The 59,853-nt window shown below is 39.4% G+C and overlaps 7 protein-coding genes across 9 annotated transcripts in view; 3 read left to right on the top strand and 4 right to left on the bottom strand.

Moving 5' to 3' along the window:
* Positions 1–307: 307 nt before the first annotated feature.
* On the top strand, positions 308–1,907 carry ppil1 (peptidylprolyl isomerase (cyclophilin)-like 1). The gene is made up of 4 exons (XM_027007909.2): positions 308–485; positions 879–1,033; positions 1,249–1,317; positions 1,587–1,907. Exons 1-4 carry the CDS (start codon positions 430–432, stop codon positions 1,805–1,807), a joined length of 501 nt encoding a protein of 166 aa, XP_026863710.1. The 5' UTR covers positions 308–429; the 3' UTR covers positions 1,808–1,907.
* A 13,615-nt stretch (positions 1,908–15,522) lies between these two features.
* Positions 15,523–26,629, bottom strand: frs3 (fibroblast growth factor receptor substrate 3). The gene is made up of 8 exons (XM_035524348.1): positions 26,452–26,629; positions 23,297–23,421; positions 23,023–23,111; positions 22,634–22,820; positions 21,762–21,923; positions 21,327–21,448; positions 20,138–21,043; positions 15,523–19,982 (listed from the first exon to the last, which is right to left on the bottom strand). The coding sequence occupies exons 3-8, from the start codon at positions 23,086–23,088 to the stop codon at positions 19,539–19,541; spliced, it is 1,887 nt and encodes a 628-aa protein (XP_035380241.1). The 5' UTR covers positions 23,089–23,111; positions 23,297–23,421; positions 26,452–26,629; the 3' UTR covers positions 15,523–19,538.
* Positions 26,630–29,906: 3,277 nt separating this feature from the next.
* On the top strand, positions 29,907–33,841 carry tspo (translocator protein). The gene is made up of 4 exons (XM_027007910.2): positions 29,907–30,268; positions 31,917–32,091; positions 33,030–33,168; positions 33,406–33,841. Exons 2-4 carry the CDS (start codon positions 31,919–31,921, stop codon positions 33,577–33,579), a joined length of 486 nt encoding a protein of 161 aa, XP_026863711.1. The 5' UTR covers positions 29,907–30,268; positions 31,917–31,918; the 3' UTR covers positions 33,580–33,841.
* Positions 33,842–34,116: 275 nt separating this feature from the next.
* LOC113576022 (ubiquinol-cytochrome-c reductase complex assembly factor 2) lies at positions 34,117–36,849 on the bottom strand. Of its 2 annotated transcripts, none has more exons than XM_027007911.2 (4): positions 36,674–36,844; positions 35,719–35,793; positions 35,507–35,576; positions 34,117–34,415 (listed from the first exon to the last, which is right to left on the bottom strand). In XM_027007911.2, exons 1-4 carry the CDS (start codon positions 36,809–36,811, stop codon positions 34,309–34,311), a joined length of 390 nt encoding a protein of 129 aa, XP_026863712.2. In that variant the 5' UTR covers positions 36,812–36,844; the 3' UTR covers positions 34,117–34,308. The 2 variants fall into 2 exon arrangements, with proteins under 2 accessions (XP_026863712.2, XP_026863713.2); XM_027007912.2 differs by lacking the exon at positions 34,117–34,415 and adding an exon at positions 34,422–35,145 and having other exon boundaries at positions 36,674–36,849.
* A 69-nt stretch (positions 36,850–36,918) lies between these two features.
* Positions 36,919–38,610, top strand: tomm6 (translocase of outer mitochondrial membrane 6 homolog (yeast)). The gene is made up of 3 exons (XM_027007914.2): positions 36,919–37,130; positions 37,821–37,944; positions 38,299–38,610. The coding sequence occupies exons 1-2, from the start codon at positions 37,033–37,035 to the stop codon at positions 37,915–37,917; spliced, it is 195 nt and encodes a 64-aa protein (XP_026863715.1). The 5' UTR covers positions 36,919–37,032; the 3' UTR covers positions 37,918–37,944; positions 38,299–38,610.
* A 4,152-nt stretch (positions 38,611–42,762) lies between these two features.
* ddi2 (DNA-damage inducible protein 2) lies at positions 42,763–53,296 on the bottom strand. 2 transcript variants are annotated; one of them, XM_027007894.1, is made up of 10 exons: positions 52,923–53,296; positions 52,101–52,230; positions 51,636–51,881; positions 51,398–51,524; positions 50,314–50,441; positions 49,869–49,997; positions 49,147–49,250; positions 48,721–48,913; positions 47,635–47,685; positions 46,068–46,148 (listed from the first exon to the last, which is right to left on the bottom strand). In XM_027007894.1, the coding sequence occupies exons 1-9, from the start codon at positions 53,058–53,060 to the stop codon at positions 47,675–47,677; spliced, it is 1,206 nt and encodes a 401-aa protein (XP_026863695.1). In that variant the 5' UTR covers positions 53,061–53,296; the 3' UTR covers positions 46,068–46,148; positions 47,635–47,674. The 2 variants fall into 2 exon arrangements, with proteins under 2 accessions (XP_026863694.2, XP_026863695.1); XM_027007893.2 differs by lacking the exon at positions 47,635–47,685 and having other exon boundaries at positions 42,763–46,148.
* Positions 53,297–54,879: 1,583 nt separating this feature from the next.
* Positions 54,880–59,853, bottom strand: part of prkcda (protein kinase C, delta a) — a 9,535-nt gene continuing 4,561 nt past the window's right edge. Inside the window, exons 5-18 of the mRNA XM_027007897.2 lie at positions 59,196–59,355; positions 58,944–58,975; positions 58,778–58,863; positions 58,559–58,688; positions 58,382–58,482; positions 58,157–58,253; positions 57,948–58,078; positions 57,509–57,682; positions 57,152–57,243; positions 56,926–56,988; positions 56,708–56,846; positions 56,415–56,603; positions 56,104–56,232; positions 54,880–55,947 (exon numbers count right to left, since the gene is read on the bottom strand). Of these exons, the coding sequence (XP_026863698.1) occupies positions 55,789–55,947; positions 56,104–56,232; positions 56,415–56,603; positions 56,708–56,846; positions 56,926–56,988; positions 57,152–57,243; positions 57,509–57,682; positions 57,948–58,078; positions 58,157–58,253; positions 58,382–58,482; positions 58,559–58,688; positions 58,778–58,863; positions 58,944–58,975; positions 59,196–59,355 (1,682 nt within the window). The 3' untranslated portion in view covers positions 54,880–55,788. The remainder of the gene's footprint in view (positions 55,948–56,103; positions 56,233–56,414; positions 56,604–56,707; positions 56,847–56,925; positions 56,989–57,151; positions 57,244–57,508; positions 57,683–57,947; positions 58,079–58,156; positions 58,254–58,381; positions 58,483–58,558; positions 58,689–58,777; positions 58,864–58,943; positions 58,976–59,195; positions 59,356–59,853) is intronic.

Raw genomic sequence — 59,853 nt, 5'->3', positions numbered from 1 at the left:
AGTAGAAAGAATGTTGAAAAGGGAAACTTTCTAGATTTCTTTGCTTTTCTTCTGGTGGTATTCCTGACGTTGGTAGTTTAAACAAATTAAAACTGAGTGAGTTAGCTATCTGACAAGCTATGGATCCTCTAAAATACGATGAACATATATTCGGTTCGTGATGAGGAAGTGATTCATATACTGCTGCAAAGAGAATAATACATTTAAGTATTACCATACCTTTATGTGAACCCTCAGTTAAGAACGCTCATGCTCCTCCACTCCACTAGATGGTAGTACATAAAGATATTAGTCTTCTCGTTACAACAACACACGAATAACTTCCTTATCACGACCTTTTTAATACAAGCTCAGCGTGTTTTAGAACATATATAGCCAGATAGCTAATTTAATCAATAATTAAATCAGTCTTGTTGTTTAAAACCAGCAATGGCAGGAATACCACCAGATTCATGGCAGCCTCCGACGGTTTCGGTTGAGACTACGTAAGTCCAAACATGTTGGCTATACATAAATTATTTCTGAATGAATGAGTCGTAGGTTCAAATTCAAATTCATTGATTACTTAGATAAATTAGTAAACTATCTGACTGGCTACGTTATGCAACTAATTTCATGAAAGTGTTAGCCATGTCTGACAAACCTTTTACATTTTAAGTAACATCTTTGCAGCAACATGCATTTGCTCTAATATTGATGTGATGTGCATGGTCTACAAACTACTCATAATGTTAATGAACGCGGCTGTCTTGCAAAATTGGTACAGCGCAAGATTTAGTGAGAACTCTTGTTGGTAAGGTGTAACATTCCATCCGTACGAATTAACGAAAACGTTTAGCTAGCTAATAGGTGTGAAAAATTATATTCGATTATTTTAGTATGGGAACAATCGTATTGGAATTATACTGGAAACACGCGCCTAAAACCTGCAAGAACTTCGCTGAACTTGGCAGAAGAGGCTATTATAACACCACTAAGTTCCATCGCATCATCAAAGACTTCATGGTTCAGGGGGGTGACCCAACAGGAACTGGTAAGCCCAATGAAATTGTACGGAGTTGTATCTTATTAAAGACAGAACACAACGAAAGTCTTTGGGACCAAAACAGCACCAAACTACTTTACACTGCGCACATATAATACTCCAAGTTAAATAGCATTGTTTCTGAAACTACATTATTCTATGGGATTTTTCCCTCACTGTGGAAGGATTAACATAATTTTTTTTTTAAATTTCTGCCCCATAAGGCCGTGGTGGTGCATCTATATATGGAAAACAGTTTGAAGATGAACTTCACCCAGAGCTGAAATTCACAGGTGGCATACACTATAGCTCATGTCTCTCAAGACTTAAGTGATTAGCAGCTATATATATAATTTCACAGGATATGTGGAGTGTAACATAAAATGTTGCAACATCACATGTGGGTATTTGAGAGAAACTCTTAAGGCTACTGTTCCTCTAAAGATGTGATGTATTAAAGACACTGATCAGTTCTGTACTCCACTGAAGGGGGAAAACCTGACAGCTCGCCTATAACCAGTAAAAAGCTGATCACTGTTTTCTTTTTGATATTTCTGTCTAGGTGCTGGAATTCTTGCAATGGCTAACGCAGGTCCAGACACAAACGGGAGTCAGTTCTTTTTGACCCTAGCTCCAACTCAGTGGCTGGATGGCAAACACAGTATATTTGGCCGAGTTTGCCAGGGCATGAGTGTTCTTAATCGAATTGGAATGGTGGAGACCAACAGTCAAGATCGCCCTGTTGATGACATAAAAATCCTCAGAGTGGCTCTGCCTAACTGAAACATCCGAATTGGATTCAGTGCCATTTTGTACAGTTGTTTTTTTTTTGTTTTTTTTTTTGTTTTGTTTTTTTTAATAATAAAAACCTCATGGTTTGTAATGTGTGGCTGGTCAGCTTTTATTTTGCCAAGTTCAGTTTGAGGTAAATGACATCACTGCTTTCACAATAGCTTGCCTTTAAATATATTTTTTAAATTATTTATTTTTATTTTATTTATTTATTTTTTTTATAACAGCCGTTATCACAAAGCAGCTTTACACATGTCCAAAGTTGAACTCTGGCAGATCTAGCCATGTCACTAACTTGGGTGACCAAAAAAAGAGGAAGAGACAGCATCACAACATCCCAGTTTACCATAATTCCCAATGCCTGTCAACTCCCAAAAATGCACCTTTAGACAAGACTTTAATAAAATGGCTGACTATACAAATAGGTTTTCAGCCTAGTCTTAAATATTGAGACTGTGTCTTGAGTCTCAAACATTTACAGGAAGATGATTCCCGTGCTCCCTGCGGTATGTATTCTTATTCTTGGTACTGGTAAAGAGGTTGCACCTTTTGATCTAAGCAGATGTGGCACATCATAATGCACCAGGAGTAGTAGTGGGGAGCAAGACCGGTCTATTCAATGATTTGAAGGTAATTAGATGTGTGGAGTCTTAGTCTTAATTTCTATGTGATATTACCAAATTTTAAAAAGTAAAAATATTGAAAGAAATGAACATTAAGACATTTTACCACCTTTCATGATTGATTTTTAGCGAGCTTGCAAAAGTTAAACTAACCCCATCAAAAGAGCTTATCAAAATTAACTTACAGAGGAACTTGTATATTAAGAGCACTTATTCTGGATTCAAGCCAAATATTTATCTGGTTATTTATATAAACCATCTCAATTAAACATTGGGATGTAATCAGGGCCAATGACCATCAGCTTTTGTATCTGAATATATTTTGCATAGCTGGCTAGTGTCCTGCTTCTCAATCAGGTGCTGCGTCTGTTGTTCAGATGAAAAAGTTTAAATAGCAAGAGTATAAAATGAAGCATTGCTTCACTGCCAGTGCCAGTGATTATGTTGAAAGTATCTGACCAATGGTCCACAGATTGGAAAAAGGCTTTGCATCCTGTGTATTTGTACTAACGTACATGTATCATAATGACAAGTCTTACATTATTGCACCCACTAACAGTTATCCTGTGTAGATATGCCTCTTTTGTGGAGGAGGTTGGATGGAAAGATAAGGGCAACACAGAGAAGTTAGCTATCTATCAGAAATGCATGAAGGCGTGATAAAGGTACCTGAGAAGTACAAGAAGCTGTCCATACCTAAGGCCTTGGAGACTGCCAAGCAAGATTAACAGCTCTGGATGCCCACCTGAAGAGTCACTGACACGGTCCATGTCTACTGGCTGAAGATACTAACTGTACTCCATGAGCACCACACAGAATAAATGAACCAGCTGCTAATGGATATAACCGACTCTAAAAGGTTAACTGATGGCTGGATAGTCCTGAGCCTGAAGGACCCTGAGAAAGGGGCAGTTCTATTCACCTACCAGCCGATAATCTGCCTCTGCACAACATGGAAGCTCCTATCAGGAAATCATTGTGGCTAAGATGAGAAGGCAGAAAGGCATTGGCAAGGATACCAGAGGAGCCAAGCACCAGCTACTGGTGGATGAAACAGTCACTCGAGAGTGTAAGACCAGACAGACAAACCTGTGCACCACCCGGATTGACTACAAGAAACCTATGATTCAAAGCCCCACACATGGATCCTGGAATGCTTGAGGCTGTATAACATCAACAAGACTCCAAGAGCCTTCATGAACTCAGTGGGGCTGGGAAAGACATCCCCAGAGGCCAACTTCAAGCCAACAGCACAAGTCACCATCAAGTGCAATAGATGTCGTGTCCCTGCTGCTGTTCTGCATAGGCCTGAACCCCCTCAGTGAGATCATCGCCAAGACTAGCTACCCCCTCTGCATGGATGACATCAAGCTGTATGCCAGAAATGAGTGAGACATTGACTCACTATATCATCTCACAAGGATATACACCAACGACTTTGGAATGTCATTTGGACTGGATAAGTGTGGTTGGATGGTTTCAAGGAGAGGGAAGGTAGCTAGAACTGAGGGGATCATACTACCAGAAGGTAATATAGCAGATGTTGAAGGCAGCTATAAATAACTTGGAATCCCACAGAAAAATGGGAGTTATGAAGAAGCCAAAAGGAAAGCAGCTACAGTCAAATACCTACAAAGAGTGAGGCAAGTCCTGAGAAGTCAGCTGAATGGAAGAAACAAGATCCAACCTATCAACAACTATGCTCTGCCAGTCAACAGATACCCTGCTGGCATTTTAAGCTATCCTAAGGCGGAGATAGAAGCTACTGACATCAAGACAAGGAAACTCCTTACAATGCATTTGGATTTCATCCCAAATCCAGCACACTGAAACTGTACACTAATCAGAAGGAGGGGGGTGCTGATGAAAAGTAAGCATCACAGCCACTCTCCAGGATGAAACAACCAAGACTGAGCAGTACACCACGAAAAAGTCCCAAAGTGACAAAGTGTTTATTGAATACTTCAGACAGCAGAAACTCAAGGAGAATGGAAATGAGGAGGAGCAGGAACCATAATGGGAGGAAAAACCCCTGCATGGAATGAAACACTGGAAGATAGTGGAAGTGGCTGATATGGAAAAATCCTACCAATGGCTGGAGAAGGCCGAAATGAAAGACAGTACAGATGCACTAATCATGGCAGCACAGGAACAAGCTCTGAATACAATATCAATAGAGGCTGGGATCTACCACACCAGGTAGGACACCAGATGCAGGCTGTGCAAAGATGCCCCTGATACAATCCAGCACATAGCAGGATGCTAGTAGGCAGGGCATAAATGGAATGCCATAACCAAGTAGCTGGCACAGTATATAGAAATGTCTGTGCCGAGTACAGGCTGGAAGTCCCAAGGTCAAAGTGGGATATACCCCGAAGGTTGTGGAGAGTGATTGAGAGTGATTGAGAAGATCCTGTGGGACTTCCAGATCCAGACTGACAAAATAGTAATGGATAATCAACTACACATAGCAGTGACAGTTTACTGTGATATCAGTTGCATGCAATTATACTCAGGGTGAGATGTCCAATATCCTGCAACAAACCATTAGGGTTTCAAATATGGGCCAGTCGGCTCACTTAATATCCTCTAAGAATCCACTACCTCACCAGCTATTCACAGAGATCATCAGATTAACACCTCCCTTAAGCCCAGGGTGGCATGTTAAGGGGAGCAAAAGAGTGTGACACCAGACTAACAGCACATCATGCTTGTCCAGGCCTTTTCTGCTCCCCTACCCAACCTCCTTACTGTAATTATACCCAGGATAAGGCATCAACTATCTTGCACTAAAACATTACCATATAAGGCCATGCTCACCACTCCATCAATATACAAGTTTTCACAGGGGTTATCAGGTAGGCACCTCTCTACCTCAGTGTTTTGCTGAATTAAGCCCATGACATGTCTGGAAGGCTCAACAGAAAGTTTTTCATTCTAGATTTATGCCCCATCCAAGGCATGCTTTTAAACCATCAACCTATTCCTGTGCAGCCAGTGATTCCCTCATTCATACTGAACTCACCTTAGGCTGTACCCAGCCCCACATGCAAACTCATTTTAGACAGGAAATGACATGATATGACAATCCACTGTCCTGCCCAGTGGTCTGCATAACGGAAATATGGAAATTGCCATCTTTATACGGAATTTCTCCAACTAGCCTATGTTCTCCTCATCCACTGCCACTGATTTGCCTTTTCAGCTACTTCTGACAACTCCTTCACTACTGACCATGGCATAAGATGTCTAAAACCAAATTCCACAAGCAAAGATATGGCAGACATATATCTCTTAGCACTTATCTCTACTTACCTGCCAGCCATATATGTCTGCCACCAATTCTCTCACCTCAGCCAGCAAATCCACATATTTCTGCTTCTTCCTTTCAAAATCTTCATCGGCTACATCCTCACATGGAATTGTTACCTCTATAAATTAAACTATCAGTTTACTTTCTGAATACACAACCATATCTGGCCTCAGAATAGTTAATTCAATACTGTGGGAGTTGTAGTTTTCCTCCTACACCCGCTAGCAATTTCCAATCTCACACTTCAGCCCATTTACTGATATTTGTAACTTGTGCTTGCACTCCACTACACTGCCCCTCATGCACAAATTGCACTACTTTTGACACTAATGGGAGAACAGTTAACCTCTATGTACTTATTATCAAATAAGAATGTTAAGGAACTAAGCACCTGATTATGCCTCCATGTGTAGAGTCCCTGTGACAGACTAGTCTTACATGGCAACAAAACATGCTTCAGTGTCCTAGACTTCATATGTAATTTACAACTAGAATCATCACTTACCTTTGTCCAGGGTATTACAATTGGAAGGTGTAACGCAGTTCTCTGTCAGGTGGAGGACTATAGACAATAACTCAACCTCCCAGAATTCACAAGAGACCCAGCAACACATCAGAAGATCATCCTCTCCAGAATACAAATTATATTCACCTTATATTCACCTGTCACTTTTTTTTTTTTTTGCTTGGTATTATTGGAATCTGTTCCTGGTTTTGCCCTTTGGTTTTGTTTGCCTGAACTATTGGACTGCCTAATTGGTTCTGAACATCTTTTGACGTCTACTGGTTACAACTCAGCTAATTAAAATCTATATTGTTAATCCGTAAGCATCTCTTACAGAAGGCTATTGTAAGTCACTCCAAGAAAATATTTAATGGAACTAAGTCCATTGCCCACAGCTCACCAGGTGATTTACTGCTTTTCTAAATTTTACCAACTAATCTATTGTCTCTGTTGTCCTTGCAAGGCTGTTGTTCTTGCTGTGTTTCTTCTTCCTGCTCTGAAATAAAACTAGTAACTGTTTGCCTTCTCTCTGGAGATGTGGCTTTACTTAACACTTTCCATAAATCAACTGTCCCAAGTAAATGTAAATGTAAAACTGTCCCAAGCTTTTCCCCTTTGCACCTGCCCTGTCACATCCCTATGCTCCACAGCTCTTACCTAATTGCACTGCCTCTCGCAGATTCCACTTTCCCCCTTCATTTGTGACTAGTGCAGCTATTTTCATCACCATGTCCTTAGACCCTAACAGAATTATTTTGTGACTTGCCTTAGTGCATATAAATTCCTTGACTCAACCTTCCAGCTACAGTACACTGCATATTAATCATCTGAAATCTTCTTACATATATATATATATATATATATATATATATATATATATATATATATATATATATATATATATTTACAGCTCCAGAAAAAAAATAAGAGATGACTACAAAACTATCAGTTTCTCTAGTTTAACAATCGATGGGTATGTGTTTGACCAGGCTGAGCAGTTTTATTTTATTATATAAACTACTGGCAACATTTCTTCCAAATTCCAGATAAAAATATTGTATTTTAGAGCATGTTTTTTAAATGAAAATGACTAATGGTCAAAATAACAAAACAGTTACAGAAATTTCAGACCACAAATAATGCAAAGAAAACAAGCTAATTTTCATTTATAAACAACACAGTACTAATATTTCAACTTAGGATGAGTCAAGAAATCAATATTTGGTGGAATAACCCTGATTTTTAATTACAGCTTTCATGTGTTTTGGCATGTCTTTCACATTGCTGTAGGGTATCTTTAGCACAGAGATTCCATGAACTTGGCTTTGTTTGATGGCTTGTGACCATCCATCTTCCTCTTGATCATATTCCAGAGGTTTTCAATGGGGTTCAGGTCTGGAGATTGGGCTGGCCATGATAAGGTCTTGATCGGGTGGTCCCTCATCCACACTTTGATTGACCTGGCTGTGTGACATGGAGCATTGTCCTGTTGAAAAAAACAGTCATCAGAGTTGGCGAACATTGTCAGAGCAGAAAGAAGCAAGTTTTATTCCAGCACAGTTTTGTAAGTGGCTTGATTCATGTGTCCTTCACAAAAACAAATCTGCCCGATTCCAGCCTTGCTGAAACACCCCCAGATCATCACCGATCCTCCAACAAATTTCACAGTGGGTGCGAGACACTGGCTTGTAAGCCTCTCCAGGTCTCTGTCTAACAATTACATGACCAGGTGTTGGACAAAGCTGAAAATTTCACTCATCAGGGAATATGACCTTTCTACAGTCCTCTATGGTCCAATCCTTATGGTCTTTTACAAACTTCATTCTGGCTTTTTGTTGCTTCTCATTGATGAAAGGCTTTTTTTCTAGCTTTGCACAACTTCAGCCCTCCCTTCAGAAGCCTGTTTGGAACTGTCCTTGCTATGCGTTTCACCCCAGCTGCTGTATGCCATTCTTTTTTTAGGTCACTTGACGTCATCTTACGGTTGTTAAGTGACATTCGAATGAGGTGGCGATCATCACGGTTGGTAGAGAGGCGTTTTTGACCTCTGCTAGTCTATAGCTGTTGTTGTCCCATGTCTTTGCAGCTTGACATGGTTCTTATGAACTGTAGTTGTTGAAATTTTCAAGATAGAAGCAACCTGACGCTCATTGTATTCCTCAGCTTGTAAAGCTACAATTGAACCTTTCTTTACAACTCTTTTGGCATGACCTCTAGCTGTATTTTGACTAGACTTACTTTTTGGGTAGTCCCAGCATTGCTTTTCCCATCCTGCTGGTTCTATAACAAGAGAATAGTGATGACCGCAGCAGTGGCTTTTATACTGTTGCTTGTTAGAATAGAATTTTCTTCACCTATTCAGCATCTCATTAAGGAGAATGAGGTGTGTCTGTGAAGGAATTCAGCAAACACTTGAAAGGAATGGCTGCTTGTACATGTGGAGATGCTGATTTAAGAAAAAATTGGAATGGTCTCTTGTTTTTTTCCAGAGCTCTGTATATATATATATATATATATATATATATATATATATATATATATATATATGTGTGTGTGTGTGTGTGTGTGTGTGTGTGTGTATTTTATATATATATATATATATGTGTGTGTGTGTGTGTGTGTATTTTATATATATATATATATATATATATATATATATATATATATATATATATATATATAAACACACACACAAACAGTCACCAGCCACTTTGCTAGTTCTGGGTTAAACCCCCTTTTACCTTCAGAACTTCAGATTCAACAAGGTGCTGGAAACATTCCTCAGAGATTTTGATCCATATTGGCATGATGGCATCACACTGTTGCTATCTTCCAATCTTCTATTGTGTAATTTTCATGGGTCTGTGCAAACTCTGGCCTCAGTTGCCTGTCCTTAGCTGACAGGGGTGGCACCCGGTGTGGTCTTCTGCTGTCATAGCCCATCTGCTCTGTTTGATGTGTTGTGCATTCAGAGATACTCTTCTGCATAGCTCAGTTGTAGCAAAATAGTTATTTGAGTTACTGTTGCCTTTCTATCAGCTTGAATCAGTCTGGCGATTCTCTGACCTCTGGCATTAACAAGGCATTTTGCCATTGTCTGTAAACCCCAGAAATGGTTGTGCATGAAAATCAGTAGTAATCCCAGTAGTTTCAGAAATACTCAGACCATCCTGTCTAACACCAACAACCATACCATGTTCAAAATCACTTGTATCAAAATCACCTTTTATCACCTTTCTTCCTTTTCTCTTTCTGCTGATGCATCAGCAGACCGTCTACATCCCTAAAAGCATTTAGTTGCTACCATGTGATTCGCTGATTAGATTTTACAAATATATAACATGGAAACTGGGTGGAGTTTCTATGTTCTCCCCGTGTGTCCCCTTGTTACTTAACAAAGGGATTCAGTCTCCTCAAGTATCCCTGGGAATTCCTGATAAATCTAGCACTGCCAGAAAGCCAATGGCTTTTCTTACTGCCTGTGCTGTCTCAGGAACTTATGACAGGGCAGATTAGAAATGGTCAACCCCATGGCCACAGGGATGCCAGTCTAGGCAAAGTTGATTCAGGGGAGCTGAAGAGGCAGAGGAGAAAAATCTGGGTGGATTTAGTATTGATCTTTACTATTTTAATGACTCAGGAGTAAATGGAGGCACGTGTAAGAGTCAAACATCTATGTCACACCTAGGGCCTGAATCTAGACTGACAGTTGTAAATACCTGTTGCAGTTTCTTCCTCGGATGTCCTGGTACCTTGAGTCCTCTGGCCATACTACTATAGTGTTCACATCTTAGCGGTAGCTTCAGAGGCAGTACCGTGCTCCATTGTCTTTGATGATGATTCTGCTGGCCAGACAAGCCCCATGTATATTGCTATACCTTCTGCACTACCCAGAAGGGATCAACTTTCTCTGATGCAAAAGTACCCAGTAGAGTCATCCATGAAATGCTTCAGTGTGGGGCATGGTTCATGGGCCAATTATGAGTGGTCAAACACAATCCTCTGACTTACACTTTTGTGGTCAAGCCTTTGGCCTTGGAGATCAGATGTAGCTCTATTGCTTGTCCCACAAGAGAGTGCTGTCCCTCAAGTTTAGCTGCCATTGGACATGCCCATGTGAAGTTCTGGAGCAAATATCCAATGTGTTTTACCACACGTAGTTTACTGGGGTGTGACATTCCATGTTGCACTATTGTGGTGTAATCAACTGCTACAAGCTTTTGTTTACACACCCTTTTCCAGTGAAACCTCCAGCCAGTCCACAGTGCTGCTGCTACCACAACCACAGTCCTAATTCTACAGCCACAAAGCAACTGGAGACAACAAAGCAGCCCCACACACTTAGAGATTTTGTGCTGACTAGCTACCCCCTGGTGAGGTAAATGTAGCATTCAAATCATAACAAATCATACTAAAACAGGCTTAGTATTACATTATTACATTTCCAGAGATCATACATACTGCCCTACTGATAAATATGTCATTCTAGTTAAGAGCATCTACCTAGTGTTGAAAATGCAAATGTACATTATATCTTGTTTGCTGTTTATCTATGGTCAGTCATTTGTTTCTGTTTACATATGGAATTAAGCTTTGTCTGGTTTGGAGAAAATTATTACAAATGACCTGCAGTTTAGGATGATAGAATTAACAACCTTATATGTGTCATGGAGAATAAAGATTACCTTTCCGCTGACCGCCTCTTGGTGGCCTCTCTACCCGCCACCGTCACAGAATGTGCAGCCCAAGGGAAGCGAGGTGAGTAACCCCAAGTGAGTCCACCTGCTTGCTGCGCAGAAGGTGGTTATGGAGCAGCAACAGCAGGAGATAGGGGAGGTACGCTCCCTTGTTCTGAGTCTCGGGCAGCATGTTGGTAAAAGACGAAGTACCCCTGAGCCGTATGGAGGAGACCCAGTGTGAAGGCTTTCTCGTGCAATGCAACCTTTTCTTTTTGTATCAGCCCCCCCTGCCCGACCACGCCAAAGTGGCATTTGTAGTCTCCAGGCTCAATGGGGAGCCGCTCTCGTGGCTAATGCCTCCCCGCTTATGAGTGATTATGCCGGCTTCGTTCAGGAGCTTAAGGCGCTTTTTTACCACCCATGGTGGGCACATGGCCACGTGGTTCACATGGGGCACCCCCATAGTATAGAGATTTGGAGGTGTTGTTTAGCCCCACGAAAGCCACGCAACTTCCCCCACATCAGGAATGGGACTGTACTATCACCTTCAAAAGTGACGCCGTTCCACCCCGATGTAGGGTTTACCCCCTCTCCCAAGAGGACGATCAGATAATGGCACAGTACAAAGAGGCACTGCAACAAGGGTACATTCGTCCCTCCACCTAGCCAGCCTCCGCGAGTGTCTTCTTCGTGAAGAAGGATGGCGGGTTGTGACCCTGTGTGGACTATAGAGGGTTTAACAGGCTACTGGTACAGTACCCTTACCCCCTTCCCCTAGTCCCCTCGAACAGCTGAGGGGAGCCCAATGGTTCACTAAGCTGGATCTTTGTAGTGCATACAACCTCATTCGGATTAGAGAAGGCAATGAGTGGAAAACCGCCTTCAGCACGTCCTCAGGACACTACGAGTATTTGGTCCTACCCTATGGTCTAGCCACAGCCCCTTCTGTCTTCCGTAGGACTTCATTGATGTAGGCCTGGGAGTTCTTGGGTAGATCTGTTGTCGCTTATATCAATGACATCCTGATCTACTCCCCCTCCTGGGACCAACATGTGCATGACGTAAGGGCTGTCCTTGGCAGCCTTCTACAAAACCACATCTACTGCAAACTGGAAAAGTGTGAGTTCCACCACAGAGAGGTGAGCTTCCTAGGCTATGTCATCTGCGAGGGCAGCATACGCATGCAACCAGGCAAGGTGGAGGCAGTGACGGGCTGGTTCTCCCCAGAATCGTAGGGAGTTACATTTCCTAGGGTTCGCTAACTTCTACCGCCAGTTCACTGACTCCTTTAGCACGATAGCTAAACCACTCACGGACCTGTGGTGTGGCCTCTCCAAGAGGATCAAATGGAACCCAGAGGCAGAAAGATCCTTCATGGGAGCTGAAAGCTGCTTTCTCCATCCCTCCAGTTTTGCAACAACCTGACCCGAGGGAGCCTTTTGTGGTGGAGATAGATGCGTCAAATGTGGGTGCAGTGCTTTCCCAACACAAGGGAATGACAAGGCAATTGAAGCCCATTGCATACTTCTCCAAGAAGCTAAGCGCTGCGTGAAGGAACTATGGCGTGGGAGAACGTGAACTCCTCACTATGAAACTGCCATTTGAGGAGTGGAGGCACTGGCTGAAGGGATCGAGGCACCCCTTTTTGGTCGTTACAGACCATAAAAACCTGGAATACCTTCAGACCGCCAAAAGGCTCAATTCACGGCAAGCCCGGTGGTCGCTCTTCTTTACAAGGTTTGCATTCTGCGTGACCTACCGACCAGGTGCGAAAAACGAGAGCGCGGATGCCCTCTCGCATCAGCACCACGCAGAAGCCCAATCCACCAGTCTAGAGCCGGTTCTGTTCCACACCTGCTTTTTGGCCACAGTCAGATGGGACCTAGACTGGAAGATAGCTGTGGCAAATCCACACCTGCACTACCCACCTGACCGTCTCTTTGTGCCTCTCCGTCAATGATGAGCCCTGGTTGCTTGGGCACACACCTCCGTGGTGACAGGTCACCCAGGCGCTACTTGTACCACACAGCTCCTAAGCGCTCGCTACTGGTGGCCTGCCATGAACCAGGAGATCGTCAGGTATGTGGCATCCTGCGCGGTATGTGCCCGCAGAAAGACACCTTGCACACCACCTGCAGGTAAGCTACTGCCACTACCCACTCCTCCTCAGCCCTTGTCCTACCTTGCTATAGACTTTGTAACTGGCCTACCTGTTTCAGAAGGCAACACCGTAGTCTTGGTGATTGTGGACAGGTTCTCAAAAATGGTGAGATTCTTGCCACTGAAAGACCTACCCACTGCCTGGGAACTGGCAGAGCTGCTTTTTCACCAGGTCTTCAGAGTGTTTGGACTGCCGGAAGACATTGTATCAAACAGGGGACCACAGTTCACGTCAAAGGTGTGGAAGGAACTGCTGGGGAAACTGAACATCAGTCAGCCTGACATCCGGCTACCACCCTCAGGCCAGTGGGCAGGTAGAAAGGGAGAACCAGGAACTGGGTAAATTACTGAGGTCTTTTTGTCAAGACCAACCCGAGACTTGGAGTAATTACCTCCCCTGGGCTGAGTATGCCCAGAATTCTCTACGTCATGAAGCGATGGGTCTAACGCTTTTTGTGTGTCCTAGGTTTCCAGCCCCCACTCTATCCGTGGAATCCGCCCACGTCAGATCAACCGGCGGTGGAAGCGCGGTGTCGGTGCAGTGAGTGGGTGTGGGAAGGGGTGCATCACAACCTGCGTAAGGCCATTGCCGCCTATAAGAGGAAGGCGGATAGGAGGCATGGGGACACGCCCCTCTATGAACCTGGACAGAAAGTGTGGGCAGATGGCCGACGGCAGATGGCCGTGCGGGATCCCGCAGGAAGCTGGCTGCGACTTACGAGGCCCTGTACCCTGTCATGCGACACATTAATGAGGTCACCTACCATGTGGGCCGCCCCGGGAACAGCCGAGCTTCTCGGGCTTTCCATGTGTCGGCACTAAAGCTGGTGGTAGCAGGTCCTCTTTCGGAGAAGTCCAATCCTTCGGGTGCCCTGCCTCCCTCTGTGCGGGTGGAGGGGGGGTTTAGCGTACAAGGTGAGGGCACTACTAGACTGTAGGTGGCGAGGTGCAAGGATGCACTACCTTGTGGACTGGGAGGGGCATGGGCCAGAGGAACAGTGCTGGATACCGGCTTCCCAGATCTTGGACCCCGACCTCATTGCCTCCTTCCACAGACTGCATCCTCTGAAGCCGGCGCCACGGTGGTGAGGCCAGCCATGCACCAAGAGGTTGGCGGGGTCTTCGGGGGGGGGGGCTCTGTCACGGTTGGTCAGCCAGTTAGCAAGAGAGACACACCCACCCCTGCTAGGGACTACTCATTGCACCTGCCCCGTTCACAATCCCCTGATTACTAATTGCTTTCACCTATTTCCCATTCACTCCCTGCTTTATTTCTACCCTCAGATCTGAGGAGACAGAGCTGCACATTAGCGGTCCTATTACGTCAAGACAAACCATGCATAAATGTTCATCTAGAGGAGCACTAGCTCCTCTACTCTTTGTATTTGAGATCCCGGTGTTCCCATCATGCATTTCCGATGGAGAATAAAGATTACCTTTCCGCTGACCCGCCTCTTGCTTCCATCAACCCGCCGCCGTCACAATATGAAATATATCCAAGCATTCATAGTTTTTAAAAACTATGTTAAAGTTTATACAGCGATTCTGTCATCACCTATTCAATGCCAAAGATCCTTAAAACGATATCTGAGTTCTAGTGTTGCAGAAAGGCAAAATCCTCTTGGTGGTTTAAGAAACATTTGCCTACAAAACAAACCATATGCCTTCAAAACAAAACATAGGTTTACGAATGCACTACTATCATTACAGAGGACAAACAAATATAACAGTAAGTATTCTTCTGGTGGAGCACTCCAGATTCTGAAGTGAACTGCAGCAATGGAGGATGCATGATTGAGGAATTTAATATTTTGCTGGATTTTGCTAATATTGCAGTGAAGAATCAAAATTATATTCAATTTACTGTAACAGGGATTTCCTATAACTACAGACTGTTGAAGATTAAAATGTTTTGTCTTTTTACCTGAAGTCTACCCCATACCAAAAAACCTCTCCACCATTCTTCCCCCCCCCCACTCTTGCATCTTATGAAAATTAGTAATAACAGATATCATAGCCAAGATAGTCACACCATAGACCCTTAAAATGTTACAGAACCTCAAAAATTTGTACAGTATTTCCTGACCAGTCAAGGCATCCTGCCACAGATCAAAAGATTAAAAAAGAGAGAACTAATAAGACATTACAATTACAACTAGGCCTTACTTTCATAGAGTGCACAAGCTCTAAAATACAAGCATGTATAATTGCATCTTGTCCATTAATGGCATCACACAATTTTCAAGTATGCCCAGGGCTTAATATAGATGATATCAGAATATTAGCGCCAAAGGAATAACTCTCAAATGAAACAGGACACAGAGGCTGCATACACTAGGCTCTATGTTCCAGTCTTCTGATCCAAGATATGTTACATTTTAGCACATTCCCAGTGTGACATTTAAAATTACATGTGAGTACAAATATTTCTTGACAGTTCAATTTTTAATATTGACATTACATTTAATCACATTCAATGTTATTGTACAAGCCTTTCTCTTCAAAGGTTTATATGACTGAAAATAACATTCAGTGTGGGGCATGCCTGCTTTTGCATTGTAAGGAGGAGGGAAGGGTTAGAACTGCAACTACAATACACTACTGGAGTTCTCATCTCTTTGTAGAGATGACAATGCATTGTCCATCTAATGAAATGAATTTCAATGCACGGACTGTTTATCCTACAATTTGACTGCTGTGGCAAAAGTATTGTGTTGCATCAACGAACACAGGAGAAGCTGACTGCCACTGCATACCCATATATATGTTATGTACACACACAAAGATACATACTTACAAGAAAATGTAAATACTGTATACAAAGAAACCAACTGGAAAAAATTTGAAATTCCAAGACAAAACAGTAACACATTTTTTCATCAGCGAGAGATAGAAACATCAAGTGTAAATGGCCTGATGTAGGCAGTTTACACGCCTGTCTCTGTGTTACAATCATACAGAGAGTAAGACTGTTCATAGAGAATCCAGAACAGCAGGCTCTAGAAAAGAGTCCATGCATGAACTGCTCTCATTCTTTCTTACTCAGACACGTTTGGCACACAGTCACATTAATGTACAGTAGATCACAGTCAATGAGCGCTGTCTAAGCCTTAAGACAATATATGAAACCCAACTGCCAACAACTCATTCAGTGTTCAGTTAGGTTTCCTTTGAGACCCTCTTCGGTTGAAACTTCATCTCAGGTTGGGATGAAAACAGAACTTTCCCTTAATGGATGCATTTCATGAATGCAGATACCAAGTATGACATTGCATCAAAAGAGAGGTACATAGTTGTTTTGATGAAAACTATGAAATTCAGTAAAGTCTAAACAAAGATTGCAGATAAGCCACTAATTACTTGTAAATGCTAAGTGAGTCTTGAATATCTCTTTGTAAATTTTGAAATTTATACGTTTACAGTGGGATTAACAATAGTGTAGGAACATTGCTGTCCTATTTGTATTTTCAGTGCAACTAGTCTTGGTCCAAAGTATAACCCAAGACATGAGATTCACAGCGAAGAGCTACTTCAGATTTACCCTGATAATGGAATAAAAGTCATGATAACCATGGAAAACCCTGAAAAAAAAAAGTTTCACGATACAAAGAGGCCTCACACAAATAATGAAAACAGGATTCTAAGATATGTTCTACTGTACCTTAGCTTTCCTGCAATCCAATAACAATACATTTCTGTTCAATGATTGTTTGGCAAAAATCACCTATGGCACAATTAGGTTATCTATGATCCCACTTCTCACAGTTAACACAAGTACGATTTCCCTACCCCAGCCTGATTTAAGTATCCACAACACACATGTATCAAGACAAGGCCTGAGAAAGACAGCAACCTGTGCTGATCAAGACCTCTTTGAAAGGTGATCAAGTCTGTGATTCTTACCACAGATCATCTTTCAACTTAGACAAACGTTGATATGACTCCAATAGCTGTTATTGCAAAATGTTTTTCATATTACCAAAAATATAGATGTTAAAACTAGATTGATTCTCTCAAAAGTGTTGAAAAGTGTCCAAATAGTTTATCATCGCATTCTTAAGAGTTCATTACAAAAACTGTAATGTACTTGTATGAGTGTATGTGTTACAGGTTAATTTTGTTTGGTTTAACCCTCTTACAGCTTTACTGCAGTGAGATGCTAGATCCTACTAAATAGAAACAGTTATCTAATAACTAAGTAGTGGGCATGTATATCAGGTATATGTAATTAATAAATGTAGACCTCTATTCAACTTACATTTCTTTATAACCTTGACCTTTCAAAACATTCTTGTCTTCTTTAAAAATTGACATTCCTTGTGACAGTGAAAACATAGGCTCTCAAATGCCTAACAAAACCCAAAAGAACATGAAGACCCAAACCTTTTTTCTTATGATGGTCCTACAGAAATGATTTAATAACAGTACTTTTTTACAAGTCAAATCAAAAGTATGGCCTTTCATTCAGTCCAGTATGGCTGCCCCTTCCAGTGTGAAAACCCAGTCCTTCTTCCCTGCTCACCTTACTAGCAAAATATTATTACTTTCCACCTATTTTCCAAACCTCAGCAATTCTGTAGGTGAGTATGCACTATTGGGACTGTATCTGCAATCATAAACTTAAAATGTCAAAATAATAAAGATTATGAGTTATATGAGTTTGAAATTTTGAAAGAATTGTGGAAAGTCCATAATAGGTTATAAAAAAGGAAACCAATGACTTGCTTAAGACAAGCAAAGATTTTGAGTCTTTTTCTAAACACCCTATTCTTAACTCTAATACACTAGATTAACTCTAGTTATGGACTAATATTCTGCACTCTCTGTGCAGAAAACCTTCCATTAACAACATTTTTCACTTTGGAGATACCCCCCCCCCCCTTTTTAAAAACTTGAGTAACTGTCAGTTACAGAATTCTAACCAGCATCCATATTAGTCTTTATCACAATATAATGCAAATATATCTTCAGGTTAACACATACAGATTATCTCTTAGTATAGGTGGAACAGAAAACATGGCTGTTGACTGGAATTCTGTGACTGATTTTGGAACTTCTAAGTCAATCAATAAATATGCAGTAAAATCAAAAGTCCTGAACCATCCCTCGTTGGGATGTATAAATGGGATTTCTTGAGGAATAGGTAAACATGTTGAAAGTTGAAATCATCAAGGTTATATCCCTGGATAGCTTATAATAATCTTTATATAGTTGTAGAGTACAGCTGCATTTTATTTTCAGTTGTTGTTTTAGTTAGCCCTCAAATCCCACATTCACCAATGGCAATGATTCAGTATACTCAGCTGTTTGGCACAATATGTCACTGTAATATAATTATTTAGCATTTAATTGCAATTCTTAAGAGACTAAAAATTGCAAGCTGGATTCTGTGGTTTCCCTATTTGCCTGCAATACCTCAAATATAATGTTTTAAATACCAAAATTGAACAAATCAATAAATACATAAATAATCATAAATTAAATAAATATAATCTGCCTACTTAAGGCTTATGGAATGATATTTTTCTTCAGATATAAAAAAATAATGAATGTCTTTCTCTCTGCATGTCTATGTCTATGATGTTCACACAATTTTTCAAAAACATAGATTTACATAAATACACACTCTTAATGAATTTGCACTTCATTAATACTTCAACATAAATCACTGACAGATAATTGATTCCTTGGGGGAGTGGGAACAGTCAGTCTTCCAGTCTTATTTAAACTTTTCTTGCCTCTATCTTACTCTAAGAGACAACTTATTGAAAGACCTTTTCTAAATGAAATGAAAGTATAGACTTCCATAATCAAATTTATAGGATTTTGTCCTCTAGGCAAAAAAAAAACAAAAAACTTGTTATAAAGATAAAGATCAAAATATACAATGTGATCTTTAGATAGGTCATGAGCAAAATTACTGTGTATGAACAAGCTTTTAGACACATAGCACTCTGACTAGAGCTTGTATTGATTTTCTCTAGTTGAAAAAATACAGCTAGCCCATTACAGAGCAGCTTGGGACTACAGCTAGGTGAGGTTTTATGAGGTTGTTACTTTAAAATACCTTATTTTATCGTGTAAATCTTTAACATTGCAACAGTTGTAAGCCTCTGGTTATTAGGGGGTGGTTTCATAACAATTTGTACCAAAACACATACCAAAATATAACCAGGTCATCTCTGGTACCAAAAACAATTATGGACCTTCTTTAAAAATTGCATTCACTCATATAAATTTAGCCAAATATACTTACTTTCACCTGACTATATCAACAATACTTGGTTTGAGTGTAAAGACTGTTAAAAATATGAGTGTGGGGACAGAGAATCTAACATAATGCTGAGAAGGTTAATAATTCCACCAGAGCGCCATCCTCACACCTTTCTGCTCTTACCCATAATTAGACTCTTTTCTCTCCGCTTGTTCCTCTAGTCACCTCTCACAGAGGCAGGTCAGTACTGTTGTGGCGAGTTTTTCGGGAGGTGCCATCATCGCGAGGCAGAGCTTTCTGTAGGTTGGACATGGCTGCTGTCTTCTGTAAGTCGATCACAGCATAGCACTCTCCACGACGGGACACAGGGGTTGCCGCAGTAGTAGCCATGCCGCGCTTAAGAGGGGGTGGTCTCTGGGGCACTTGAGCTCCACCCCCTCCTCCATGTCCTGGGCAACTGGAAGCCCCAGCCTCCAGTTCCACCTGGATGTAGTTGAGCTGTCGAGAGGGGGGAGGGGGTGGATGACGGCCATGCTGCTCATAGGCGGCACTTCCAATCACGCCACGTCCTGCCCGCTGCCGGCGGAAATCAAAGCTGAAAACTCGGCCCCCCCTCTCAGGAGGATGAGGGTGGGGAGGACAAGCATGACGAATATGTGTTGGAGGCTGTATCTGTATGAGGGAAACAAGACATGGTTAAAGGGATGTGTGTGTGTGTGTGTGCAGACATGCAGATATGCATGTATGCAGACAACAGAGGACTGTAGGGGTCTAGTGGCTAGATCTATGGCAGGAATAGATACATGTCTTTGTATGAGTTTTCCCACCTGCTCCGTGTTGACATAGTTCTGTAGAGCATCACGATGAATCCCACCAGTTCCACCGCCTTCCTGGTGATATCCATTTGGGGTTCCAGGCCCCTCAGAATATTCATACTCATCAAAGTCCTCCTCTTCTTCTTCCTCATACTCATCATCTTCCTCATCTTCATCCTGCTCCTCCTCTTCCTCACGCTGAAGGGCACGGTACTCCCAGACAGGTGGCAGTGAAGGGAGGTTCTCGTAGTTGAGCAACGCAGAGCGGCGATGCCCGCTGGTGCCAAGCCCCCGCTCACATCCATAAGTCTGGGGTGGCAGTGGCATGGCATGAGTATGTGCCAGCGGCAGCGAGTGTGGGTGTGAGTGCGGGTGGCTCTCACCAGTCGTGCTGCTGCTGCTGCTCGAGGCTACAGACTGTGACTGTGACACGCTGCTGGGGCTCAGCCTCTGTCTGCGGCCACCCCGGAGCCCGTTAATGTTCTCATATGTAAGCTGGCTGCCCGGACAGGGCTCCATGCTGGGGTGTCGGTGCAGGTGATGGTGGTAATGGTGGTAGGAGTGAGTGTTGCACATGTGAACAGGAGGAGCGTCCTCACCCTCAGTCTCAGAGCTGCCATCGGGAGCACGAAGCGGCCGTGGCATGTGGCGGTCTCGGTCTCGTTCCAGCAGGTGGCGCTGCGCTGGGGTGGGACCTAGCATAAACTTCACCTCCTGAGCTCCAGGCTGGAGGAAGACCTGAGGGTCTTTGTGAGGGTCATCCATGGGGCAGCAGTGTCCAGGGACCTGACCTCCACGGATGGCCGAAGTGGTGGAGGCCTCGGGAAAGGTGGGGGGTCGCACTTCAGGCAAGGAGTGTACACAATGGCGGTTGGACATGTCACTCTCCATGCTCACTGTGTTCACATAGGTATGTGTCTGCAGACACAGGTGAAATGCGCATGAAGTTAGTGTGCACATGCATTCAAGAGCTGTGTATGCTTACATAGTTCATAGCACATTACATGGAGAGTGTAATATTAAGGTACAGTTTGCCCAAATAGGCTTGTCTGAACAAGGTGAACCCTACTTTTGGCTAAATGTCCTTAAATGTGATTCTTGATTGAAATCCTAATTCTCAAATTAATCAGCCTTCATTTCCCCACATTGCTTTTAAGCTGTGTGCATGTGTGCAAACACTGGAGAGTGAGCGTTTGCCTGCCTGGTCATCCATCCCCATGAGGCTATGCCTGTGGTCTTCAGAGAGGGAAGGCTGTGATGAGTCTGCACTCATGGGGTACCCAGGGTATCCATTAGGAAAAGCCTGCATTGGAAACCCAGGAGCTACACAATACAGACACAAAGCAAAGTTACTTCATCCTTTCACAGGTAGGTAATATACACTTATCTTGGTTCTATCTACATTTCTCCTGGTTTATTCTAAGGGATTCCTAAAAGCTTTAGTGATAAACAGAGTGCCGTTATATCATTTATATCAGACCTGTATAACAAATCATTAAATTCACATGGCAATCCATATAGCAAAAATGTAGTGTGGAGATACTGGACCACTACCAGTTTATTTACATATTCATTTCTACAGTCACTGTTTATATCCATTTGTCATATATTCTACGAGTGTGTGTGTGTCTCTCACTGTTGGGTGTTTGCGGGGTTCGAGGCAGGTCCATCTCCGGTGTGTGGCTGGGCCGGGTCATGATCATGGGCTCCTCCACCACGTTAATACTATTGCACTGCATCAGCTCTTGCAAGAGGTTAAAGATCTCCTCTGCACGAGAGCATTTAAATGCAAAGATACCTGCAAGGGCATAGAACATAACACTTACTCAAGCTTTCATTGTATATCCACAACCTGATCATAAGAAATAAAAGTGAGCACATGCAACCAAATGCATGTTCAAATTAAACACCTGAACATCTAATACTAATTTTCTAGGGAGAGACAAAGGGATATCTTTTTAGTGTGTTCTACACCTCTAAATACCAATTTTTTAAAACATTAATTTTGTTATTGTTTATAACTAGTTTTGCCACTAGGAGGCAGTATTCTACTATCCATCATGTAGTAGTCTTTTCTCCCTCTCATAGTTGAAGACTAAGACTTACTACTGCCTTTTGATGTGAAGATAAATCAATTGTCATCAGCTATAAAAAATGATTAAAAATGAATCCACCATGAAGGGTTTTGTAGATCAAAAGCAACTGCCCAGTGGATAATCAATAATGCAATCAATTCAATCAAACAAAATAAATGTCTAAATGTAATCTGCTTTCAAATATGTTATACATCACTTCCCCAGGATTCTATTTAGTCAAAGAAGGTAAAATAAACATACTTACTGTAATAAAGCACAGTAATAAAGCACAAGACCATTTGAATTATCAGAGGTGATTCACCTATTGAACACAAAGCTTATTCTCTGATGACCACAAACTCAAATATCAATCCAGTATGTGAGTGAGAGTTGTTGACCCAGGAAGATGGTATCTAGGTAGTAGTGCACTCACCCTGCCCTGTCTGGCAGCGCCGCCCACTCTCGAAGGAGAAAAGGTTGGAGTCGTATCCATAGCGGCGCAGGCAGAGGTATGGCCACCGGATGGCATCGCGTTTGCGCGTGTGCAGAATGAGCTCTGTTTGGGTGAGCTCCATTGTTCCCGATCCCAGCTCATTCCCTTCATCATCCACGTTTGTTACCTGCAGATAACAAAAAGGTTGTTTACAGACTGACACACTACCAACTCTATGGTAAGATAAGCATTATTTTTAAGAGTCATTATTTTAACTTTATTTATTTTTAGGATAATTATTTTAAATTGATTTATATTTTAGATTTTGATGTGTTTTCTGGATGTACCTCGGTTGTATATAGAAAAATGTTGTGTTTCTTAGTGTATACCTTAAATTTGGTGGGGTGGGTGTCTTGGATGGAGTCTCTGTACAGACAGCTCCAACAGCTCCCCATAGCTTCAACAGGTTAGCTGAAACCTGTAACATAAAAAGGATGATAATGTTCAATGAGACAATGTTCAAATAACTTATACAAGAACATCCAGGGAGAACAGTTTATATATATATATATATATATATATATATATATATATATATATATATATATATATATATATATATATATATATATATATATATATAAACAGAGTATAAAAATGTACCTGTTCCAGGCCATCAGTGGGAGTGATGCTAACGTCAATCCCAGAATCCTTTGCTGGGTATCATGGCAGGAGAATTTTGTGCTGGTAAGAGCAGTAACTCCCAGTGCAGAAATGTTTCACATGTCCTGACAAGCAAAGAAAAGAATTTCCTGTGAGCACACTGGCCTATTTCCAGAGGAGTTATCCATAATATTATATGCTGTGATTAAGATACAGAAATTGAAGTCAATCTGCAGTGCCTCCTCAGGCTCCCACTGGATGTGAAGTGTAATTACTTTACATGACATTTCTGTCTCTCAAGTGGTTCAAAGGCTAAAGCCCCTGCTAGTGAAGCATAAATATAACCTATTGCTTAGCTCATAGAGCAACATCCTGCTGTTGGGACATCTATGAATCACAATCTATTGGTAGTCCAGGACTATGAGTTCCTTGTAGCTGAAACTTCATCACTGCTGCAATGCACAAACTGAGAATAAAGTTTTTCTGAGAGGGCTTAGCACATATAATTGAGAAAACATGGATCTTCAGGCATTCTGTTAAGAGACCTTCTCTTTGAAAGAGTAGTAAGGAGGAGACCATTGTTTATGATATGCTTGTCAACTGTGACTGATACAACATGCTGGTAGAATTATAATGTGAAAAACAAACAAACAAACACATTGAACATTATTGACCCTCTCTATGCATAATCATTATATACAATATTATTCATTGGAAACAAAAGAGAGTTGAAACATTGCACTTATTTCTAATGGTTAAAGATGTCACAATGATTCTTCCACTAGTATTTAATCCAGAACACAACAAAACCTAAAAACTAATTCTAACAGTTACCATTACATTTTCCATTAAAAGTATTTGCAGGATAAATAAGAAAAGTAAATGACATCAAAAAGTCTCTTCTGTTCTAAAAATATATATTTTGGATCCATTCATAAATATGTAGGTTTCACTTTCCATCATACACTCAAAACAACATTCATACTGATCTCTGCACATATTGATGCACTGTTTTCTTTAAATAAGCAAGCTGCACCTATTTTTAAAATTTAGGTCAATGCCCCTTAAATTCTGTAGTGTTTGCAACTTAACATAAGAATATTTGTGTGCCGGCATGGTTACACCCATCCTGCATATATGACCCCATTATATGAAAACAAACAGAAAAAAGTAGTGTAGACCTATACATCACACAAACTTTAGGCGTCTATGGCCACGATCAACATATTCACACAATCAACATGATATATTAAAGACAAATAGCAGATCTTTGCTTAAGAAGCAAGATATAAAGAAATAAAGGACCTGTATAGTTTTAAACTCTAATGCCACAATCAGCACATCTACCTCTGAGGCAAAAAAAAAAAAAAAAGATATCTACAGGGGTAATAAAAAGATGTGTTCCAAGGGTTTTGGGTAAGTGTTGAAAAAGGAGCATACACAGCTGGCAAAGCATCTCCAGCTTTAAACTTTAACAGCAGAAAGATGACAAGAACAGTAAGGTGTGAAAAGGAAAAAATACAATGAATAATCAATGCAAAGGTATTGTAGTAAGGCACAGCAACCTCATGAATTGTTGTACTAGGTTTGGACATTCTGGCAAGAGTGGGAGACATTAGAATGTACCACAAAATCTTAATGCTTTAAAGTATAAAAAAAAATATATTATATTAATTCAGAGATTAAGAAGTTCAGTAACACTAAAGCATATTAGGGAATTTATATGCCATTGCCATATTTCTAATTATTGTATCCATTATTAAAGAAAAGTTTTTATCTTCAAATATTTGCAGTTCACAGTGTTTTACAGCAACAACAACAACAACAACAACAACAAAAATCCCATACTGGCATCCAGGTGGCATAGAACAAGAACACTGCAGTGCAATATTCTCCAACACTACAATATTTTTCCTACCTTACTACAAAACCTGATAACGAACAGAATGCATGTAGTTTAATCTTATGATTAAACTATTCTGGGACTATTTTATTGTTCTTCTTTGCACTTTCCACTACAACTGAAAAAGCTCTAATCTTTAGCATATAAACAGGCAAGACAAGTTAGGCTTAGAATCACACACAACTGTACGCACAATACATACGTACAATCGTTTAAAAAATGCTCAACATGTTCGATGAACATGCTAAAGTACTGATTCATAATAACCCAGGGACGTGACGTCTTTAACTGTTTTGATTCCTGCAATTGTACTTTTACCTCTTATCATCTAAAGAAAATATTCAAAACCTATAAACATATCTCCTAGACTAAGATCACTGATCAGACCAGAAAACATGCATACAGTTCTCTCTGAATGTGCTTCAATCGACTGCAATCACGCCAGTTCCATTGGTGTGATTTAGTCACACTTGCACAGCGTTTGGATGAAATTTGGGCGAAATATCCGGGGAGTGGGGGTGGGTGTACGAGGGGTTGAGTGTCCGATGCGACCATAAAATTTGTTAACATCAAACATAGTAACGATGTTGACTTCTGAATTCTCGATGGCTTGAAAAAGCCATATGTATGCTACACTCATCTACCACTGGTTCCTTGTATAGCTGAAGGCGCTCACTAACACCTGCAGCGGGTTATCCTGTTTCTATTGAGATCAGATCCACTGGCAACTGGAAAATCGGACCCCGGAGCTCAAGGTTACGCAGTAAACGGGTTATTAATTAGTAGTCTCGCACCTTCACTACCGGGTCTGGTACAGGTTATGTGGCAGCAAAGACAAAGTCGTTTTTTAAATCTAATGAAGGCAAACACGAACGTTTTGTACAGCAGGAATTGGTCAAAACAGTTAGATTTTGAAGCCATATTTGTTCTATCATGTAGCAACCCCTACAAACGAGATTAAATACAATATTTACAAAAACGCTATTGTGCAAGCAATCATGAAATAACTTGCGGCGTTCAAAGAGAAAGCTCGAAACAAGCGGCTTGCTGGAAAGGTTGTAGTAACTACACGAACGTACTACAGCTGGATGTTACTAACAATCGTGTTAGAAACCCAGTGCAATGACAGGCTACAAACTAACAGGGTATGAATGGAAGCAAAGATGCAATAGAGTTCGCGCTGTCCCGCGAGCATGAATGCATGTTTAGGCTAGCGTTGCTGCAGAACAATTCAGCTGCGGTTGCTACTCACATGTTTGGCAAAGATTGCAAAACGAAACGAGACCGATCAAGGATGCAAACTGAAGTCCACAGCGGATGTTGCAGGAAGAAAGCTGACAGGCGTTGTTCGTTTTCGCTGGTTAGGATAATGCTTTCAGTGATACATATTTTTAAACTGGATAGAAAGAAAACAATAAAGGCATTTTTTTTCCCTTAACGCCCCCTTGCTGCGGCACGGGCCTCTCTTTGACATTTCCCGACCACCAGGGTGAGAGTTCAGGCAGACAACGAGGGCTGGTGGAGCGACAAGAAGGTAGAAAACGCTGGAGGACCAGATGAGGTGTGAATGTGTTTTAGCATCAGACGATGACGTGTTGGCAACAGCTCTCGATGTGTGCAACCACCTTACTGTGTCTCTAAATAGACCAATCAAATAAATAAATAAATAAAACACTTTTCTAACACTGCATGTCCCCAAACAGGTGTTTTTTTACTGAATAAACGTTGACAGAGTGGATCAACATAGTAGCTATACTGGACCTAACAAAATCACAATGAAAATAAGTTTCCAAATAATGTGATAGTTCTAGAGTGATGCAGACTGATTTGTTCCTTATCCATTTTGGTTTGGAATATGTAGATATCATGAACAAAGGCATCACAGAAAAAATAAATATTTGGAATCATGATTTCAGGAAGATTTGTTCAGAGATTCACAGACAAAATCACCTCTCATTAACTTTTATAAAAATGAACTAGATGGTCCTAAAGTGTTTGGTTAATCACTAGAATTATTTGCAAAATAAACTAGAATGTTGTTCATACAAGAATAGTCTAATCCAAGAGCAGGAAGGTTAACTGAGATAACAGGAACTTTTCCTACATTATTTGAAACAAACCTCTAAATGTTTTAATGAATTCAGGATCACAAAGAAAAAATCTGCAACTTTATTAAATGTGGCAATTAAGATTACAGATATACATACAGACATCGGAAAAGAAGCTTTCTATGACAATGGGAACAAGCTGCTGCAAAATTAATAGAAATCAGTGGGCTTTCAGAGAAAAAAATCTAATTCAAAGAGATATGGCAAAGGTTTTTTTTTTCTCTTTCTTTCTTTTCTAATTTATTTATTAATTTATTTATTTCCATCAGAAACCACACAGCCCCCTGGGTGCAGGGGAAGGGGACGAGGTTAAGACTAGGACAGAGCACCAACCATCACTGGACATACACACATGCACACACATACATATAAGTGTGTGTGTGTGACATTCATATAGGAAAATTTAGAGTATGCAATCAACCTAATCAATTATTATTATTACAATAATAATACAAATATTATTCAAAATTCACACTGCCTATGACATTTCATTTTTTGTAAAGGTGTATTAAAATTAAGACAGTGTTTCAGGCTGTGTTATTATACATTTATTAAACATTTATTTATTAGAAATACCTTGTAGATGCATAGTTGCAGATTATGCACAATTTGTGTTAGCCATACCTTAAGTCTTCATTAATGGTCAGGTTCTCACCATAGGACATCTGACAGCTTTATGTTTGCGTAGCCAGACAACTCTAATCCCAGCAGGCGACCTTGTCTCATATAAAACTTGCAGCAATGCTATAAAAACCAGTGTCACTGAGATACTGAAAATGAACTGTCAGACATTTAATATCCAGTAAGCAGTGGTCTGGTTGTCCTATAACCAACTAGTGAAGTACAGGGTAGAAGTAGCTGAGAAAATTTGTATAACACCACATGGGGCACATTTTGCCACTGTACATATAAGTGTACCAAGAAACACTGACAGAGTATGGATGCATGGTAGGTCTTTCAGGTGAAATGGGTAATCAGTGTATGCCAGATATGTTAGAAGTAGTTTGAAAGTAGTTTGATATTAAACGGTGGGAGAGTAGTCAACTTGGATATATAGCTCAAGAAAATTAATTTTAAGATTTTAGTGACAGTGATTTTTAGCAATGACTCTGCAATTATTAATGACAGTTGTTTTATTGGAAATAGTTAAGTACATATTAAGGAAATTCAATTTTGTGGATTTTTATGCAGTTTCTGTTTTGGTGGTCCATGTGTGAATGTTTTCAGCAACAGCTTTAGTGTTCTTTCACTGCTCTGTGCATATCAACTCCACAGACAAGTGTCAGTTTCAGAAAATTGGTGTTCTGAGAATTGCAAATTTGATGCAACTATGGCATGCAAGTAACTGAAAAACTACAGTTAATTTTTTATTTCTCAAAACTTGACATTTGATAGATTAAATACACCTCACCCATTCCTATTAATAATCACAAGAAAGATTCCAAATGTATGCAAAATACATTCTAATGAAATCAAAATTCTGAATATAGAGCAAATGTTTAGGCAGGATAAAGAACTGGAATGATGCAACATCCTTTCAGTGCAGTATAGACCACAGAATTCATGTGTATATGAGCTCATTTGTACCTAAAATGTCAGACTGAGATCATCCTGAAATTATCAGTCAACATGAACCAGTAACACTACAGGTATGAAGTACGTAAAAATGCAAGTGAGCATTAGATTATTTTCAACCAAGCAATTTTAAAATAAACAAAAAATGTATAATTAAGGTAATCTTTTGTGCTGTAACGGGAAATTTTTGGTTGATCAAGCAAGTAGCTCAGTTTGTAGTGTGTTGAGGCCTTGACTGCATATGAAATCAAATTCTACATATTTATACATTTAGATTACATACACAACTGTCAAGTATGGATTGTAGGAGCTTTGATGTACAACCATGTCCTTGTCTGCAACAACATATGACCCACCATTTGCATGTTGCTAGTTAAGCATCTTAAACAGAGGACTGACACGTGGTTGTATTCCTAAATAGGCCTAATGTGACCGCACACGTAGTTCATGCCCTCAACTTTTTGATTATTAATTAAAATCAGGCTTAAACTATTACAGTATAGATATAGTAGAGTATATTGAATTTGTGTATTTCAGTTTGCTATTCAATCTAGTAAGAAGCAAGGAAAAGCCTGAGAGATGACCTTTACTTTCTGAACCTGAACTTTTGTCTAAAACACAAAAGGAGGCAGCATTATCTAACGAAGATAGGTTGGCCTATTTCATCAGATTTTACGCAGTTCAGCACCGATTTGCTCATATGAAAAGGTACCCACACTATGTTTAGATGTAGGAAAGATCTACCTTGCACGCATTTTGAAATTGTTTCGCGTTTTGTTTATTACAATTAAGTAATTGCTGCGGCGTTAAACTATGATTTTGACATTTTAGTTTGCATTTTTACAACTATGGCCAGGAAATAATGCTAAACAATTACTTTTGAATGTGAGAGTAGGAAGATAGTTAATGAAGGTTGAGAACAAGCGGCCACCGCAAATTTGATATCAAACGATACGCAAAGATCTGAAATAAATTAAACTCGAGGTTGGAGGGGTTCGGTCATGTCTGACTCCACCTCCCGGCCTTTTGGTTTGAGTGGCTTGCGACTGTGGTTATGCTTCTCTATGCTTTTCACAGAGTATGACTTGGATTTAACCAATACTTTTTCGATCAGCAGTTGTATGAGGATAAACTGTAGGCTACTTAAACGCATCTGCTACATTACGGGTAGTAAAGAGCATTCCTAACAGTTAAAGCGTCCGAAGAAACACACGAGATCCACCGTCGTTCACTTCGTTATGAAACTCCAACGTCGACTGCGTTTTATTTCTTAAAATCCAACACGCCTACAGAAGTGTTATCTAACATCAAAGGACGTCATTGTAGTGGTACGATCACACGAAACTTTAGCTGCGCGTTGCACTACGTTCAGAATCGTCATTGAAGGTAAGACGTTAAATACAAGCACGAAAGCATTGAGGAATTTAACTCACTGGACTGTTTCTTCGGGCTATTTTTCTTGATAAACCTAGCTGTAGAGTAACAACAAACGCAAATGTTATGTAACTTTGGGTCAGACGATTATGGCTCATCTCGGGTTAGACCAATTTGAGATGAACTAAACTAAGAAATTGCAGCTAGCAACATTTCTCGAAGTATTTGTTTGACCCCGTGAAAATAAGTGTTTGATCTACAGAAGTGTATTGCGTTGCTACATTTACTGTGTGGGCTTGCCCCTCCACGTGACTTTTGACTTCAGGCTAATCACAAACCGTTGCGCATATTTTAAGCGGTAAATAAACAATTGGGCTGGGCTAGGAGAGTTGATCAAAGGCAATTCGCTCTTAAAAAGAATCATGACCAATTGTATAACTTATTCCCATTGAATTATCAGTTCCCCAAGACAAAATCTCATCTGTGCAGAACGTATTCACACTCCCAAAGTAAATACTGCGTAGCAATACCCTTCGTTGGACTTATGTGTTTTTAGAATCCAGTGCTTCTCTGTACTTCTCCGCAACTTTGTCTCTGACCTGTTCCCTGGCCTTCATGTTGCTTGCTTAGTGGTGTTACAGAACAGATGTATTTATAATAAAGTCATAGGACAGATCATGTCAACCTGTGTGCAAAGTTTCACCTTAATCAACTAATTAGGTGACGTCTGAAGTGAATTGTTTGGACCAGATCTTATGTAGGGGTTTCAAAGCAAGGGGGTTGGGGGGTGAATACATATGCACTCACAACTTTTACAATAATTTTAAATAAGGTTTTTTTGTTTTGTTTTGTTTTTGTTTTTTTCATTCCACTACAATAATTTGGACTATTTTATGTTCATTACATGATATCTAATTAAAATCCATTTTAATTCCAAATTGTGATGAACAAACGGGAATAAGACCAAGGAGGTGAATACTTTTGCAAGGCCTTGTATAAAATGTCATTGACATACATGTGACAACTTTGCCAACACACAAGCAGTATTAGGAACATGTAAACTAATAGGGATAGGTTTTGTTGAGTATTAGGGTGATGGGGACGAGTTACTGAGAACACTTTTTTTTCAATTTATTTTTCGTATTTATCATAGTATTATTATACAGAGTTGTAGTAATTAGCAATGTATTATATTAAAAGGATGCTAAAATAGTATAGGTCTTACATTGTGTAATAGAGGGGGGACATTTTTAGTCAATTACAATCAGTTTTAAAGTACGGGTGATAGGATTTGTTTACTGATGATGAAGGAACTTACATTAAATAAAAATATAAAATTGTATTGCACAATAAAGCATGCATGGGCAGATAATTCACACTTCTCAGTTTGGAAGGGAGTCACTGTGCTGTTTAATTAGTCAAATTAAAGAAACTCTCTATTTAAGATCTCAAGTAACTTGATCGAGTATTAAGAAAGTAGATTATATAGCGTGTCGGATCTCCAGAAGCAAGATCGAGTATCTGACAAACAACTTCATGCATTTGTATTTATTTGTGATATTTAAAAAAAAAAAGAAAAAACAAACAAAAACACAGGCTCACCCATACAGAATAATGCATTTCTGAGAGAAACAAACATTTGTGGGTCTCTGTGTTGCAGACATGTGGATTCCAATGTTGGGACTGACAGCCCTACCACATGTTGGTGGATTTTATGGAGGCTACATCACAAGAAGACAGGTGAAGAGCTGGTATACTACACTTAACAAGCCATCATGGAGGCCACCAAATGCTGCTTTTCCAGTGGTATGGACAGCTCTCTACACTGGCATGGGGTTAGTATATGATTAAGATGATAATGTATATATTCTCAGGTTACAGCCTTCCATGTTTTACAATTTAATAGTTTATTTTACTTAAAAATAGGATGGAACAGTGTTAATTCCTGTAATGGTAATTACCTCATTGGAGAATTTAGTTACGCTGACTTTACATGGTGAAACCTTAATGCAACTTTTTGAGAGTTGCATGCGGTATCATTTCCATGCAACTTGACAGTTAAATGAAGCAGATCAAACACAACCAATGTCTTATGCAACACATTTACTTTATTATTTATCCAATTAGCAGCTCCTATTTTGATACATTGTATCATTCTCACTACATAAAATAATGTTATTTATATTTGGAGAATTTCTATTTTCTTTGCGTAATTGTCCAGTTCCAGTCATTGCTACTCTTTTTTCTCTGTATATCTATCTAGTTTCTTCTTTGTATGTTATGCTGTGTTTAAGTATCCATCATGGTTGTATTTGATTAAGGAAAACAAAATTTTGTCTCCCCTTCTATAGTAATTTCAATACTTTGGGATTTCTGCTCTGTGTAAAATTAGGGGGTGTCCATCACAGTAACATTGATTTAACAGTAAATACTGACACAAGCATCTATTTAAATAGCTGCTTACTTTGACATTAATATTAAATTAATGATAAACCATAGCTTTGAAACACCCACATCACATCTTAAGTATCATAAATTAATGTCATAGTCTAAAGGAGAGATTGTCTAAACTTTTATCAGGAGGGCTGATATGTATCTTGTGAGGGAAGAACTTAAGAGAAAAGTGCAATATAAATACTACCAATCTAAAATATACGTTTTGTATGACACATTTAGCAAAATGTTTTCTGAAGTTAGACAAAGTCATTTTATGACCTTGTTGCAGTATTCCAGTCCTTCTTCCATAATGCCCTTGTTAAAAACATTGTTTTAGGTATGGGTCATACTTGGTGTGGAAAGAACTGGGAGGCTTCACAAAAGATTCTGTGGTCCCACTGGGTCTCTATGGCTTGCAGTTGGCACTGAACTGGGCCTGGACCCCCATCTTTTTTGGGGCACACAAGATCAAGCTGGTGAGCTTATGCTTTTCTTGGCTATATGAAGATGAGCCTTCATGCAACTGACATGTGGTCAGTCATATAATAGTAATATCAAGGTAGCATAGTATTTATACTGTTATGAGTTAATCATTTTACATACTTTATTTGGGGAATCTTATATGGCATTGCAAAAATTGCAACACTAATTTTCAAGATGACAAAAAATGAATTATTTATCTGCTTAACGATTCTCAACTATTCTCTCTGCAGGCACTCATAGAGGTTGTCATGCTCACTGGTACAGTGGCAGCCACTATGGTGTCTTGGTACCCAGTGAGCCGCACCGCTACCCTCTTCATGGTTCCATATCTGGGCTGGCTTTGCTTGGCTACCACCCTCAACTACTGCATCTGGAGGGACAACCCTGAGACCAAAAAAGACTAGAGGACAATCTGCACACTCCCACACACATGCACACAGTCAGCACATAACTCACATGGCCTTTACAAGGAATCTACCTTTAACCTTGTGTACCTGTAATTTGTCATGTTTTTCATACAGCATTAGATTGTCTACTAATAAATATTTAAGTAAAAAGTAGCAATTTTGTCCTCAGATTTCACAAGCATTATTGCTCATTATATCAACACAATATTTTATGTGGGTATTTACAATAAAAAGAAAAAAAAAAGGCAGATTTCTTCTACATTCTCACCTATTATGCCTTGACTGCAACATATCACTCTGCACATTGGTATATAAGAAACACAAACACCATCATGCTGTATTTTTCAGGTCAGACAAACTATTAATTACTGGACATGCAACATCTGTAATGTGTAGTGCAGTTTCTCCTTATTATACACATTGGCTAATGAGTATAAGACAGGACATTCTGATTGAAACAAACTAATATTAATCATGGTTAATTTTCCTATACATTTTCAGATAAATTGCTTAATCAGTAAAATTGAGACATGCTTTCGATACAGCGTAGGTTTAATGGCTTCCAAGACGAACATAGAATTGCATTAAATATTGTATAAGAGTACAGGGGATATTATGCACGTAGATCTCGCAGTAAATTACAAAACACTATATACAAATCATAATAAGATAAATGAAAATTGAGAATTGAAAATGAACTAGAGAAGTATCCATAGAGGAAGATGACTACTTTTCAGGCTTCTCAGGCAATCCTTCTCCTGGTTTCGAGGAGAATCGCCCCATCAGAGTCTTCCACATTCCCCTTTTTGCTTCATTCATCTGTTGCATACTTCCTACAAGTGAATAATTTAATGACATGAACCTGGGGTCTATTACATGGGCAATCACAAAAAAAAAAGAAAAAAAAAAAAGATTTTTTTTAAAAATGTGTCTTATCAAAGAGATTGATCTTTATGAGCTAGGTCAGCATTACTTTTTTTAAATACACATTTTTGGCCTCAAAGTGCATTCCAGCATCGTTGCTCTCATACATCCTAAGAGACGTGGTGTCATTTTTGCCTAGTATTTTGGGGTAGAAAACCTACAAAATCACTGTTGTAGCTCATATGATATAGTAATTTGACACTGGTCATCAATGAACAGAGAACTTATGAGACTCCTTAGGCTATGCATGTCTGATGTTTTTCTTTTAAATAAAAATCTCAAATATGCACAATCACACCCTGATAAAAGTAGTGTTTTTGACCTCTGTGCATAGTGTACATGATTATTCAGGGGGTGTCCTTAAAAGGTATGCAAGAACAGAATGAAAGAATGGCTATATTAAGTATTTATAGGTTTTTGTTCCAAGTATGCACACATCAAGGTGATTTCACAAATTAGCTGTACTCTGACAAAGAAGCAAACCAGATAAACCTGGTGTCTTGACTGGTACATACTTTGGCCTACATATGGATTCAGTAAAGCACTTCAACAAGCTTATAGAACAGAACTACACTTGTCGTGCAGAGACAATCTTCTAACACATTGCACACAGATGAGAGTGAGGGATCCTGCCCATTTCTGTCAAAAGATACAAATGGGCTAAGAAAGTCAATGATTGATTTCTGCAATATATTGTCAATCCATTAAAATAATATGGTAAAAAAAACAAAAACAATGAAGTGCACATCTCTCTTAGTACATTTAACCATCAAAGTGAGATGATGGGGAGCAGAATACATGTTTTAAATCCTCAATTTTAATTTAACCAAAACTCCACAGGTTTTACATCACTAATTAAATTCAATGAACTTGTTTCGTCAAGACTTCTGAAATGATTTTTAAATAATGATGCACAAATATATTATTTTTAAAAATAATACATGGTTTAACGCGGTAATAAAACTTTGACAAGTTATTTCAACAGCTGCAAAAGTCTCACCTGTTGCCAATAACATCCTACATTCTTCCACCGTCACACCTGTAAAACTTGTGTCTTTTGCTCGTGGAAACTTTAAAAAATAAATAAATAAAAAGTTACATTCAATTTAATAAGTGTGCTGCAATATTATTTAAAATATTATTTTTAACAAGAAACTACCACATCTGAAAGGTTCATTAAAATCACAGTTCTGATGTTCTCAATTCACACACCTTTTCTTTGTAAACGTTGCTGTTGATGCGGGCCAGACTTTCATAAATCTGATCACATTTTTCTGGATCTGAAATCTACAAAAATAAAAATATACTTAAGTCAAACAACTTTTTAAAATAATCTTGCCAAAAGGCATGCTGACTTGTGTAATGCAAAGCCAACACCTTAATTGGGATTTTCCTCAATTACTGCATATTTCTTATAAAAATCAGAACACTACAGATCTTACAGCAAATATCTCATTTAGGCTACCGGTTAAGACTTACATAATGCCATTGTTTCACGAAACCTGCAGTTAGACTCGAGCAGTACCTTCTGCTGAATAGTAAACGTACATACGATAGTCCTATGCTCTGCATGTCTAACTTTTTTTTTTTTTTTTTTTTTACAAAAATATGCACACCACACTGTGCGAGGCAATACGTATGTGTCAAGGGATAAAAGACTTAGTCGTGACTCAACTCCAACTTCAAAATGCATGACTTAACTAATGATATTCAAAATGTTCATCGTTAAATTGTTATGAAAATTTTGGATTACAGAAACCTTCAAGCCAAATTGTTGACTACTAAAAGTATCAAAACGTTTCACAACCTATAGCCAACTAACTATAGGGACTAACTAACTGACCTCTGCTATCACAGGTAGCTACTCTTCGGTAGTTTTACAAGGCAAGCTCTACGGTCACATGGTGAACAATACATCCAAGGACAAACAAAGCAATAGGTAGCTATGATGAGGTTAACTGGACGTTTGAAGAAAGTTCAGGCAAAACAAAAGATACATCATATTAACCAACAACAGTTTTTTAAAAGACGCGATGGAGACCAGTTTAAAAGCATGCATTTCATGATTACTAACAAGATAGCGTTAGTTAACGCTAGCTAGCTAACACATAACTAACGCCAGTGTTCGCTATTAATTTTTAAAGAAATGATAGCTAGCTAATGTTACCTGTGTGTTTTCGCCCTCTCGGAATGCACTGGCTATTCTTTGTCTTAAGAATGTGCCCAAATCTCGACCTTTTTTTGATTCGTCTTTTGGCCATTCCTCACATAACTTGAGGAATCGGCGATATCTAGTGACAGACATTTTTGGCTTGTCAGAAAAGGAAGGGTTAAAGTCAGGATGCCGCGTGGGGACAAATCGAACGGCGTTCCTGTCGTTGACGTGAACGATGAAACAGCAACGTGCGCAGTTCCAAATGGGTTTTTATACGCGCGTGGCTTGCTATATCGCCTAAGGTTTAGCTGCATAGCTGTCCCTCTCATTTGCCGTTCATGCTATTGTAATTGTACATATTAGTGAAAAATATGACCGGTGCTGGAAAGAAAAATGAAGGTACACCTGGCGTTGTTGGGTGGATTAGCACCGTTTATCGATTTGCAACGGATAGAAATGATTTCAGAAGGTCAGTTAACGTCACTTAGCTAGGATAATTAGGTTAGCTAACGCTAGTTAGCTAGCTAATGGATAGTTATGGATAACAGTTTAACTTCTGTTTCAATGGGTTTGTGTTTTATTTATGCGTATAGGTAGATGGATAAACTAACTAATTACTGTGGCCAACATCTGAATAATGAAACCAGTCCACTTTAAGGCTAGCTAGCATTAGCTAATTTAATAGCTTTGTTAGCCAAAGTTATCATAGCTAAGGCTAACAGCTAGCTAGTTTATTTGTATTAGGCTATTTATTGCAAATTAATATATCCGGTGGGTGGCTAAATGGCTATATAAATACCAAAATACTCGGAAGTGTTCTGTGGTAAATGATGGCTAGATAATGGACGCGTTACACGTCGTCTAACCTCTAGCCGATCATTTTAAACCAAAACATTATTTGTTATATTTGATGCTGGCTAGCTATCTAGTCACGGATAACGAGTTAGCTAACCTTAACCGATTATCACTTGTAGGTTGGATAAGTATACCAAGCAGTCGGTTAACGCTAGCTAACTCTTCAACGGTCTCACACAGCCCTGTATAGGAATATTTATGTAGCATTTGTGGAATGTCAAAGTAAACGGTATGAACCCGAGATGCAACCATAACACCGTCTTTAGATAAACGCCTTTTTAAAGCCAATTTCGTCTTGTTATAGGAATCTCCTCGTGAATCTAGGTCTGTTTGCAGCAGGAGTTTGGGTAGCAAGAAACCTGTCAGACTTTGACCTTATGTCTCCTCAGCCAGTTACATAGTTCCAATTAAATTATCGGGTTTTACAGGTAAGCAAGAACTAAATCTACATTACTCACACAGATTAAATATCACTGTCCATGCCCAAATTTTGTACTCAGCATGTTGATGAACCATTAGTGCATTACATTTTATTATTATTGCTCATAAAGCCATGGTTTGGATGTCTTAAGTAACCCTGAAAAAATTAGTGCATATTGGAGTCACATCATTGCACAAAGATTATAAATTTATCTAAGGAAATACAGCTTTCTTATTCTAATTGCAACAAATTTCCACTCGGTGGTGTGTGTGTGTGTGTGTGTGTGTGTGTCAAAAAAAAAAAAAAAAAAAAAAAAAAATATATATATATATATATATATATTTATCTTTTTTTCCTGCAGGAGGATGACACTTCTGAAAATGAATTGAGCTTCACACCATGGGGACTGAAGGAAACAGACCAGTGAACACACATTGGGAGTAACAGCTAATGGAGGATTGTAAATGTGCTGATGACTTTTTATTGCAGTTAAACTAACTTTTTTTTTTTTAAGTCTTTATTTAGATTTCAATAATGCATTTAAGGATTACATGATATGAAAGATTCTCTCTGGAGCAAGACTATTTGAACATGCTTAGTCACACACCTGGAAGGAGGAGATACACAAGTTATGTATGATACTCAATAAAATATTCATGTACTTCCATTTTGATCTCTGAAGCAGTGCCCTTCAGTAAGACATGGTAGTTGCATTACCTGTGCCTTTCTGTTTAGATAAAAGCTGGATCCAGGTCTCTCTTTCCAACCTGAAGACAAACATTTAGAGTTAAATCAAACTAAAGTTAGTCTTAGACTTTGAACATTTAGCAACTGAAAATGACTAATGTGCAACCCCACTAAAATATGTAGACCAAAATAAGTTGCAGCCAAGACATTTGCTGTGGGAGTTACAAGCAAAAATCAGGATACAAAAAAGCAAAACAAAAACACTACTTACCGTGTTTGTGCAGCAAGTACAAAAGCAGTTGCAGCTTGTGAGTGGTTTTGAGTGAGATGAAGGAGGAAGACATCTGGAGGCAGACCCAACATTGTAGTCTTTAACTCCTCTACACGAACATGAGCTGGAAACACTGCATGGTCTTGCACCCTGAACCTATGTCCACTGATATAATGTACACGTAGAAGATGCATACAAAGTTTTAGATGAGGTTCTATCTTTAAAGAAATGCTCAGAATTTCTAAATATTCAATAAAGCAAAGGATATCTAGCATCAAAAGCTATTTGAATATTTTATGTACAAAATACTCCTGCCTCTTGATGGACAAGAGCAAGAGGTCATTGAAGAGGTGCAGGTGGATCTCTGTGTGAGAGACCACGGAGCCTGAAGTGGAATGACTCTTGACTGTCAACTTTTTCAAGGGTCCCGCTCGAATTAGATGTCGCCCACTTATGATTAACGGTATTGACTTAATGTAAACAAAAAAGAAAACATTAACCACTGTGTAAAAGAATAAATAAATAAATAAAAATCTTTAGGGAAAAAATAGAATGAGTATTCAGACCTTGACATTGCCAAAGTCCACTAGCTTCTCCAAGCAAACCAGTTCTTCTGTCTGTTTCATTCGTTGGACGTTGCGGTCACATTCTACTACTATCTATATTGCATAGAATAAAAGTAATTTTTTTTTTTTGCCTCATGTAACTACAATTCTGGTATACATTTCCAAGTTAGTGTTAATGTGTGATCCAAACAACCTAAAAAAAATAAAAAAATAAAAAACACACCACACAACACCTGTGTCATGTGCATTACCATTTCTCAATGCTCCAATCTACTTGTTTTTTTTTGCCAGTGAGGTTAGAATAAGGATGAACTTTGATGAAAGTATTTAACAATTTGCAGTATTTTTTTTTTTTTTTTAATGGTACAGAGCTATGTGGGCGCAAATCAAAAATGTTACCAAAAGGACCCCAGGCTTACCTCTCGCACAGCTTCAATTGCTTCCTGTAGGTTAGTGACATCTGTTGTGTCATCAGTTCTCTTAAGAATGTTCTGAAGTGGTGATAAAGAACATCCATTCAAGCAAGTTGTGGGTACAAAAAGGTACCCATCCTATTTTGTGCAGATTTTGTAAGTGGTTATAAAATCTGTCCAATTATTATATTTGTAAAAGCCCACCTCTAAAATAAGCCTTAATCTTGTGATCCTTTGAAAGGGAAGCACCAAGAAAGACTTGAGTGTCTGTCTCTGGCAAAGTGGATCTTTCTCCAACTTCTTCACAGTCATTGCAAATTTCCTGTTTTCCCGTCTAAACAGCAATTGCAAATTTCAAAGTGATGATAGTTGACAAAGGTTTAGATGAAATGGGATTCATGAAATTTATATGAGAATGAACAAAACTAACAAAAGTTTTACAATAAGGGCCTCCTGGTACATCATGTTGGTGACATAAGGCACAAAGACTTGACGAAATGCTGATTGGTGACTCAGCACAACATCCCCGACCTTGGACATCACCACATTCTGCCCAAGTCGGGTCTCCAGATCTAGAAGAAATCTAACAGGACAAAAAGACAGAGCTAAAATTAGTAACTGCCTTAGTGGTTTTCATAATTTAATGTACGTGGTCCTTACCGCTCACTGACTTGGCAGACGTCCTTTAGATTCGAAAACAGAACATGATTCTGGACAGGAGATATTGAACGCTTCAGCTCTGAACAGCACTGAAAGAGACCAACTGCTACACGCAAACTCTTCTGATATGAGGCTTCTGATACAATAAGTTCAAACATGGCCTATGCAAGAGTACAAGGAATCATTAGGAAGCATACCCTTGATATGAGGTTTGATGGAAATATCTGTCAACTGACTATTCAAATCCCACCTCCTGCAGCCGAATGTCTTTGGCTGCAAGTATGTTCACCAAGCTCTGCCGCTTAACTTCTGGCAGCTCCTGCCACAGGGCATATGGTGTCACATGTAGCCCTGGAGGGCTTGGCACAGAAGCTGACCTGGATGCAGAGGGAGAGCGTGTGCCAGCAAGCCGATGTGCCACCACACAGTCTGCCTGCTTTTTTTGTTTCACCTTGTGTAAGTCTTCTTTCACACATTTCAGCCAGTACTCCTGATACAGAGGCACCGCTACATAGGAGAAATAAGAGAAATATTGGCTGTGTAATTCAACAAACAACGAAAAATGTGTTAAAAATTTATTAATATTACACTTTAACTTACAACTATTAATATATTTTGATTTAAGCTTCACTTCAAATGTTTCTTCTTGTGTATGATCTTTGTATCTTAAAAAAAAAAGAGCATAGCGTTTCAGTGCCCTCAGTGTAAAATTAACACAGTCATTTAAAGCTATGGTTTTAACCACTTTACTGATAAAAGATGAAATTGCCATAGGCCTTTTGCTCCTTCCAATTGCATACATAAGTAATTCACAATTATTAAGCAGAAAAGCCACTTGAAGGAAAAAAACTTAAAGCAAGCAAAAGTTAAGTTCAAATTTGGTGTAGCTTCCAAAAATCACCGAAAAGGGTCAGTTGGAAGTTCTATTACTCATGCTGAGAAATTTTCACCAACTCTTGCTCTGTAAGCATGAGCAAAGGAACAAACATGCTTGACCACCGGATATATTAATTTGCATTAAAGCAAATTTCACTACTATTCATCAACCATATGTTTCTGAATGAAAATGGTTCCCACAAAGAGTAGTAAAGTAAACCCGCAAGGTCTTAACATATAAAATCAAAGGTCACAAGAATCATTATCTTAAGTCTACAGTTAACATATATTCCTTCAACCAGGAAAAATTGCTTTGTGTTTACCATTTGAAATACAGCTCCCCCTGCCTAAGGTCTTTTTCAAAGGCCCTACCGTTTGTCCTGGTCTTGTGCACAATCTTGAGAAGGAGAATCTAATTCATCGGGCACAGTCTTCTGGGCCTCTTCAGAAACGTATGGTGGAGTCTGTAAGAAAACGCCTTGGAGACTCCACGACTCTGCGTTTGCAATTGCCCTAAGAGCATCAGCAATCCCACCAAAGGAGCTAAAAACGAGATCGGTTCACTTATTTATTCACAGTACATATCTTGTCACACGTTACAGGCTATGAAGTGATACTTGAATGTACTATTTAAAAAATCTACCCAAAAATCCCTTCTGACGTCTGGCAAATCTCCACGTTTTCTCGATGACACTCATCCCTCCCGGGTTGTGCAGAGTCACAAACTGAAGTATCGTTGTAGGCCTAGGTGAAATATCAAAGCGAATATAGCTTCGGTAAGTGTTAACATCAAAGTATATTAAAAGGCCTAGCAGGTTGCTTTCACAAAGGCTTGTAAACCTTCTCAGCAATCACGTTACGTCGCATACTATTCTGAAGCAAATTGTTTATGGGTTGTGTTAGCGGTACAGTTTAGCATCCTAGACATACATTTTAATGGCGTTTCCCTTATTTGGTGTAATGTAAAACTTACCATTTGGATTTTGTATGTTCTTTAAAAAACGAAATCGGACCATTGACCTATCTAATGCTCGGTGGCCTGTTCTGCGTTTAATGGTTCTTAGGCGTGGCTAACTGATTAAGCAAAGTATGTAAATACATTCTAACAAATGTCATCTGGAGGACTTAAATTCAATTGGCTATTGATTTGCACTTAAAACGGTGTGTGTGTGTATGTTCTCGCGCGCACACAAACACGTGTGTGTATGAGATTTTTAATAACTCATACACATTGCACACACACACGCGCGCGCGCGTGTGGGAGTGTATATATACTCTAAAATATAGAACATACACTTAAAAAGGAAGGCTTTAGGTTACTGCGTTACACAATGAAACACTTTCGTTTTGAATTAGAAAGAACCATTTTTCCTTTATTTGGTTTTTTAACTGTATTCAAGATTAAACTAAATAATTTTAAAAGTTTAAACATAGCTGATACATGACCCAGACTACAATGTAAAAAAATACAAAGGGTAGACATGACAAGACAGCTAGACGGGGCTTGCCAGAACTTCAATCAACATTTCCAATATTCAAATCTGGGAAAAGATGGTGGATTAAGAGCATCATGACAAATAATCAAAACCCTTTTAATGAAAGATGTGCTGAAGGCAGATAAAACCAAAAAATAATACAACATTTCTAACACTTATTCACCCTTTAATAGTACTTCAACATATTTGTTTCTCTCAAAACTGTGGTATGAACCAGTTTGATATTTTATGAAAAACTAATTGAGGATTACCACAAAATCCCTGAAAAATAAAGCAGTCCAACAGCTTCATGACTTACTGATCCTATTCCTCTTCCTCTCAAAATTTTGCATCATTACAGAAAAGTCCATTTTGATAGAAGAAAACACTGTTACAAATGCTTTTTTTCTTCAACAGTCACATGGAAACATACAGGGTAAATGGTTTAAGTCATATTTAACAAATCTACTGTTAAATAATTTATAAAGGCAACCAATTTAAACATGAAAAAATACAATGCTCAAGTTATGCACAATTGGCAAAAATAAAATGACCACAACATATATAACAAAGATAAACAGCATCAAAAGGTATCGTATTTATTATTGCAAATACAACATAGGGGAAGTTTATGGTAGCAGATGTACTACTAGGTATTCAGGGTGATTTCCCGGATATTAATTAAACCTAGGTTTTGTCTAACCTGCATAACTACCATTGAAAGTAAGTCCCCATTGAGATTATGCTTAGGCTTAACCTAACTCTGGGAAACTGGCACGCATAACCGTTTCATGATATAACACAGAAGTATCCAACTTAGATACATCAGGCATAAATGAGTAGTTATGAAAGGTAAAAATCCTGAAACAAAAAAAAACCCAAAACAATTTGCCTTTTAACAAATACCATGATATAATCTAAATGGTTTTGCTTATACATACTCAAGAACCACCAAATATGTGGATGAGCTATGTTCATGATCGACAGAGAATGAAAGGTGGGCCCAGTTTATCCATTAGTAAAGGAGTAACAGTGCAGGAAGAGAAATAAAAGATTCTGAACAAAAAATATCAATCATCCACAACCGAATTTCAAGATCATTATAATTAGTGCTCTGCACAATTTAAAAAGTATCGGTTCATCTTAAAAATACAAGTCGGCAACATGCAGTTGCACTCACCTGTGTGGGTAAAGCAATCTTCAAGTGCTAGGTAAAAATAGCAGTAAATTTATGTCAAAAGGGCAAGTGATAAATGCCCATCAAAAAAGTAATCTAAGCCCCATTAAACCAACCAATTAAAACCAACAACCCTTAGGAACCTCACCAAGAGCATGCAAGACGTAAAGGAAAATGAAAAAAGTAAGGACATCACTGTTCTTATCGCAAGACAAGGGAATAAAGTCTACTCGCTCCCTTCAAAAATCTGACAGTTTGGGTGTAAAGAAAATGAACAGATAAAACATAAATTCAGCACATTACTAAGAAAAAAGGGAAATTGCATTAAAACGAAAGGCTCAGTAACCAATTCATGATGCCATGACTTGTTTGTAATAGATCTAAGTGGGCACAGTGATCTTTCTGGCCAGCAGCACCAGTAGGGCAAGTTCCACACTGCCTTCAGCCTGATGAAGTGCCTCAGTTGCCTCATGAGACGAGAACCCGGCCGCTTGTATCCTCTGGATGTGCTCTGCAGGATACTGTCCCATTGAGGTTGGTGCGGAAAGCTGGATAGAGTCTGCAAAGAGGAGAGGAGCCGACCTGGTGGCTTGTGTTGACGGGTGAGAAGAAGCAACAGGCACAAGACTGGAACTGTCCACTGAGGAGTCAACTGCTACAGACAGGGGGCGCTGCTGAGACCCTTCAGCCAGACTGGGGGGGTCAGCGCCTGAGGTCCTCCCATCTGCATATCCCATCTGCATATCCTCGTTCCTGCTGAACTCAAATAAACCCTGTAATGGAGATGCTTCCCCTGGCTCAGACACATTTCCTCCCTCATTCCCACCCACCTGATTACCTTCAGGGATATGTGGAGACCGTGTCATGTTTTGTTCAACATTGATATTCGCCACTCCGTTAGTCTGATTCTCTTCCTGCCCTAGAGGGCTTATTGTGTGTACCTCTATAGTACTATCCTCTGCTAGAGCAGCATGTTCAGATTTGGCAAAATTTGCTTCATTGGTAGTGGCAGTGTGAGATGATGATGAATCAATAGTTGGGTTGAGTCTGGCAAAATCCTCTGTGATGGGTTCTGGATCCACTCCCTCAGGATCCTGTTCTACTGTAGTTGTGTTAGAGGCAGATGGAAGGCTCCTTCCACAAGCCTGAGCATGAGCGTTGGACATCAGAAGCTCATGAAGCTCTTTAAGGGCCTGAGCCAAGGAGGGAATGTTTTCCCCATCTGGCTCATCCCTCTCTGAAGGTGCTGCTTTTTTTGAGGCAGGCTTAGCGTCCATATTCTCCTCAAAATCTGAGTGGATGAGAGTCTGCTGAAGAGAAGTGGCTGACCCCGCAAGGTTGTGGTAAAAGGTCAGCTCTGAAACAGGGGAAAGCTGATCCATTTGATTGTTAGTAGCATTATTCATAATGCTGTCTTGCTCTTTTTGTAGGAGCTGATCAGGAAAGTCAGAACCTATACCTTTTGCATCAGTAGATTCTGTCATGTCCACTTCTTCTAACAAAGCTCCATTATGGGGCCTTGTGTTTAGATTGGTAAAGGGAGACTCAGTTTCTTTTCTCTCTTCTAAGGCAACATCTTCCCATACATTTGCATCTAAATGATTCACAGACTCCTCACAAGTTACAAGGTTAGTCACTTCATTGTCCTTTGACACAGTACTACAGAGTGGTTCCTGAGCAGAGAGAATGGATGGAATAAGAGCTTCTGTTGCTTGGTTGGCAGGTGACATGGAATCAGTTTCAGTGTGGGACTGAGGTGTGAAGGCGTCAGCCAGTCCAAGGGTAGGACACCCAGAGGACTCTGGTTGAAGTGGGGATGATGCAGGTACTTCCTCGACATGGGTCGGATGATCTTCAGTTGCGCCCTGGGTGTCAGATGGCTGTGATTTGGTTTCTCCCTGGGTTTGAGGTGGACTGAATGGTGCCTCTGGTGGCAGGCCACATATTGAGGCTGGGTCAGACTTGGTGCGGTCCGTTGTGAAACTCTGATTATGACTAGTGGCAGATGAGGAACTGGCTGTGTTAAAAGGTTTGCAAAGGGAGAGTGGTGGGGACTGTGGTGAGGTAGTTTTTCCATCTGCAGTGTCTATAAAGGAAAGTAAAACAATGAGTGTCTGCACCTACTGCCACATGCACTTAATGCATTTAAGACATGTAAAACCATGCAATACAATCACATGCACTACAAATTAAGCATGAATCAAACAGGCAAAGACTAAATGTATTCATGAGGCATCAACATTAATATTACAGTACATGCACTACCCAGATTCATGCTTTGCTGCTGTAATTTAGATAGTAGATTTAGAGTTCATCAAATCATTTAAATTGTGGGTAAGGGGAACTCATGTGACAAAATTCAGTGACAAACACTGCAGAATATTACAGTGGCAAATACCATTAACAGAGTGTGAGGAATTTCTCCATGTCTGTGCATTTATTCAAAACTAAAAAAAAAAAAAGTTAATTTGGGGATTATAAACCTTTTTTTTTGGTAATTTAGTTAATAATGTATTCAAACTTACAGAATGCCAAGAATGGCAAACCTTTATTTTTTATTTAAAAATTACTGAAAGTTCCAGCTCTACTTATGGTCTCTATATATTAAGGATATATTTTAGCAGAAAAGTGTTGAAATGATGCCATAACGCATACTGATACTAAATGTCTTAAATCTTGAATGTACAGTGTCTTTCAAACACAATGAAGCCTCACTGACCATTTTTGTGCAAATATGTGGCAAAGGTACAATGCCAAAAAGTATTTCTGGACATGTGCTGGGATTACCTTCTATGTTTAGCTCCACGTTGCCACAAAAGAACTTTAAGCAAATTAAAATGCTGTTTTTGGCTGCCTAACTCTTGTACACAACTTTGTGCCTACAACTAAGCTTCTACCATTTATCTCTATTCATAAAAAAATGTATGCACCGATGAGATTTTCATTAATACATTCCAGTGGAATGGGAATGTTAAGTTGTGGAGAAGGTGGGAAGAGAAGAAGAGGAAAAAAAAAACAACAAAAACCACACATCACAAAAGTCCAAACATACTACTTTTACAGTGATATGACAACATAAAAGTATCTTGCTTTTTAAGATGACCCGAACTGGCTGACATTATAAGTGACTATAGATAACCATACTGGTGACTAAATATTCCATGCATAAACAGTCTTACTAATTAAGTCTGGCGTACCTTGTACCTAATTTATAAAATTAACATGAGTGTTAGTATTTCTTTTTAATTAATTTATATAGATACTCAAATGCTTGCCTAAAATAGAGGAACTGAAGACAAAGTGTCATTATTCCAAATAATTAATACACGTGCCCAGAAATAGCCAAAAACAAAAAGGTCGCATGCAGCAGTTTGCCTCATATATGCTGTCTTAACTCAATATACAGCAGAAATAACAATTCGCTTTCTGAATACTTTTATGGAAAACTATGAATCCTTTAAATGGTGGTCCTTCTTTAACAACAACAAACATCTTGGGATGTTTATGAAAAACTGGCTGAAATATCTGAATGATGGGACAGAAACTCCAGTGCCCATGTGTGACTTCTGTACCTGATAGGCAGGACCCTCTCCAGCTGTCTGTCCATATTCATCAGTGCTGTCCTGCACATGGTTAGAGTACACACACCACACAAGGCATGCAACAGGATGCACAAATTAAGGAAACACTCACATTCAGAGAAAAAATGAAAGAGTGACGAGAAAGAAAGAAAGAGAGAGAGAGAGAGACAGAACAAGATGTGGAGAGAGAATGCTCTATAGCTCTAGGATCTCACAAGGTGTACAGTATGAGCCCAAATTACTTTGGCCCTTGACCATCCTGGTGATCAGGCTATGACTCATATAGTGGTGCCATTTAATAAAATCACTGTCAGATTAAGCAATTAGCAATGCATGCTTACTTCAGAATTTCCCTTCTTGTAAGCATTACTGTTTCTAATGATTGTTCATAGTGAGGTTTATGCCATCATATATAGGCTGAAACACCTCAAAAACAACAGAATATTACTTCAATAAAAGGAATTTTTGAATTTTGAATTTCTTAATTCTGAACTATGACAAACACTTATATTTACAATCATTTGACATTTATCACATGTCAGGCCTACATGTTTTAGTTATAGGACTAAAATAATTTTCTCATACTGTACTACACTTGGTGGATTGGTTATGTTTCAAAGGGCTACACAGCAAACGGCAAACAAACACAATCCTACCGCAAGGTAAACCTTATGCCTTAGTCTACTGATGACTATTTTTCTCTCTGACATTATTCCTCTTACCTTCATATTATCAAATGCTTTTTTTTTAATCAAATGTCTGTGGATTCAGTATAGGCTAGCTAAATATAACCTTAACTGGACCTTCAATTCAGTGTCACCCAGCCTTTTAATCATGGTCATAACTTTCCTTGCAACTGTATAAACTTACAGTAAAGAAATACTAAGTGTAAAATAACTGTGGAAAAATGCAATAAACAAATACCTCATATGATGGTAAAGTACAAAAATATATAGAGATAAAATCTTAACAATATTCACTTTTGACCCTATGCATAGATCATACCTGTAGCCAAATGAAGGACACACTACTGTTATCTAGAGAGCAGTAGTCTATATCTTTAACCATGCAGCTCACCGCTGTCCTGTATGGATCTGTGTAATGCCTCTGCTAGCTCGTGGTCTGCAATCTCCTCAGGGCGGTTGTCCTCTCGTGCCTCTGGCCCATATGCCAACCTGGCACAGTCAGGTAACTCTGCCTCAGGCAAAAAGCGTGTCTCTGTTCCTGTCGTCCCAATCAGGAGCACGCTTTTCTTAAGGTCAATGGAGCACTTAAAAATGAACAAAAATGTTTGGACTTAGGACAGCCAACACCAAAATCATCACATAACACATTTAATTGTATCAATTGATAACCGTGGACAAGTACAGGGACAATTAAGAGTTTATCATTTCAACGAACCAGAAGACAAGACATAACCAAAAGACAAGACAGTACATAAAATACTGTATTTGCTGTGAAGTGAGGATCACAAAAGCTTTGTCCTTTCCTTCAAATGCACACCTGGTGTCTTTTCAGCATGTCAAGGCCTAGTAGCATGTCCATAGGCTGATCTTCCAGAATAGAGAAGGAGCAAGGCAGGAAGTCCCCTTCAATCTGCACCTGAGCTGGAACACATAGGCCACCAAAATCCATAATAAATACAAAAAAAAAAAAACACATATACAGAAAAATATACAAAACATTAAGAAAAGTACATGGGAACACCTGAACAAAAACAATGTTTAAATCATTTACTTTATTAAACTATGTTGGTATCTTACAACACCCGCAATATTATTTGCGATCCAATTTTTAAATATATTTATTTCATATCAACATTTGTCATTACTTTGGAGTCCGCTGTGAAGACATGGATTTCAAAACATGCAGATACTTCTGAGAAGAAATGAAAACTTTAAAATGTTTGCTTATGAATTTACTTTTTTCCATCATTTTCATATCATTTTGTGGACCTATAGCACAGCATACATAAAATCTTTCTTTACTCTTAATAACTGACTTACAACAACCTTTCATGTTTCATATATGCTTGTAGTATAGCTCTGACGTCACAAAGGTTATCATCAATAAAATAAATATTAATGGAGCAAAAATGTTCTTCAACAAATAACAGACACCAATAGGTATTATATACAGAAACATGAACATCTCCACTAAAGAATCTGTTGGGAGATCATACTTCTAAAAATATATTATAATAATAGGTCTTGTCATAGACGTACCCAAATGCACTCTGCCAATGATCTTCTGTGTGCCCACGCCTTTAGCAATCCCTGCCCAGCGCCGGTCTACAAGACGCATGATGTTACATCGCTCTGCACAGGCTTGACTCATAATAGTCATCTGGGCCCCTAAAACCAGAGTGTGTTTTAGTTACGACAGTAATGTCTTTATAATAAACAGAGTGGTTAATCTTGCTAGAAATTATTCACGTAGGTATGTAAGAAATGAAATGTGTAGCTTTATTTGCAGGTTGAGCATTGGTTGGCACAGTATATTAATTGAAAACGGTTACTACCAATGGAGAACAGTTCCATGGCATAGGGTCTACAATGCCAATGCTAATGAGCCTGAGGGCACAAGTTAGTAACAGACTGGAATTACCAGAAGGTGTACCGCTATATGCCTAAAAAAAATAAATAAATAAATAAATAAAACACAGTGTACCTGAATCAACAAATGCCTTCACAGGGTGTCCATTGACTTTGCAGTTGATGTAGAGCATGACCACCTGGCCAAAACTCTCAGGGGCCTCTTCCATAGCTATAGTCATGTTTTCTTCAATATTATGCTGCCTGGGGGAAAAAACGCAATACATTTACATCAACAATATCTCTTTGGCTCTCTGACAATGCTTACAAAATATTTTGTAACCCAAATACAAACTCTTATATCATTTCAGGTCTTTTTTAAAAAGTGAAATGACCCACAAAACAAACCACTCTTATTCCAGCCAAGGCCCAAGTACTACAAGCCCCTTTTTTCGGGACAGTGATCTAGGATGCTTTGGCTGCAAGTCTGCCTGGAAATAATCTTGGAACAGAGAATGGATTTTGCACTGAGAGATGTGCTTTTGTTTCAAATAATCTCACTATTCACTTAGCTGAGTGGCAGCAGACAACAGCATGACTGTATGTACTCATACTGCCATCACACCACCACATACACTGGCTGCGAAAAAAAGTGTTCAGCCAAGAATGTGAGGGTTTAATCAGAAGATGGAGACTGCAGAGAAAGCTTCCAAGTATTAAGCATCATTCTGCAAGTTATCCTTACTAATGCACGTCGACTAGAACTGCATGGAACCATCACCATAGCACCTATTTCCCATACAAATAATAGCGCTGCATAAATTAGGTTGGACTGAATACAGCTTGCTGGTAGACCAGTTTGTACATGCAAAAAATACATTCAACTGTTACAAGCAGAAAAAAAGTGTTCACGTGCTCTCTTCATCAGGTAAAGAGGTAATTATAGGTAATTACAGGCATATGCAACTCAGCTACAACAAGAGCCTAACTGGTACTTGCTTTTAATAATAAGATATTTATAAATTCTACACATCTGTGTCTACATACATTTATACACAAGCAAAAAAAACAAACAATTGAACTGTGTGCATTAAGATAAAACATTAGCATGCATTTAAATGTGGTTAATGTTTCTTTTAAAGTCTTTGTTTGGAGGTTTAACAGTATGTTAAAGCTTCTGGACAGCTTTGCAACATTCAGACTCAAACCCACTGTTGTACCTGATGTCCTCCTCAATCTTGGCCTGAGCCTCCAGATCAAAAGGATCAGCTGTGAGAAGTCTGATTCGCTCCTGCTCCCTTCGGGCTCTGTCCTGCTGCTGCTCCAAAAGCACTTTTGTAAAGCGCTCTGAGGGAGGCGAACTGGTTTAATTACTCAGGCTCTGACAAAATTGTGGGAACACTCACTGACCACAATGATTAAAGCCATCATATATTCTCTGTAATGCTGTCCACTCACCAAGGTCACCACTCAACAGGGCCTCAGCCAAGGGTGGATTGCGCTCCTTCAGCAGGGAAAGTTCATGTGGATTGGCAAGCAACATATCACGTAACAGTGAGGGGTTGTCCAATCCCTGAGGAGAGGAGGCAGGGGAAGTAACAGGGGGGGATTGGGCAACACTGGGATGCTGAGCGTGTCTGCTGGAGTGTTGATTTGACGAGGTACCGGGGACTGTGATGGAGCTAAAATCAATGCGGGGTAGTCCTAGGAAATAACAGAAAAATAAATCCATTAAAGAAGGACTCTCCCCCCCACCCTAAAAAAAAAACAGCCCCCCCCCGCCCTTTTATAAATATTGCCTGGCTTAAAAACCTGTTACAAGACTTACTTGCTCCATTCGTTTTATTAGTACAAACTATTTGGTTAACTCTTTGAATATGCAACTTTTTTTTTCCAAAAATGAAATCCGCAGGGGCATTTTACCTGGGAATGCGGGGGGCTGTGCAGCTTGCCGCTTTTCTGCTTGTCTTAACACCACCACATCTCCATCCTTTAGCCCATAATTCCCCAAGGCTCGGGTGAGGTCTCTTAACGGTTGCTCTGCATATGAGATCTATCAACAACCACGAATTAAAACGACTTAAAGAAAGTTAAATTAAATGGACTAAGGACTAGAGTTTCAAACCTCGTTTCGTCATCTAGCGAGACATATCCAGCCTAGTTAGCTAGGTCAGCAAAGACAAATCGAAACGAAAATAAGTCCCAATGAAGTATACAAGGTGCCGTTTGACTTAAACGTAGCTTTCATGTAAGATTCACTTTCAGTTTGACAGCAAGCTTTTGATAACTTGTCATGTGCAATGCAAAGTTCTGGGGCCCTTGGGTTAATCAAGTAACCCGTGTCATATTTTTAGCCAGCTAGCTGTTTTACAGTTTGTAACCTATGTAAATAACCACCCCGACGACACTAGCTACTAGCTTAACTCGCTAACTCAATCGGGCTAACTAGGGAGCGAGCTTGCTTGTTGGCTAGCTACCTTGCAAGTGAAAGCTCCTCGGGATAGCTAATTAGCTAGCTAGTTAACTCGACATAAACGAAGGAGCTTCCTCGGCGTTATGTTTCCAAAATATGTAAGCTACATATCTTTCTATCTATCTAGGATAATTCTTTAACGTTGCGTACGTAGCATGCTATTAATAGTATGAAATGCCGGTTACCTTATGTGTATAGCTAACTGCTAGTAAAAAGTCTGCTTGCTAGCAGGCTTGTTATCGTTTGCTGAAGTACTTTTGGACATGGTTTACCTGAATCTCCCCCGCGGGTATTCCTGATTCTAGTTCGCATAGAGCCAAAAAATCCCTGAGTTCAAGATCCGGGGAGACGTCCAGGGAAAAAGTTGTCTCTGATCGGTCCCTTGGTGCGCAAAACACGGTCAACAACATTGCGCTTGGAGTCACTGGAGCCCTGTTAACAGTGGACAACAGCACAGCTTCCCTTTCCCTTACTAGCTAACGTTTGCTTTTTATCGTTTAGAAGAGAGCGTCTTATATGTTCAAATTTGTTTAGTTATTTTATAATAAAGCACCTAGTGGGCATGGACGCAATTAAAATAGCAATGTAATAAACATTAGAAACAGATCTTCTGGAACACTGATCCTCCACCTCCTTTCGATGTAAATACGAGAAACTAACTGTAACGGGGTTCTTTCAAGTAACGCAAATTCTGCGGACAGGTCTACGGAAATTCACTGATCCCTAGATAATTTTATAAGACACAATCCTCGTGCCTATGACATATAGATCTCTGGAGCTGCGCAGCGGCACCAGTCGGCCTTCAGGAATGTGAAGCTAGAAATAGTTCAACTATGTCTATAGCATAAGTCACTAAACTCCAGAATATAAGCCTTCAACTCATTTTTAAATTACAGTACGAGTTGCATCTTTTGCGATTTGTTACACAGCGAAAGTGAATAATTAGACAAATATCAAAGCCTTAATTTTTGTAACCATGCCTTAAATATGCCTTGAAAATAATTTTCCAACACTTTGAAAAACACCACACTGTTTCTTACACTGGGGACTTTATTCAAAAATAAAAGGTCTTGTAATCATTGGAAAAGCACATACCTTGGCTCTTTTGTGAGAACTTTGCAAACATGGAGGCAGTGAGAGTGAGAGGAAGAAGTAGAGGAGTAGGAAGAGGACAAAGATGACATCAAAAACAAAGAAAAGGACCAGGCAATATACAGAGACAAATTTCTGATGAAATTAGGGCCACTTTTGTCATAAGTCATGGCCTGGTGATGAGGAAGGTTGGGCAGAGAACTCAACCTCTATAATATGGACACTTAGTCTGGAGAATATCTGAGATAATATTAGTTTCCTCCAGGCTGCTCTGGTTCAGGGCTGCTTCTTACTCCCCATTTCTCAGTCCAGTTGGCTTGGTGTTGGAAAGTGTATGTCCACCAACCATCTGGCCGTCTGCCTCTTCAGCACATAGTGCAAGAGGCATGTGGTGACATTGAGGTAGAATCAATCCAAAGTTGGATGCGAAATGCAACGCAATATTTTCTCCTTTGGCTCTCCAGGAATTATATTGCTTGAAACGTGGATGGAGTGATGGAAGATGGGATCCTTAAATTTTCCACCCCATCACTTACAATCTCATTGAATACTATTTTTGTTTATACCAATGCACTAATTATTTTGTAATTATTTTTGTTTCATACAGTATACAGTAACATATTGCATTGATGACTGATAGTGTAATTCTATTTTTCTTGTTTTTGTTGTGTAAAACCAGCAATGACAAAAATGTAAGCTGTTTTCTAAAGCCTTTCTATTTTTGTGTTCATAGAAATGTAAGTATATGTACCGAACTTAAACAATATTTCATGAAAACCTGTTTTAAACCTGTTTTAACCATTTTAAATCATGGAAAGTACTAAAGACAGCAGTGTTTAGTATAAAGTACTAAAGTAGTATAAAGTGTGTCTGCCGCGACTCCTCAGCTTATAAATTCTTTGTTTCTTAGCATTTTATCTTGAATCCGAGATCATTTTAAAACCATCCACAAGAAGGCGCAATAGTCTTCTGAAAAGGTTCAGTATTGAGAGTCCAAAATTCGGTCTTTCACATAAACATGCTGCAAATTAGAAGACCGGAACACACTACAGAAACATCCTCACGTACACAAATATGTCCGTATCTTTATGCTTCACTTGTTAATACTGACAAAAAAAACCTGAGCATTATACACCATTGGATCATATGCTCATGTTTAATTGGCAAGTAATAAAAATATCTTAAATGCACTAATATTCACACACACCACCTACATACAGACCACACACATAAAGCCAAGAGAACCTATACCAAATATATACCTTTTCACAATACACCATAGACATATACAGTATAAGATATTACAATAATTTAAATGTTACTCATGTGTGCAAATATGCATGTTTAATATACATTTTAATATGCATTTTTACTTACTTCCTTTCTAAACGTTAAAATGCATACACAAAAAACAAAACTGCATACAACATATGCACAGCTTAAATATATCCTTCTAAACTTACAATATAAAGCAAGAATATAACATGCACATTCTGACTTCAACTGTAACTGTACATAATCTATACCTTTTTGTCTACACTTTGAGCAACCTCTTTTACAAACTCAACCATTAACCCTTAGTCTGCATTAATCAGTGGTGTTCATGGACACAATTAATGAGAGTTAGTTTTCTAATGTTGCTGAACTACAATAATGAATGGTTATTGTAACAAAAATTTACACAGACTTTGCAAGGGTGCACCAAATATTGTACTGTGAATGGGTTAGTCTAAAATGAAATACATAACCTGGAGGGCCAGTTATGGCCAGCTGATATACTGAAGGAATCTAATGGCTTCAGTGTTTAAATTTCAATCCACTTCTTTTCCAGGCTTTTGTTAGGTGTTCACTGAAAGGTTGCCTAGCACATTTACAACACCATTGATCTTAGGTGCAGTCTAAAATCCATGCCCAAAAAAATAGGTTTTATTTTGAGAAAGAAGAGAGCTAGTGGACCTGTCTGACACAGAAAAATATCGGCTGTGTAGTTTAATCATTCATTTGTATTGCATCTTTTTATTGTTAATAGGTGGAGCAGGTTGACCATCACTTCTGCAGGAGATGCTCCATACTCTGATTGATGAATGAAAAGCCAGCAAAGGCGCTCTGGTCCATTGAGTCAACCAAACTTTTCTCACACTGGGACAGGCGGGGTTTCTCACTTAAAAACTCCTGGTCAAAATTGCTACAGTCATTGGGCGCTTTCTGCAATTGGAGAAGAATGGAAGTAAATAACATGATAAACAGAAGCCGTATTTCAGTGTCTTTATTTTTGAAATATGCTCTATGAGTATGAAATCTGAAAGGAAAAAAAATGTGAGAAGACTGTAAGAAACAAAGAGACGGAAAGAAAGCTCATACCACTTTTGGCTTATAAGGGGGTTCGATTTCTCTCCTCTCCAAAGCAGACCAATTAATAGTCTTGAAGAATGACTGACCTCGGATATTACCCACAACACCCAGTCGATGAGAAGGGTCCCGCTCAAATAGCTATGTTCATGAAAGAAAACCAAGAGCAGAAATATCATTTATAATACAAAGATCTCAAAGTATCTCCTTTCTAAGGACTTAATACACTTTTAAACCTTAGCAGAATTGTGTATATATCTTCGTTGTTAAGTATTGCCAATATGTCTTCATGTACACACAGGTGTGTTTGTGTGCATGTTTACCCGCTCCAGCATGTCTCTGGTATCCATGGTGATCCAGCGAGGGTAGTGAGGTGTGTCCATACGGATGGACTCAAAAAGCTCATCTTCATCATCGCCATGGAATGGTGACTGACCAATCAGCATTTCATACACGAGCACACCAAATGACCACCAGTCCACTGAAAATGAATACTGCTGACCCAGTAGGATCTACACACACACACACACAATGATCTCCAAAAGGGTATACTGAATTAAACTGAAATTGCTACAGGTGAGAACATAAGTCACATTCATTTGATTCCACGTCATACCTCAGGGGCAATGTAGTCTGGCGTCCCACAGAAGGTTGTGGCGAGATTGTCTCCAAAAACACTCTCTTTACACATGCCAAAATCAGCTATCTTTATATGACCATCTCCATCTAGCATCACATTGTCCAATTTGAGATCCCTAATAAAGAAAAGAAACAAAAGTGAAAAAAAATGCCTTGTGGTATAGTACACAAGAACAGTGTGTTTGTGTGTGTAACCTGTAGATGATGCCTTTTCCATGGAGGAACTGCAGACCACACACAATTTCAGCTGCATAGAACCTGGAGGGAAGAAACAAAACAGACCCCATTAGACCTGTGTGTAATTTACACAAACAATTTTATATTAAGAAAAAAAGCATAAAATTCTGACTAAGTTAAAAATAAGTCACTGTATGTGTGTGTGTGCTCGGTGTGTGCCTGTATGTTTGTGTGTGTGTCTCACGTTGCTCTGTAGAGATCGAAGCGTCCTTTTTCCTGTATATGGAACATCAGGTCACCTCCATTCAGATACTCCATCACAAAGAACAAGTGCTCCTAACATGTTGACAAAGCAATAAACATTGTGAATGACTAAACAAGAAATAACTGATAAAACAATCATTTAAATACAATGGTGATTCCATGAAGTATAAGTTTTGGTCCAGATTTTTGTGACAACTCTTGGTGTGGTTTAATAACAGCCTATATATAGGGGTTCTGCTGGACTGCCCATTACTGTTGACTGGGAGGTTGAAGAGGTACTGTATATTGTATAATATGACTGCATTTTGTAGGAATCCCTTCATATGTTCTTTGCTACCTTGGTCTGAAAGGTAGAGTAGAGGTGTGTAAGGAAGGGATTGTCCCAAGCTAGAGCAAGCACCCGCTTCTCCACCATGGTGCACTCTACATCATCATCCATCAGCACAACGTCTTTCTTCAAGGCTTTCACAGCAAACCACTCCTCGCTGCCCTTAAGTTCAGCCAGAAAAACCTGAAGGAGCAGCGGGAATCAGAGAGAGAGAGATGGAGACAAAGACCAGAGCAAAAGAAAGATACACCCACACAAAGAGAGATAGGAAATATGGTTAGATGGAATAGAACTTGTTTAGTCTATTCCTGGGGAGATAGCATTTAATAATAGAAGGGTAAAAGGAGAGATGTGTAAAAAAATAAGCGAATAGTCAGAAGGAGTAAAGAGAAAAGCAGCCTCAGAATCTCTGTGGAGAACATGAGAGTCATTTGAAGGGTAACACTACCTTGCCAAAGCTCCCCTTGCCCAGCACTTTGTGGAAGGTGAAGTGCTCAGCAGTGATACGTGTCTGGTGGGTGATCCGAGATGGAGGGCGAGGACTTGAACCCTCCCACAGGTGGCCATATGGAGACCCATCTACAGAGATGTATCATTTAAATCACTACTGCTATATTCATCAGTCACTATTTATGAATACAAATGACACACACTAACCACTGGTGTCAGTTCCTGGACCTTTATTATAATCTTGATAAAAAGCAATTTCCGGCGTGTTCGCATTTGTGTTTGCTTCAGGCCGCTTTGTGGACTTCTGTGGAGAGAAAATATAAGTAACATACACAAAGAATTTTCTGAACAATATTTCTAAAAATGAAATTGACATTGCTTGAATTTAATATTTTTCTTTAAAACGGTAAATTCACATACATCCAGACTCACCTGGCTGACTTGAGTGAGTGCTTCAGCCAGTAGTTTCTGGTTGATGCCACACAGGTTTGCCACTTTAGTCTGACACTTGTGATGAACATTCATGCCACAGTCTGAGAACATTTTGACAATCAGAAACACAAAGACATATGCATACTATCCCACACATACACATAATCTCTCACTCACCCTCACACTTTAATCCCTGTTTGACAAGACCCCAAAGCAGACTCCCACAGTGGTCACAAAAGGTGGGGCTCATGTAGTTGTAAGTCTTAAAGCGATGTGGCATATCAATTTTAAAGCGCTCCTTCTGAAACTGCACAGACACAAGCACATACAACTGTGTTAGAACAAAGGTGATGACACAGACCCAAACAGAATACACTGTGAGGAGACCATACGTACCACCGTGTCGCGGCTGTTAGCCGCTGTGCCTGTGCATCTTCCGATGATTTTGTCAATGCACTTCTTATGGATAGCTGCATTACATTCTGTGAAAGCAAAAACATCTCAAGTTGAATAAGTTAGTGATGCATAAAAAGAAGGCTGTGCATGCCCAAACAATACTTACGTCTACACTTGTATCCCTGTTTGTTGAGCCCCCTGAAAAGTAAAAAGATAATCATGAAAACTTGACTATGAATTGTTATATATTTATTGAGTATTGACTATTTGATTATGAATTAATTACAATTGATGTTTTAGGCTCAGCTCCAGCTTTGTTTGCAACTCTCATACATTGCAACTCTCTCTCTCACACACACACACACACACACACACACACACACACACACACACACACACACACACACACTGAGCTCACCACACAAAGTCTCTGCAGACAGAGCAGAAGGTGGGCTGTCTAAAGAAGGTGGCGATAAACTCATGGTTTTTGATGAAGTGGATCTTGGCCTGTTTTATTGCCCCACGGCGTCGATTCAGATTGGGAGCTTCTTCCTCTGGAACCACTGACTGATGAGCTTCTGAGAAAGAAAAGCGAGAATTATTATTATTATTATTAGTTGCATTTATATAGTGCCTTTCTCAAACTCAAGAATGAGAGCGAAAGGGAGAAACCAACAAGGGGTGAAGGGGAGAGAAAACAAGAAATACTGAAAGATTAAAAGAAGAAAATTCATGCCGCTCACAGCTCATGCAGCATTGTAGTGAAGGTGAAGGTGCTTGAAGCAGAACATTAACTACGCCATTCTATATGGGGACCTAACAGACGGACCTCCCAGCACTGCTCTGATCAGCAGGGAGAGAGGTCAACCAGAGCCAATAATGCTCTTATTGGCAGCTGTGGCAACATTGAGATTTGAAGTCAAGTTTCAGTGACGGACAACTAAAAGTTCAAGTTTTAATCATTCATAAATGAGAAAATCAATGAAAGTGATTTAGAACAAATATTTCCAGTACAGTGATGCACAAGTCATGTGAAGCAGTGCTAAAGAACGGTGAACCCCTTGACATGTGACACA

The sequence above is a fragment of the Electrophorus electricus genome, chromosome 3, assembly GCF_013358815.1.
Source record: "Electrophorus electricus isolate fEleEle1 chromosome 3, fEleEle1.pri, whole genome shotgun sequence".
NCBI classification, from domain to species: Eukaryota; Metazoa; Chordata; class Actinopteri; order Gymnotiformes; family Gymnotidae; genus Electrophorus; species Electrophorus electricus.
The sequence above is the reverse complement of the archived record's forward strand: the minus strand, read 5'-3'. Positions and strand labels throughout refer to the sequence as shown.

What these genes read in the sequence shown, in the direction of transcription:
- ddi2 (XM_027007893.2), bottom strand. Translation starts at nt 53,060, where the DNA reads ATGTTGTTGACCGTGTTTTGCGCACCAAGGGACCGATCAGAGACAACT. An exon ending in TACCCGCGGGGGAGATTCAG is followed by an intron (nt 52,231 to 52,922) that starts GTAAACCATGTC and finishes GGTTGTTGATAG; the next exon opens with ATCTCATATGCAGAGCAACC. An exon ending in GAAGGCATTTGTTGATTCAG is followed by an intron (nt 49,998 to 50,313) that starts GTACACTGTGTT and finishes CTCTGGTTTTAG; the next exon opens with GGGCCCAGATGACTATTATG.
- tspo (XM_027007910.2), top strand. Translation starts at nt 31,919, where the DNA reads ATGTGGATTCCAATGTTGGGACTGACAGCCCTACCACATGTTGGTGGA. An exon ending in GCTCTCTACACTGGCATGGG is followed by an intron (nt 32,092 to 33,029) that starts GTTAGTATATGA and finishes ACATTGTTTTAG; the next exon opens with GTATGGGTCATACTTGGTGT. An exon ending in GGGCACACAAGATCAAGCTG is followed by an intron (nt 33,169 to 33,405) that starts GTGAGCTTATGC and finishes TTCTCTCTGCAG; the next exon opens with GCACTCATAGAGGTTGTCAT.
- tomm6 (XM_027007914.2), top strand. Translation starts at nt 37,033, where the DNA reads ATGACCGGTGCTGGAAAGAAAAATGAAGGTACACCTGGCGTTGTTGGG. An exon ending in GATAGAAATGATTTCAGAAG is followed by an intron (nt 37,131 to 37,820) that starts GTCAGTTAACGT and finishes GTCTTGTTATAG; the next exon opens with GAATCTCCTCGTGAATCTAG.
- frs3 (XM_035524348.1), bottom strand. Translation starts at nt 23,088, where the DNA reads ATGGGGAGCTGTTGGAGCTGTCTGTACAGAGACTCCATCCAAGACACC. An exon ending in GCGCTGCCAGACAGGGCAGG is followed by an intron (nt 21,924 to 22,633) that starts GTGAGTGCACTA and finishes ATGCCCTTGCAG; the next exon opens with GTATCTTTGCATTTAAATGC. An exon ending in TCATGGGGATGGATGACCAG is followed by an intron (nt 21,044 to 21,326) that starts GCAGGCAAACGC and finishes CTGTGTCTGCAG; the next exon opens with ACACATACCTATGTGAACAC.
- LOC113576022 (XM_027007911.2), bottom strand. Translation starts at nt 36,811, where the DNA reads ATGTCTGTCACTAGATATCGCCGATTCCTCAAGTTATGTGAGGAATGG. An exon ending in GAGAGGGCGAAAACACACAG is followed by an intron (nt 35,794 to 36,673) that starts GTAACATTAGCT and finishes TTATTTTTGTAG; the next exon opens with ATTTCAGATCCAGAAAAATG. An exon ending in GCAACGTTTACAAAGAAAAG is followed by an intron (nt 35,577 to 35,718) that starts GTGTGTGAATTG and finishes TATTTTTTAAAG; the next exon opens with TTTCCACGAGCAAAAGACAC.
- ppil1 (XM_027007909.2), top strand. Translation starts at nt 430, where the DNA reads ATGGCAGGAATACCACCAGATTCATGGCAGCCTCCGACGGTTTCGGTT. An exon ending in GGGTGACCCAACAGGAACTG is followed by an intron (nt 1,034 to 1,248) that starts GTAAGCCCAATG and finishes CTGCCCCATAAG; the next exon opens with GCCGTGGTGGTGCATCTATA. An exon ending in CCCAGAGCTGAAATTCACAG is followed by an intron (nt 1,318 to 1,586) that starts GTGGCATACACT and finishes ATTTCTGTCTAG; the next exon opens with GTGCTGGAATTCTTGCAATG.